We start from the raw sequence: 72,089 nt of genomic DNA, 5'->3' as shown, positions 1-72,089 counted from the left end.
CCCGAACCTTTCAGCCTTGGATTCGCTTCTGCACATCATACACCTTCAGAATCATAGCATAAATCGCTTGGCATATCTCGATGTACCATAGAACCATATCTGAGAAGCACTTGACATCATCTTTCTTGTTGCCTTTGAACTAGCTCACTTGGTCCAAAATGTACTCAAGGAAGGTTGTGGTATAGAGATGCTTATCAAAAAGATAGAAGCATTTTTTGCGAAAGTCTGCTCCAGTTCGTTCCCTAGCAGAGTAAACCACAAACCAATCTCCACTGTAAAGTTTCCCTGGCTTCAACTATTCAAAATCCTTAGGAGTTTCTTTTAAGTACAGCAGAGGGCTTCTTTCTCAGGATCGCAGCAACCTCAACATCCATTTCTCCAATCTCCTAAATATATGACTTAATCATGTGCTTGAGATGAGACATGACAGGTTCATATTTTTCTTTTTCCTTCAGCAAAATGTTTTAAAGAGTGAACTAGTCATATGGGTTACGGCATGGAAGATCTGCGAGAGTAAACTCATAGCATTGGCTGGCTGAACCTCGTGCCACTTTGAACTTGGCGTTTGGAAAGCTATCAGTTTCAATCGGCCCTGTAACCTTCACACCGGTAATTTTGCTCAATGACCAGGTTTCGTATTATGGCTTCATATGTTTCAAATAAAACGAAAACAACATATGATCAGCTACGCTGTCTGCAAATGGAGCGTTGCATCTCAGAAGTAAGCTCCCTAGGACCCGAAACAGGGTGCTTCTTATATTCAGTGATAATCTTTCTAGCCCCAAAAACACACTTGTACTTAGTCTCCAGAGTAGACCCCAGACCCCACAAATAAAAAATTCGAATTATCAGCGAGAATAATCTTCGTAGTGTGGAACGTAGCAATCGACGACATTAATGAGTCCACCATCACCGTAACATTGAACTTTTCCATTGCCCGCTGCACCACAATCATCCAGAAACGTACGCAAGAGATCTCGCTGTGTCGAAATGAAGAATTCATACTCTGCACCAATTGAGCCCAAAGAACGGACCCATAATCAAGGTTAATCCCATAGTATAGGCCATAAAGGATTGTCATGAATGATTTGCTAGCACAGTCGGATCCAGTTACTCTCTCAGAGAAAGCCTTGATGAGAAGAGTAAATAGACCATTCCATTGGGGTGGAAGACATGACTTCTGGAATTTGGTGATAGTGGTGACAAGATCAGTATACCCCCATTTGGTAGAACATGTCGAAGATCTGGGCAGTAGAAATAGACTTCGGATTCACCAATGAATCGACATTGTTTAGCCCTAGAAGAGAGCAAAACCTAGACTTTGAGACTGATTGTTTCTTATCAAGAACTTCAAATATGATCTTTTCCTCCTCCTTGACATACTTAGCAGATGAAAAGGCCTTCGACAACAGTGACATTGGAACACATTCAACCTTGGTTAAGGCAGTAACCAAAGGGGAGTACTTCAATCACTCGACAATGGGAAGCATGAACGCGTCATATTTGAATGGAGCCAAGTCGAGGATCAGATCTGGTTGGGCTTGATGGTGAGGAAAGAGGACTGAGCAGTATCTTCTTGAACAGATGATGAATCGGCCATTGTTGCAGGTTTGTGAAGAAGAAGATGAACCGTAAGAGAAATCGCCTTTAGGTTTCTTGAGAGTATTGAGAGTGGTAAAGAAAAATAAGGAATTTGTGGAAGCCCTTTATACGATTTACAAGGAGAGAGAAAGATCTTTGATGACGATTGCGTGATTGTCTCTGAAAAGACGCCTGAAAAAGCGCGATGTGACAATTGTTACCCTGAAAAAGGTGTCAGGCGGCGTGATGATAGGAACCGTTTCAAATTCACGCGCCTTGTGGTTTGGAATCTTATCCATTCCTCCGCCTCTTCATATTTTTCCCTAACGCTTCATATTCCAATAATCTAAGCACCTTTTTCCTTTTGAAATACAAGACCACCATGGCATCGAGAAGCGAAACTGTGAATCTGAAAAACACCATAAGTACCACGAACTAGATTTTTGGAAAATCATAAAGATCTTTGTGCAAGACCGTGCCAAAGAAAAAGAAATAAAGCAAAGTATATCTGTGGGATTTAGTGATCTCATATATGATACGAAACTGAGGATCCCGAGCACGAATCTCTTCCTTCAAAGTCAAGAGAGACTAGAAGTGTCTGTGTGGTATCCCGTTGAAGTACGATCACATGTTTGTTAAGAATCATTGAAAGGCATCTTTTTAAATTCAGGCTTGTGAGGTGACTTTCGCTTCAACCAAACTACGAAGTTGATATAAGACCGAAAGTTGGATGAAGTACTTGTGTGGCCAGTGTAGCCTATAACATCACGTAGGTTTGATAATTTTTCAATGACTTGGTAAAATGTTAGAAATATCAAAAACAAAAACGAAACTGGATCTTTTGGGAAGAAATGTCTTAGTTTTAGACAATCTCATAAAGATCTCGCAAAAATAAAAGATATTCCGTGAAACAACAAACAAAAGTGGTCATTGTTGGTGTGTTGGTGAAAAACTAGAACATTCAATTGTTCACCGTCAATTCATTAAAGGTGTTGGATTGTGGGTTTCACTCAGCATGTGGTAAAATGAAACTAAGATCATCAACACAAATTTTGTGTAACCGTAAACCTCAGTGGTAAATGTTGAGAGTCTCAAGGGTCACGTTGATGAAACGAAATTGATGGAGAAAAGTGTTGAGGTGGTATAAGAAACGAAAGTACCTCTGCTATGCGAAGTGACTAAGCAGATAACTCTTAACTCAATGTGAGAAGAGTAAGGTAGCTCATGACTTAAGTGAATTTAGCAGCCTGATTGGGAAGAAACGATTTGTATATACCGAATCGATAAGGCTTCACTTTAGAGTTGTTGAGGCTTTAGACAACATGCAACAACATGCTTCTATGGACACTTAGCTAATACATAGATAGAGAATGTTATACACGCCCTTTCACACGAAACATTACCTCCATGATCATCTGAAAATATTTTTGAGTTTTTGTAATATGTGAAAATAAAAGAAATAGATAACACAGAAAATATTTTTGTATTTTGAGATTTTCTAAATAAAACAAAAGGAAAATATTTTTGTATTTTTGAGTTTCGAAATAAAACAAAATGAAAATATTTTTGTATTTTATTTTTCTGAATAAAACAAAAGGAAAATATTTTTATATTTTTGAGTTTCGAAATAAAACAAAATGAAAACATTTTTGTATTTTATTTTTCTGAAAAATAATAAAAACAGAAATAAAAATCTTTTTGGATTTTCCAAAAATAAATAAAAACGTAAAATATGTGAAACAAACTTTTAGAATGCATAATATACAAAGGATACAGGAGTTCCAAACCACGAGTAAGAAGTGAAGTCACTAACCAACCATTCGCTTATAAAGAAAGAATGAAGCGAATAGGAGCGAGGGTTCGTTCCATTTCATGTTCCGAAAAAAACGGAACGAAATAGAGCGAACGTTCGCCTCATTTCGCTTGATAAAAACTTATGGAGCGAAAGCGAAAGTGATACTTATGGAAGCGAAGGTGGTTTCAGAACCGATTCAGCTTCCATCATTCCTAAGCCTTGCAGTATTCTATTAAAGGCTGCTTCAGGCAAGGCTTTCGTGAATATGCCAGCTAATTGATCAGCAGATCGAACAAAATGAATCTCGACATTACCATCTTCCACATGATCCTTGATAAAGTGATACCTCAGTGTGATGTGTTTCGTTTTTGAGTGTTGCACTGGGTTGTGACATATGCGAATTGCGCTTTCAGAGTCACAGTAAAGTGGGATTCGCTTCATGCTTAAGCCATAGTCACGAAGCTGACTTTGAATCCAGACGACTTGAGATGTACATGAAGCAGCAACGATGTACTCAGCTTCGGCTGTGGATAAGGATACGCATGTTTGTTTCTTAGACTGCCAGCTGACGAGTTTGCCATCGAGAAATTGACATCTGCCAGTAGTACTTTTTCTATCCAACCCACATCCTCCAAGATCAGCGTCTGAGAATGCTTGAACGAAGAACCCTGATTTTGCTGGATACCATATACCAAGAGATGAGGTTCGCTTCAGGTATCTAAAGATGTTCTTGACAGCCAACATGTGAGATTCGCGTGGATTTTCTTATAACCTGGCACAATAACAAACAGAAAACATAATATATGGTCTACTAGCTATTAGATACATCAATGAGCCTATCATTTGACGATAGAGAGTCATATCAGCAGCCGATTTTTCCAGAGATGGAGTTAGTTTCGTTCCGAATGGCATTGGAACCTTCACTCTTGAGTCTCCCATCATTCCAAACTTGGTCAGTAAGGCCTTTGTGTAAGCTTCTTGATTTATGAAAATGCGTTCTGGTCCCTGTCTTATATTTAGTCCAAGGAAAAAGTTAATTGGACCCATGGAACTCATCTCAAATTTAGTCTCCATCAACTTTCTGAATTCAGCTGTTAAGCTAGGATTCATAGAGCCGAAGATGATGTGATCGACATAAATTTAGACGATCATTAAGTGGTCACCCTCTTTCTTGCGAAAGAAGGTTGGGTCAACCGAACCTTGTTTAAATTTGGACATTCTAAGAAAGCGAGTTAGAGTTTCATACCAGGCCCTTGGCGCTTGCTTTAAACCATAAACTACCTTGTCCAAGATATAGCAGTGATTGGGATACTTCTCGTTCACAAAACCCGGTGGTTGCTCAACATATACGATTTCTTCTAGTTCTCCGTTTAGAAATGCGCACTTGACGTCCATCTGAAATACCTCAAAGTTTTTGTGTGCTGCGTATGCTAGGAAGATTTGAACGGATTCTAACCTTGCTACTGGAGCGAAAGTCTCTTCATAGTCGATACCTTCTTCCTGACAGTATCCTTTCACTACAAGTCTCGCCTTGTTCCTTATTACATTGCCTTCTTTATCCATCTTATTGCAAAATACCCATTTCAAACCAACTACAGATACATCTGGTGGTGTGGGAATCAATCTCCAAACCTTGTTTCGTTCGAACTCATTGAGTTCGTCTTGCATAGCATGTACCCAATCAGAATGATCGAGTGTAGTTTTAACGGTTTTTGGTTCTATCTTGGAGACGAACGAATTAAACATAGAGTATTCCACTTGAGAGAATACATCAGTTTGCTTCGCTTTTAGTTGAGAGTGTGTAAGAACTCCCGCAGATGATTCACCAATAACTTGTGCTTTCGGATGATCTCTGGTCCATTTTGTCAGTGGAGGGTAGTTTGGATCATAGGAAGCATCCAGTTCATCATTTACTTCTTCAAATTCTGATTGAACGTCCGAATCATCATTCGTATTGTGATTCTCCCCCTCAAATGATGAACCGATTTCAGTATCAGGCTCAGAACTATTCCCCTCTAGTGGACTTTCGTGGGTCATGGTTGGAGATGGGTTCTCCCCTGGAAAGGCGAATCAGGTTTAGTGAATGAATACGAACCCTCCCCCTGCAATGGTGTGCGATCTTGTGGAGGTTCGTGTGGACTCTGAGGTTCGCTTTCCATTTATTTAGAAGCATCATCAATTTTCTTTTTCAGTTCGTCTACTTTGTTATCAGCTGCTCTTGCTTCAGAGGTGATGGATTTCTCTGGCACATCAAAAAGTAGCATGTACTCTTCATAGAGATTGGAGAGTGGAACAGTAACTTGACCTGTCTTAGGAAAAATTTGCTCCAATTGACCTTCGCTTGATTGAATTTTCTTCATGTAATTGTTGTCAAACGTGACATAATAGGTTTCTTCTATTTTCTTTGAGTGTTTATTTAGAACCCTATATGCCTTGGAGGTTAGCGAATATCCCAAAAAGATACCTTCATCAGCTTTCACATCAAATTTGTTTCGGTTTTCTTTGGAATTAAAGATGAAACACCTGGAACCAAAGACATGGAAAAACTTGACATTAGGTTTACGATTATTAATGATTTCATATGGAGTAAGAGAGAATCGCTTATTTAGGATGGATCTATTCTGGGTATAACAAGCAATCGCAATGGCATCGGCCTAGAAATATAGAGGCAAACAAGCGAAACTGAGCATGGTTCGTACAGATTCACATAAGGAACAGTTTCTCCTTTCAACTAAACCATTTAGTTGTGGAGTATAGGGAGTAGAGAAGTTGTGTGTTACTCACTTTTCAGCTAGAAATTCTTCACACTCTTTGTTTTTGAATTCTAGCCCGTTGTCGCTTCTAACATTACGAACCAGCTTTCGTAGTTGAGTCTCCACTTGCTTTATAAAGTTCTTGAGCTTGGGAGTTGCATTAGATTTCTGTCTAAGAAAATACACCCAAGTGAAACGAGAAAAATCATCAACAATTACAAGAATGTACTTACTAACACCGACACTTTCGATTGCAGAAGGTCCACAAAGATCGATGTGCAGAAGTTCAAGAGGTTCGATGATTTTGGTGTTTACAAGAGTTGGTTGACTTTTTCGACTTTGCTTTCCCATTTCGCATGCGGCGCATAGATGATCCTTATCAAACTTTAAGAGAGGAAGTCCTCGCACATGATCACCAAGAACAAGCTTGTTGATGTCTTTGAAGTTGAGGTGCGAAAGACTTTTGTGCCACAGCCAGCTATCATCTAAGTTAGCTTTTGTTAGAAGGCATATAGCAGGCTTTCCTCGTATTGGATTTAGGTTCAACGGATACATTTCACCTTTTCGCTGCGACTTAAACAGAACTGCTTTCGTTTCCTTTTCTATTTATTGTGAAAACATTGATTTTCGTCTTATCAGAGTTAGTTTGTTTTTGCTTATTTTGATTTTTGACGAGATCTTTGTTATCTTTCCTAGGGTTAGTTGTCGACTTCTTAGTTTGAACTTCAGAACTTGGGATCAACTTTCCCTTTCCTTTGACATCCTTGACAGAAGCTTTCATTGGTTGAGAATGGTGAGAATTGGGTTTCTCAATGAACTTCTTAGAAGATGATGATTTGTGAGCGAAACTTCCCTTTTGTTTTTGTACACCACAAGAATGACAGTGTGAACACTGTTTGGGATTCGCTTGCGAACTTGTTTTCGCTTTTTGATTGGATGCTTTTTCTTTGCGAATGTAGTTAGAGTTATGGGATTGCCAAAACTACTTCCTTTCATTTATATTCTTCTGATATCTCTGATTCCTCTGACGTTTTTGCTCTACAAGTTGCTTAGAAGATTTTTGAATATTCACTTTTGGTTTCGCCTTACTTGCTTGAGTTTTGTTCTTTACTGATGGAGATTCGCTTGTCTCCGTTGTGGGTTCGCTTTGAACTTCCTTTGTACCACTTGTACTAGCCTTCTCAAAACTTGATGGCTTATTGATTGGTTCAACCACATATCTGCCTTTAACTCTCCAGGAGGTTCTTTCAGACAGACCCTTCGTTTCGTCTGCATTATCAATTGGTGCTGACCAAAAGAATTCATCACAGCCATCTTTCTTGTCTTCATTAACAATGGATGTTAGTTCGATGGTTTGATTTTTGTCTAGTCCACCAGTGGCAAACACTTGATTTGGTACAGTTTCGACCTTTGGAAAAACAATTGTTTTCGCTTTTAGAGTTTTTGGTTGTTTTTGAGAAATCCGAGCGAATTCAATTGAATTTTCAGAGATAAGGACTTTTGTAGGTTCAAGTTCGTTCTTAACAAATTCGGAACAGTCAACCTCATCCTCTACAGATATTTCACTCATGTGACTGTTCTCATCAAATTCAGATGTACTTTCAATATTGATTTTGTTTTCTGAACTCAACTTAGAAATCAATGAGTCAAATTTCTATACGGTTTCGGTCTTTATTTTCAACCTGTCATTTTCATCAATTAAGTTTTTCAGCATGTCCTTGTGGTCTTTGGACTTAATGAAGGATTCAATTTAATCTAGACTAATTCTATAAGCATCAGAGGTAACATCTGAAGAGACGATACATTCACACTTGTAACAATTTGCATCAATCTCATCTTCCTTTAATTCAAGGAAAGGCAAGATCATTTTGTGAATCTTTTTCCCAATTTCACAATCTAAATGCAACTGAGTAATATTAGTAAAAAGTCGTTTAGCAATTAAACAAAAAGTATTCCTTTATTTCAAAAGCATTAAATTATCACGCTGCAAATAAATATGTTCGTCCCTAAGTCTAGACATCTCTGACTCTTTCTTTTCTATCCACATTCTTCGCTCCTCACTCTTGGATGATATCCTGTTGATTTCATCAGTTAGGTTAGAATTCGTCAGACGAGTTTGTTTTAAGCTACCACTAATACTAGAAAAGGTAAATTTTAGATCATTTAATTCTGTTTCATAGTTAGATATGGGTATTTTAATAGATTCGAGAATGAAATTTACCTTCTTGATCAGTTGATCACATTCATTGATCTGCTCACAGACTGGTTTTGCTGCAAAACACTTATCTTCTCTGCTCTCTTTCGTTTCCTCATATCCACCATCAGTTGTGTAGCCTTTCATCTGTGACACGCCGTTGGTCACCATCAGACACCTTCCAGCGAACTTCGATCCATCTTCTTTCACAACAAATGCCCTGCCATGTGTGGGCTTGCGAGCTTCCTCATCCTCTGAATCAGTAGACCAGATCTCTACTCCTCCAAACTCATTCTCAGTTGTATTTTCCTGCACAATTAAAGTAGGCATTGAGTTATCATTAGACTTCTTCTTCTTGATCTCTTCCAGCTTATGCAAGTGGTAAGCCTCATCATCCTCTCCTTCTTTCTTCTCATTCAGCCTCCTCAGCATGCATTCCTTAGCCAAATGATTTTTGCCATGACAATGGTTACAGTCATAGCCTGAGTCACCAACTAGCTTGTTTTCCTTCTTCTCTTCGTCCTTTTGAGGAGTGCTTTTGCTCTCCTCTTTCGCTTTCTTGGAGCTGTAACTTCCCTGCCTGTTTCAGTTCTTTGTGGAAGGGAATTTCTTTCTTGCAAACCTCTTGGGGTTTGAAACCATGAAAGCATATTCTTCGCTCGTCAAATCACTATCAGAGAGATCAGTCTCTGGTTCTTCCTCTCCAACACCCTTGCCCTTCGAAATGAGAGCTAAGGACCCCGTACCAGACACAACTTTCGTTTCTTTCGTCACTACACTTTCATGTGACTTTAGAATTCCAACAAGTTTGGCCAATGAATAACTCTTGAATTGTTCGTGTGCTTTAACAGTTGAGACTACTGCCATCCATTCAGGTCTAAGTCCATTCATGAATGCGACCTTCTGCTCGATCACCTCTCCTCCTATTCCATCCTTAATCATCTTACTGAGAAGATGATTGTATCGGTTGAACGTCTGTCTAAGATTCTCTTCAGGATTTTGTTTGAAGTCACCAAACTCTGAAAGCGGGAGTGTTTGTGTGGAATGTTCGAGATCCTCATCTTTGGAATAAAGCTATTTAAGCCTGTTCCAAATCTCTTTCGCAGTGTCACAAGAACTCACCAAGCGGAATGTATCGGACTGTAGAGCAAACCTGATAACCCTCATTGCTTTAATATTGCTAGTGAGTTTGTATCTATCATCCTGAGGAACCTCCTTCATATCAATGAGTAGCTGGTTGTATTCCTTCTGAGTTTTAATGGTTCTTTTGGTTTTAGAATGAACAAAAGGACCTACAGTAATAGCATCCCAAATCAAATGCCCATTATCTTCTGAACCAAGAACATAGTCTTCAAAATGACGAGCCCATACTTCATACTCGTGAGGATATTAAATAGGAATCCTTGTAGTTGATCCTATGATGTTTGAGATGTTGATTGGATTGGTTTGAGAATCGTCGTGCGACATGTTGACTTGATTTTTGTACTTGTTAAGAATCAGACTTGTAACATCGTATTATGTTAATATCAAGATCCCGGAGTGGCGTCAACAAAGTAATGACGGCTCCAACCGTTTCGATAATAGCGAAAACCCTAATGATTTCTTCAAACAGAAGATATGTGTATGATTTACACAGTCTCCCGCTTTATTACCAATTGATAAGGCTAAAATCCTTATAGATCGAATAGATTCTGAACAAGAATAATATGAACACGAAATAAAGTAAGAACACAGAATGATTCAATCAATGTGTCGAATGATTAAACGTCACGCCTCAGAAGAAGTCTATGAAGAATTGCTATTGTAGAGCCGTGCTAGGGTTTACAAGAATATCTCTATCAAAACGTTAATGATATACGGTGCACACATGCACTATTAATACTTAAACCCTAATAAATGATACAGCTTGGACAAGCCCAATACCGAATACAAAATAAATAAGCCCAATGACGCAATCTATTCTACCCAACATCCATCATAAACGGTGTTAGATCATCAACAAGAAGTGACTCAACTTCCATATCATAGAGCTGAGTTGCAGTCTAGAACTTTGAAGTTCATTTAAAATGGTATAGGACAAAATAATAAATAATATAAGAATAAAAAAAAGAGTTAGTAAAACAAGGAAATATTCTAAAAGTGATATTTGTGCAGCTTATTCAGAAACAAAATAAAGACCCGATTCATCAAATCTTTTGAATTGAAAGGCTATAACTGAACTTCCTCTCTCTGAGATATATGTCCTTTAATTCTGGTTATAAAAGAAGACACAAGCAAGAACAAACACATTAATATACAATAAAACTCACTACAAACCAAGAATGATGAAGCCATTAATCATTGAGATGTTGCTGATAGATTCCATGCTTCATGTTCTCCAGGAGCAAGATAAGAAATGGAACCAGTCTTTGTAACCTATGAGTTAACTGGCTCAAATTCGTGTAACCATCAAGTTGACAAGATCAACATGAGGGCACTCAAGGTTTTTTCGGATTATAAATCAGTATATGAAAGTAAGACCCATTGTAATGATGATTGCTTCTTGCATCCATAACCATCCTCTTCGGAAAGAACTAGCAAGCCCAGAAAGTAAAACTACACTATGTTTCTTCTTTTGTACGGCACCTACTACATCAACAACAAGCTGTCAGTGGGTGTTGAGCCAGTTCAGCACATGTTCATCTGGGAACCAGAACATGGTATTTTCTATGTTGACAGCCAGAACCAAATGTGCTTTCAATGCACTTAAGACCTTCCTAATGCTCCCACCAAGAATTTATTCAATCTTCTTCTGGAATGGAAGTGACATAAAGAGCTGGATGACCTTGATGACTTTGATGACTTCATTGAAGCTTAGTTTTGACACCATCAGATAAGGGAGATTGTAAGGTCACACCTTATAATCTGATTAGTCAAACACTTTATATATTGAGCACCAGCGCCAACGCTAGCGCCTCAAGACCTTATCAACATCAGCGTGAAGATAATGATCTTATGTAACTTTTGTATAATAGGTAGTTCTACGGATATGTATAGAATAGGTAGCAGATCCGATATCTTGGTGATAAGGATCAGTTCTTATTATAGATTAGATACAATCCCTTGATTGAAGGGATTTAGTAGAATAGTTTTGTATGTATTCAACATTAAGGTGAAACCCTAATGTATATCTTGGTGGGCCTCTTGGTGAACTTCGTTCTCTTAGTGAGAACACCCTTTTCTTGGTGAAAGACATATTTGTGATTAGTCGTGTTCTTTATTTTTCTGTTCGATCTTTGTTTAGTTAGATTGTTCTTTATTAATTATATACTTGAAGTGTATCCGGTCGATACAAACTTTTAACATATATATATATATATATATATATATATATATATATACACACACACACACACACACACACACACACACACACACACACACACACACACACACACACACACACACACACACACACACGACTAGCTTATAATATGGATGTTATATATTTTAAGAAAATGGTTTTACTATATTATTGAATTAAAGAAAATAGAATATTACCATTTAGTTAAAGGAAGGGTAATATTATACATTTGTATTATCTTCAAATTAGGAAATACAAGTTTAAAAAAATTCAGATTTTAAGGGATATTTGATTCCCTTAATTTTGAATTCTAATTTTTTAAATTATTTCAATTTTAATTCTAATTAATTTTTAATCATATCTAATTTTATTTTTATTTTTTTCAGAATGACGATATTTTGTGAGAATCAACCATAAACTATTATCAACATATTAATAGATAGATTTGTTGTCTTAAACAACACATTCTTGAAACGTCAGTTGAAAAATAACATTCTTATACATTTATAGAAATACTGACTTAAATACAAATTCTTATAGAATAACACCTTATATATGTTAATACATTTGTATAAATTATGATGCAAATGCATTTTTGAAGAAATAACAATACTCTTACACCATCAATTAAAGAATAACAAAATTCTTAATGCAAACCGGTAGAGATTCAAATGTAATTTTTGAAGAATAACAATATTCTTGAAATATCATGTAAAAAATTTTAGAATTTAATATTTTGAAAGAATATGTTGATACATTCTCATAGAATATGTTGATAATGCAAATTAAATCTTCATGGTTGTCTCCATCTCAATAGATCACTACTTTACCTTCTTTAGTTATAGCACCATAACAAGAATCATCCATCATTGCTTTGATATTTTTCGATTGATTACAATAATTATCTTAGAATTAACCAAAAATAGAATACACAATGAATTTGTTATAGATTTGTGATCGGATGCCAACTAACAAGTTTTCTGAACACACGTGATTTGCTAAGAATTCAACAAAGAAAAAAAATAAGAAGATAAAAATTAAGAAATAAAGAATATTTAATTTACCTGTTTTTAAAATTTTAAGCTCTCCCTTCTCTTATCTTTGACCAACAAAAAGAAGCTTAAGATCAATCGACCAATTTCTTCCAAAAAGTAATTTCGTAGCTCTCATAGACTTTTTTAATTCGGTGCATTGCATGTATTTTCAAAGTCCAACTAATCTTTTTTTAATCATTTTGTGTAAAAAATGGCATACGCCACCCATGTTAACTCCATATCAAAATTTGATGCACCTACACACATAAAATATCTTCTCAATGTTAAGATTGTTTTATTTGCAATGTTATTTAAGACTCAACGAAATTAAGCATCCCTCGGATCCTCCACCTCCCAAGAAAAAACCTAATAGTGCTTCGTCAATTAAACAATATAATAACTAAAGAAAAGAACAACCTAGAAATTGCACCGAGAAGAAGTTTAAAATTTTATATACCTTATGTAAAGAATTGTCAAAGACCAGGCATGCCTATCTAATTAGTGGTTTTTGGTTACTACTTTTTTCAAGATTTTTTTCACATTAAAAAAAAAGAAGCCAACAAAATATGAAATTTCAATAATTTTGATGCATAGCAATTACCAGGTGCATATTCAACTACATGTTCTTCGATTTTCGTCTTTTTACTTGGCCTCCCATTTTTCTCGTCCATAACGTCAGTGCCATGGGAACAATGGAAATCTCGATTATAATCCAGAACATTGATCGTTCCCATATTCATTAGAGGTGTGGTTGGTGGTCGGGAATCAAAGAGAAAGGTTTAGAGTTTTTTAGCGAAGACAAACAGCATGGAGGCCATCAATGAGGAATACCAGATTAGGGAAAGAGGGATACACTATGGTGGATGTGTAGAAATGAGATGTTGAATTTTTATTTAATGATATTAATTAATTTAACAATCTATCAAAAATAATTAATAGCTAAGATTATAAAATTACCTTTTTTTGTAGGCTTTTTAAATGATTGGTCCATATTAATTCCTAGGTTTACACAATAACTGTTCATCCACATATGAACATACATATCTCTCTCTCTCTCTCTCTAAATATATATATATATATATATATATATATATATATATATATATATATATATATATATATATATATATATATATATCACCTTTAAATAAATCTATATCATGATTAAATAATTCTTATTCATTTATTCATAAGAAAATTTACGTCGTCAACCGACGTAAATAGAGATTTTTCTAAGAAATCTTTAGAAAATAACGTGGCCGTTACATCATTCCCCTTCCATTAAATGATAAAACATTTTAGCTAGCCAACATGTTCGATGAAACTAAAGTGGAATGTCAAACTAATATATAACAACATATGTTTTGTGACATTAGCAAAATATGTTCGGTGCAAGGAAAGCCACTTGCAACATTCTACTAAACGAAAATATCATTAACAATGCGCTCAACGTACAACTACATGTTTGGTGGTTTTATGGCGGAAATGTTAATGGTCATTATGATTGTAATAATCATAACCATATGTTTGTATTGGAAATAGTAATTCAAAAGACTTACACGTTGTTTTGCGTGCAGTGGCGAATCTAGAAATCAAACTAACGGGTGTCCACTTAACACCTATATATATATATATATATATATATATATATATATATATATATATAACAAAGAATATTTTTAAAAAGATAAAAAAAAAGTTAGAAACTAATAACTATTTATTGTACCACCACGCATGGGTTACTGTTCATGATAATATGTATGTGTTGCTACACATGATGGATGCTATAGATGCTATGACCTATGGTTAATTACTAGTTTCTAGGTTTTGACTTTTTACATACAAATTAAAATTTATATTGCTTCCACAAAGGACCAAACTCATAACCAATGACTTACAGTCTAGCTGGGAAGAGGTACCGGGTTTAATACCCACGTGGGGTCAGAGGTCGGGAGTTCAATCCCTGCAAAACCCAATTTGGGTGCCTCTTAAACTTGTGCCACATGTGGTGAAATTTTCCCTGGAAACCCCTATGGGGGCTGGGTTTGCCTTGTAAAGGAGCTCGAACTCGGGGTGATCGTTGAAATATGCGAATAGGCTTCCGTTTAATCATTTGCTGTTTGCAAAAAAAAGGACCAAACTCACATGAACCGAAGAAAGAGAAAGAGAGTTACCTCCAAAAATCAAATTAGAGGAGTCGAAGTTCTGAAGATGGAGTGCGACTATGCAAATGAGTTTGAAGGGGTCTTGGAGAAGATGGATTCGATCGATAGAGATGTATTGCAGGCGACGACAGAGAGAAGGCAGTGCCCATTGACACCAAGATTTGTAATTTTTTTAGGTTTTCAAGGTCACTTTTCCTAAATGTTTTATATTTCCCCGGAAGTTATATTAAGTTTTAATGATTTATCTTTTCCGTTATATTTATAGAAAAGATTTGGTATTGTAACCGCCTCTTAAATCAGTGTTCCTAAATCTTTTATAAGTTTTAACTTTTAAGAGCTAGAAATAGATTATTATTGACAAATTTTAAATATTAAAATTTTGTATTTGTTTTTGTTTCGTGTCCAAAGGGTGTCCAATTTGTGATTCCCACAGGTGTCCCCTCATATTTAACATATGCCATGTATATAAAATTTCAAAATTAGGGGTGTCCAAGGACACCTTTAAGATACATGTAGGATCGCCTCTGTTTGCGTGTCATGTGTTATATATAAGCCATATCACCTTTTTAATGTAGTAACCTAGCATTAGTAAACATCATTGCATCATTTACCAGGTAATCAACCCAACATTCATAGTAAATGACTTTTTTCTTCTGTCGATAACGTTAGTAACACATATATGTTCATTGTTCTGAAGGCAACTTCAAGTATTTTATTGAATGAAGAAGATGTAAATATATCATTATAGCAAAATATATTATTTTTCACAACTAAATACATCATGTGTGATTAAAAATACTATATATATATATATATATATATATATATATATATATATATATATATATATATATATATATATATATATATATATATATATATATATAGGGTGTATAAAAAGAAATTTCAAACATTTTACTCAATTAAGGATACCATTACATAAAAAAATTATAGCAACTTATATTCAGACATCACACCTAGATATATTTGGTATAAGTAACGCGACTTCAAACATTTTACTCAATCAAGAATACCATTAATGATGTTTGTAAGAAATTTATTGTTAACGATGTTGAAAACAAACATATGTTCCGCACAGATAAAGAGACTTCAAACATTTTATTTTTTAATCAACGAAGAATACCATTACAAACGTTGATAACAAAGATATGTTCGGTGCATGGTTTAGATTAATAAACATTTATACAGAAATTTATAATGATACATCGTCAAATCTTATAAAATGCTAGAACCAAACTTACCCATTAATGTCATTTTCAATCCACTTAGGTGTTGTTTGTTTTTTGGAAAAAAAAACCTCTTCAGACCTCTTATTGTTGCGCGGCGCAACACACGCATAACACTTTTCATCTCGCAGCTATTTGTTTTTCAGAAGTTTTTGGATTAAAAAACATATGTGAGTGTTCTTCTTGGCGCAACACTTGTTTTGCCTCTTCCTACCTCTTCTTCTTTTTTTCATGCTAAAATATTGATTATATATTGCTGAAATCTTATTTCACATTTTTTTTCGTTTTTTTTTGTTTATTCTTGTTGAAAGTTTTTTTTCTTTTTTTTATATTGAATAATAATAATTTGTTGATGAAATATCATTATTTTATGCTAAAATATCTTTATTTCTTTGTTAAAATATCATTATTTTTTACTGAAATATCATAAATTATTGCCGAAATATCATACATTATTAAATTTTCGGTATTAAAAAAACTATTTTCGGATTATAAAATCAGTTAATTTTATTTTTTTAATATCTGCACCAGCATGCAGATCTTAAAAAAACAAACACACTTCTTATTACAGTCTGCAGCCGTTTGGTCCACCTCTTCTACTATAGAGGGTTGCAAAGGTGGTCCACAGACCTTATGGATTTTTGCTTCAGAAAAACAAACAACACCTTACATCCTCTCCTTCTTCGGAGTCGCCAACTTATTTGGTAAACTTGACAATCCATTTCCTCTTACTGAATCACCATCATTCCGCCGTTTGCCTCGACTAGCCTATAGAGACACACCATGTAATTTCCGTTAATAACTTACAACAATATATCAAATCAACTAAACATTCAACCATAAATACACACCTTATGTAGAGACGTGAATGATGTCTTACCTTCATCCCCACTATCAATATCCTCAACATTAACAACACCCATTGTACACCAATTCAAACATCATTCAATTAAGGTAACAAAATATGCCATTTAAAAATATAACATGTTTTTTTACTTACAACCTCATCTTCTTCCACGTTCGCTAGAAATGTGGCCAACAACCAAGCATCATTGCTGATTTTTTACATCGTATAGATATGATAGTGGTTACGCTAGTTAAATTCACTGACTTCAACACATACTTCACACTGCAGATCCACAATCTATAACACCCATGTTCCGATTGTGTTTTCCATTCTATGATATGTGGTTTTCAAGTCCAAAGAAGAAGAAGAAATGAGAAAGGAGAAAGGAGAAAAACGATAACAATAAGGAATTAATCGCAGATAAAAGTATGAGGGGCGGGGTTCCTTATTATGGGCGCGACACATTCCCGCAGATGGGCTTAGGCCTTAGGCCTCGTGATTTGGGCATATTTAAGAGCGTTACCCCTAGGGTTTCATCATTTTCAGTCTCCATCACCCCAAAATTTCTCTAATGAAAACCTGTGACATCCCCATTTTTCACGGCCAGAAAAGACTGATTTAATTATGCTTATTTTATATCGGAGTATCATTTTTATTGAAGTATAACACAGAATTTGTTCTCAGTAATGTGATAATATCATTACCACACATTTCCGAAGAAATGTGTTTCATTAATAACTTCAGGATGTCATCGCCAATACAGAAACATAAGCATAATGAAAATATTACAGGCCTTACAATAGTTTATTACAGTATGGTCTACAATTATCCATAAATCACTCAACAACCTTGGGCCTTCATGCCGGTACATGTGATACAAAGAAACTGAGTTGGTCAGGCTTGGAGGCCTGGTGAGCACATAACCTACAATAATTAAGTTTTTTAATTATATATTTCACATCAAATAATTCACATGATTACCCAATCTCGTTATTCTCACATACTTATCCTAATATATTTATCTAAAGGTACCTATCCTAAGGATCATCATCATCAACGGGTAGACAATACTGCTTGGGGGATTCCTTTAGCAATGAGAAAGGAAACCAAGGGGGGGGGGGGGGGGGTAGAGTACATCAATAAACTTACAGTCCAGTACACCTACATGTTGCAAGCCTACGAGTGATCCACTGGATTATCTATAATAGTCTGTGGTCGCCATCTATACTATGCTAGACAACTGGTTCATCAATAGTCAAGTCCTCTCATCATCATCTCATCATTTTCATAACCCATTACTACTCAGCATATTTTATATAAATATATAACAAAATACATATATGCTTAACCAAGTAAAATCATATAATTTATGTAACACATATACCAAGTAGTTCAGATAATAGGCACACATAGCATTTAATCATCTAGATACTTTATATCTATGTCTAAGCTGAAATTAACTATGCACTCGATTGTTAAAGTGGATGGCTGGAAAGTTGGGCAGTGCTTTTCGTTAGCACTTAGTGTCACACCCCCAAACCGGAACGGCGGAAACGTTCGGGAGCGGAGGACGTCATGTTTAGTATCACAAGACATGCATCATAGTAATCAAAGTAACAAACAACCATTTCATTAAAATGAACGTGTTTACAAAGTATGTGGTTCACATAAGATAGACTACAAAAGTAAATAACAAAACAAGACATGAAACTACTATGCTCCATCTTCTGAATCCCAGTGCGCGTACCTATCTACTAGTTTCCTGAGAATACAAGTTATTTTGAAAGCGTAGATCAGCATTTAAGTTGGTGAGTTCATAAGTATTTTAGTGATGTAAAGTAAGTTGAAACTTCTTTTTAGAAAAGTTCGCTTGTTCCTCCAAAAGATCCTATATCTTCTGATATGATGAAAGATAAATAAAAATGACTTTACAATCCTTTCTATGAATACTAAATGGATATAAGTTTTATAGAATCTAGATCAAACAAACAATCGATTGTGTGAATCTGCACTAAGCCCACAACCAAACAAGGAACAGAGAATGAGGCGGAAGTCACACATCCCATTGTTTGTTAGATCTTTACTGTATATAACCCTGGTGTATTCATTTGGTACTCACGGAGTTAACTGTAATAGTTCCTTTATATTTAAAGAAAACATTCTTTAAGAATAAACCTTATTTCCTTTAGTAAAAATGGTAACCACAATAGTTCTTCTATAATCACTTAGTTTATACAAGCTATATATAATCTAATATCGAATGGATAGTTAATTGTGTGAATCTGCCCTAAGCCCACAACCAAACAAGGAACAGGAAGTAAAGCAAAAATCACACATCCAACTACCTATCGGATATTAATTATATATAACCCTGATGTATAAACTAAGGTTTTATAGAATTAACCACTTAAGGTCCTGTAAGTTGTACTAGTTTGATAAAATGGATTAAACCTTTCACTGATAAGTTTATAGTTTAGTTTACTCAATGTTCCAACTGAAAGTATGTTTTTGTACTAGAAAATGGTGTATTGAATTTGTATACTATGACCTGACCCATACCTGGTACTCCTTATGATTACTTGGTGTATACGGAAAATATATATAGTTAAGATCGAATAGATAGTAGACTGGCTGCATCTGCTCTAAGCCCACAACTAAACAAGGAACAAGAAATGAAGCGGAAGGCACACATCCTACTATCTGATGGACTCGATTAATATATATCTCTGATGTATCTATCGAGGAATCATAAAGTTAGCATTATAGGCCCTCTTCTAACTGGATGTTCACGTTACGAGTAAGTTATGTGGCGTTATTCTAATATTTGAACAACTATTAGAAGTAATGAAATATTGTACTCTTAACGCCTCAGTCGATACTGTTGTGAGTTTTGTATATATTTATGTGTTTTATTTATTATTGTCCGGTACTTTGTAGATGTACCCTTTATAAATAACTCTGGTATGATATATTGTTACCTCGTGTTTTCTAACCCTGGTACGTTGTATTTGTACATCTTTTAGTGCAAACCCGGTATGATATATTGTTACCTCGTGTTTGCTAACCTTGGTACGTTGTATTCGTACCTTTTTTAGTGCAAACCCGGTATGATCTGTTATTACCTCGTGTTTACTAACCTTGGTACGTGATATTCGTACCTTTTTTAGTGCAAACCCGGTATGATGTGTTATTACCTCGTGTTTGCTAACCCTGGTAGGTTGTATTTTTACCTTTGTTAGTGCAAACCCGGTATGATGTGTTATTACCTCGTGTTTGCTAACCCTGGTATGTTGTATTTGTACCTTTGTTAGTGCAAACCTGGTATGATGTGTTATTACCTCGTGTCTGCTAACCCTGGTACGGTGTATTTGTACCTTTGTTAGTGCAAACCCGGTATGATGTGTTATTACCTTAATTTGTTATAAACAATGAGTTAAAGATACGATCTCTTCTTAGGATACTAGGGATATATAGTATGCTTCTCTATGTACTAGTTATAGTATGCTCCTCCCTGTACTAGTTATAGTATGCTTCTCCCTATACTAGTTATAGTATGCTCCTCCCTGTACTAGTTATAGTATGCTCCTCCCTGTACTAAATATAGTATGAACTAAATCCCTAAACTATACCTATTATATTTTACTAGTATGTTTGTTTGAACTGTTATTACCTTGAGATAAAGACTCATTTATCTACTAAGTTATGATTGTACTTTAAAAACGGAGTTTTATAAACCATAAAGTAACATAACTTTAGAAGAGTTTTTGAATTGATTTGATCACTTATAAACACATAAGGAATCCTTAAAAATGATGTTTATCACAAAACATTTACACAATTATCATTGTGTTCAACTTGTATTCCCCCCCTTAAAAGCATTTAAAACATTTAAAAGATTGATTATAGGGGTATGAACTCACCTTATGTGGGTGATTCAATTGAAGGTCCGCGTAAGGATGAGAAGTTCCACGAATGAATTCCCGAGACACAAACGAGTCCTAAATGACATATAATGGCATATATAGGCATGTAATTAGTGTTTAAAACAACTACCATGCAAGGAGACAACCTTATGGACTAGGAAACACTTGGAATGAAGTGATACAATCACATGTGATTGATCAAAGGGAGTTTACGGCCAAAGTGATGAGTTCACGGCCAATGTGTTTACGGCCGTGATGTTCACGACCATGGGAGTTTACGGCCTAAGATGATCTTGAGAAGGGTTTACGGGCAAGGGAGATTGCATGGCTGTAAACTCTCCAAGATGATGCAAATTGGATCTTGGTTCAAGCTTAAAAGGTGTTTATTTCATGAGGCTTTGAGTGTTTCTAGTGGTTAACAAGATTATGAAGAAATACTCACCTTTGGGAGGCTTCATGGAGTTCACGGCCACCAAGAACAAGTGTGTGTTCTTGGTGAAAGGATGACGATCTTGAAGATGTAGACAAAAGTGGTGAATTCATGGATGAAATCATAGGGGTGTACTAGATTGAGGAGGATATCAAGGAAAAAAAGAAGAATCACTTACGATTTGGACGAGAAATGGAGTAATTCTTGATGATACTTGAGAGAGAATGGAAGTTCTAGACTTGGAATTGTGAGAAATGATGAAAAATGAAGGAATATCATCCTTATGGAAGGAATTTACGGCCAGGAGGGTGTTTACTATCGTGAATAGAGTTTACGGCCGTAAACCCCATGTGGTTGGTTTTCTGGTTCGGGGGCAGCCTTTTGATCTCGAGCTAATACTTCCTAACACTCAATCCTTAAGTGTACTTGGCTTAGAACCTCTTAGAATGACCCTTAACAAGGCTAGAAGGTAATGGAATTTAGTCTGACTTTTAATTGATTGGTTGGACCTACAAGATAAAAATTTTTGGGTTGTCACATCATCCCCCCGTTAGATGGAATTCCGTCCCGAAATTAGCTTTCTTAGCAGTACTACTGGCGTTGTGCTCCTCTGATTGGCAAAATATCCACTCGTAGACCTGGGCAACTTTTCCCTAATGTCCATAATAGGATTCATACCTGGTCCATCTATCACTACCCCGTGTATACAAGTCGTATATAATTAAGATTAATAAGACGGTCGGATGTGCGACTCTACCCCAGGTCCACAAACAGACAAGGAGCAGGAGATAGGGCGGAAACACACATACTAAATCTTCATAATCATAATTATATACCATTATCTTATATACACTTAATAGTGATAGGTGGGCTGTATTCGTCCTTAGCCTCTGTGCTTGGACTTGATCTGCTGAACGAGTGGTATTTCAGTAAGTTCTGCTGAGTATACGGTGTTAAGGTTTCGGAGGGTAAGGTATTCCTCGCATGAGTACTTCGGGGTTTAGAATACGAGGTAGATGATTCTAGGTCTGGGACGGGCTGTTGTTACGAAATGATGAGGGTTTAGTTGTTTTGACGGACAAGGCGATGGAAACATATGAACTTAGTATGGTGAGGACCACGCCAATTCTTGACGAAAGATGACAACAGACTCTTTACAGAAACAAATATTAGACCGATTTGAAAGAAATGTTTGTTATTCGATGGTGTATCCCGAGTGTGTTCGAAAATGTACTCTGTGTAAACGTTCTAGTGCTTTCTGTTTTCTTCTTGATATTACCACTGCCACAAATCGTACCGCGATAAGCGAGTACTAATAGTGCAAGTGTTTTGATAACTAGTGTCGATACTTTATTTTTCGATCCTCGTCGGTACCACTATGATCGCCTGGAATATACAAGTTATGCACAACCCTGATGTACATACTAAGACATCACAGTTTCCCTGAACGGATCTTTAGTTCTCTTGTGAATGTTGTGACTTGTTCAGACGAGTGAGTTATTATAATTACTTTTAAATGTTTTCCCCAAGTTTTAATCTTATATAAACATAAATTAAATTTTTTTAAAGTAATTCTATTTAGGAGACGTACCAAAAATTTCAAAACCGGGGTTCCTCGTTGTTCCCTTATGTCTTGTCGTTAGATTCCTCCTTCTCCTTCGTCACCTCTCTCTGTTGGGCAGTCTCTCTTGCCATGTCCCATTTCACCACATGCATGGCATACCTGAACTATACTAGCATCGGTGGTTGAAGTAATGTGCTGAGTTGGAGTTCTGCGAAAGCGAACTCCTTCGTCATTTCCCTCCGTTGGACATTCCTACCTGAAGTGTCCAGATTCGCCGCACTTCAAACAAACATGTTTTACTTAGGAGATTGGATGTGCCGGTGCCCTGCAGAAACCGGTTGTGTGCCCCTTTCTGTTACACTTTCTATAGTGTAACTCTCGGCAGGCTCCGTTGTGGTGGTAGGTGCATTTGTCGCACTTTAGGAGATTTACAGCATATCGTTTGACGGAGGTTGTAGTGGCAGATGAAGTGCCAGATGTTGTGACTACTTTTGTGACCGCAGGGGTAGCCACGGGCTGTCGTCTCTTGTTAGAACCTTGAGCCGACTTTTTCCTCTTTTTATCCCAGAACTTTTGTTTCTTGTTCTTAGGTTTGTGGTCTGGGGTGTCCTTGTCAACCGACACTCGCTGGTTCCCTTGATTCTTACTGCGATTAGTATAACCGACACCGCTTCCGCTTCCGCTGGTGTTATTAGCATTTAAATGTGCCATGACGGCTGTCACAGCAGCTGTGACCGCAGCCTGAAAAGTAGCGAAGTCTATCTATAGAATTGGTGCCTCGCCTGTTGGTTGGTTTCCTCTTTGTGAAGACATGATTCTGGTGCATGGCAAAGTATGATCTCGTGAGTAATGATGGTCATCACTAGATGTATCCCATCAACTTAAATGTATCAAACAATTTCACGCTTTACTGGACTACTCTCAATGTTTCTGTCAACATTTCTGAGATATGTCCATGATAGTAAGTAGAAATGGGTATTGTACGAGTGATATTTAAACTAAGTTATCCTTGTTTCCTAGTGTATCTGGTTCTGACTTTCATGGGGTTCTGAAAAACAATTCATAATGGAAGTCTATATATAAAATAAACTTTATGAATCAGAAGTGGCTGTCCTCGAATGAATATTTGTGAATTGAATAATTGTTACCAGTTGTACGAAAAAGAAATAATCGTAACACATAATGTGAACAGTGTATCCACTAGCTCACTAAGGCATTCAAGTTTATTGTTTATTAGTGTGACGCATAGGACGTTTTAGTTTCTCTGGCTGATCACTCTTTGAAAACTTCTCATGAACCTGCTCCTGTTCCTCCTTGACTCTTCTGTTGGCCGCTATGAGGAAGTGGTTACATCTATCTGGGTTTGTCGTGCGATAATGGAAGTGTCTAAAGAATTCATGAGTTTAAGTGTAACATTTTGGCGTGATCCTTTCCGGGTCCTCCTATAATTGTGCAATGTATACAAGGTGTATATAATTTAAGATTAAATAGACCTTCGAATAAGTGATCCTACTCCAAAACCACAACCAAACAAGGAACAGAAAGTGGAGCATAGATCACAAATTCTAAGTCTATCAAGTCTCAATTATATAAAAACCTTGGAAGAATTCATTCCGAAATCATAGACTTACCAGAAGGGTCTTTTAAATTCTCACATAAGTTGTTTATAGTGCCTAAAATACTCCTATAGTATTTTAATGTATTGAACTTGATATGTTTTAAACTTGTTGTTGCCTTATAGTATCATAAAATACTCCCATAGTATTTTAAATTTATGTACTGATCTAGAAATCCCTTGAATAGAGTTAGGTAAGTTTTAAGACAGTTGCAACACCTCATCACACCCAAACACATGTCGGTCACATCTCAAATGAATATAGTTGATCAAGCTATATTGACTCCAGATATGATTACATAACTGTCCAGGTTTGACCGCAGTGTTCAACCCTTAAATACTTCTGTTCTGTTCTTCTTATGATACTTGTTCTAGTATGTATATATGTATAAGCAAGTATGTACACTTTTGTAAGGTATTGTTATATTTTTAAAATATATTATTATCCAGAGCACTTCGGCCCCATTGCATTTATAGTTATATCTTTTATAGGTTGATATACTTAGTTCACTATAAACAATGCTCTGATACCAATCTGTCACACCCCCAAACCGGAACGGCGGAAACGTTCGGGGGCAGAGGACGTCATATTTAGTATCACAAGACATGCATCATAGTAATCAAAGTAACAAACAACCATTTCATTAGAATGAAACTGTTTACAAAGTATGTGCTTCACATAAGATAGACTGCAAAAGTAAGTAACAAAACAAGACATGAAACTACTATGCTCCATCTTTTGAATCCCAGTGTGCGTACCTATCTACTGGTTTCCTGAGAATACAAGTTATTTTGAAAGCGTAGATCAACATTTAAGCTGGTGAGTTCATAAGTATTTTAGTGATGTAAAGTAAGTTGAAAGTTCTTTTAAGAAAAGTTCGCCTGTTCCTCCAAAGATCCTATATCTTCTGATATAATGAAAGATAAGTAAAAATGAATTTACAATCCTTTCTATGAATGCAAAATGGATATAAATTATATAGAATCCAGATCAAACAAACAATCGATTGTGTAAATCTTCCCTAAGCCCACAACCAAACAAGGAACAGGGAATGAGGCAGAAGTCACACATCCCATTGTTTGTTAGATCTTTACTGTATATAACCCTGGTGTATTCATTTGGTGCTCACGGAGTTAACTGTAATAGTTCCTTTATATTTAAAGAAAACATTCTTTAAGAATAACCCTTATTTTCTTTAGTAAAAATGGTAACGACAATAGTTCATTCTATAATCACTTAGTTTATACAAGCTATATATAATCTAATTTCGATTGGATAGTTAATTGTGTGAATCTGCCCTAAGCCCACAACCAAACAAGGAACAATAAGTAAAGCGGAAATCACACATCCAACGACCTATCGGATTTTAATTATATATAACCCTGATGCATAAACTAAGGTTTTATAGAATTAACCACTTAAGGTCCTGTAAATTGTACTGGTTTAATAAAATGGATTAAACCTTTCACTGATAAGTTTCTAGTTTAATTTACTCAATGTTCCATCTGAATGTAAGTTTTTGTACTAGAAAACGGTGTATTGAATTTTTATACTATGACCTGACCCATACCTGGTACTCCTTATGATAACTTGGTGCATACGGAATATATATATATATATATATATATATATATATATATATATATATATATAGTTAAGGTCGAATAGATAGTAGACTGGGTGCATCTGCTCTAAGCCCACAACCAAACAAGGAACAGGAAATGAAGAGGAAGGTACACATCCAACTATCTGCTGGACTCGATTAATATATATCCCTGATGTATCTACCGAGGAATCATAAAGTTAGCATTATAGGCCCTCTTCTAACTGAATGTTCATGTTAGGAGTAAGTTACGTATCGTTATTCTAATATTTGAACAACTATTAGAAGTAATGAAATCATGTACTCTTAACGCCTCAGTCGATACTGTTGTGAGTTTTGTATATATTTATGTGTTTTATTAATTATTGTCCGGTACTTTGTAGATGTACCCTTTATAAATAACTCTGGTATGATATATTGTTACCTCGTGTTTGCTAACCCTGGTACGTTGTATTTGTACCTTTGTTAGTGCAAACTCGGTATGATATATTGTTACCTCGTGTTTGCTAACCCTGGTACGTTGTATTCGTACCTTTGTTAGTGCAAACCCGGTATGATGTGTTATTACCTCGTGTTTGCTAACCTTGGTACGTGGTATTCGTACCTTTGCTAGTGCAAACCCGGTATGATGTGTTATTACCTCGTGTTTGCTAACCATGGTACATTGAATTTGTACCTTTGTTAGTGCAAACCCGGTATAATGTGTTATTACCTCGTGTTTGCTAACCCTGGTACGTTGTATTTGTACCGTTATTAGTGCAACCCCGGTATGTTGTGTTATTACCTCGTGTTTGCTAACCCTGGTACGTTGTATCTGTACCTTTGTTAGTGCAAACCCGGTATGATGTGTTATTACCTTAATTTGTTATAAACAATGAGTTAAAGATACGATCTCTTCCTAGGATACTAGGAATATATAGTATAAGTGTGTAATTCATGATTTGTTCTTCTGTTATAGTTATAATATGTTCCTCCCTGTACTAGTTATAGTATGCTTCTCCCTGTACTATTTATAGGATGCTCCTCCCTGTACTAGTTATAGTCTGCTTCTCCCTGTACTAGTTATAGTCTGCTCCTCCCTGTACTAGTTATAGTATGCTCCTCCCTGTACTAACTATAGTATGAACTAAATCCCTAAACTATACCTATTATAGTTTACTAGTATGTTTGTTTGAACTGTTATTACCTTGAAATAAAGACTCATTTATCTACTAAGTTATGATTGTACTTTAAAAACAGAGTTTTATAAACCATAAAGTAACATAACTTTAAAAGAGTATTTGCAATGATTTGATCACTTATAAACACATAAGCAATCCTTAAAAATGATGTTTATCACAAAACATTTACACAATTATCATTGTGTTCAACTTGTATTCCCCCCCTTAAAAGCATTTAAAACATTTAAAAGATTGATTATAGGAGTATGAACTCTCCTTATGTGGGTGATTCAATTGAAGGTTCACGTAAGGATGAGAAGTTCCACGAATGAATTCCCGAGACACAAACGAGTCCTAAATGACATATAATGGCATATATAGGCATGTAATTAGTGTTTAAAACAACTAACATGCAAAGAAACAACCTTAGGGACTATGAAACACTCGAAATGAAGTGATACAATCACATGTGATTGATCAAAGGGAGTTTACGGCTAAAGGGATGAGTTCACGGCCATGGTGTTCACGACCATGGGAGTTTACGACCTAAGATGATCTTGAGAAGGGTTTACGGCCAAGGGAGATTGCATGGCCGTAAACTCTCCAAAATGATGCAAATTGAAATCTTGGTTCAAGCTTAAAGGGTGTTTGTTTCATGAGGCTTTGAGTGTTTCTAGTGGTTAACAAGATTATGAAGAAATACTCACCTTTGGAAGGCTTTATGGAGTTCACGGCCACCAAGAACAAGTGTGTGTTCTTCGTGAAAGGATGACGATCTTGAAGATCTAGACAAAAGTGGTGAATTCATGGATGAAATCATAGGGGTGTACTAGATTGAGGAGGATATCAAGGAATAAAAGGAAGAATCACTTACGATTTGGATGAGAAATGGAGTAATTCTTGATGATACTTGAGAGAGAATGGAAGTTCTTGACTTGGAATTGTGAGAAATGATGAAAAATGAAGGAATATCATCCTTATGGAAGGAGTTTACGACCAGGAGGGTGTTTACGGCCGTGAATAGAGTTTACGGCCGTAAACCCCATGTGGTTGGCTTTCTGGTTCGGGGGCAGACTTTTGATCTCGAGCTAATACTTCCTAACACTCAATCCTTAAGTGTACTTGGCTTAGAACCCCTTAAAATGACCCTTAACAAGGCTAGAAGGTAATGGAATTTAGTCTAACTTTTGGTTGATTAGTTGGACCTACAAGATAAAAATTTTTGGGTTGTCACATCATCCCCCCGTTAGATGGAATTTTGTCCCGAAATTAGCTTTCTTAGCAGTACTACTGGTGTTGTGCTCCTCTGATTGGCAAAATATCCACTCGTAGACCTGGGTAACTTTGCCCTAATCTCCATAATAGGATTCATACCTGGTCCATCTATCATTACCTCGTGTATACAAGTCGTATATAATTAAGATTAGTAAGAAGGTCGGATGTGCGACTCTGCCCCAGGTCCACAACCAGACAAGGAGCAGGAGATAGGGCGGAAACACACATACTAAATCTGCATAATCATAATTATATACCACTCTCGCATATACACTTAATAGTGATAGGTGGGCTGTATTCGTCCTTAGCCTCTGTGCTTGGACTTCATCTGCTGAACGAGTGGTATTTCGGTAAGGTCTGCTGAGTATACGGTGTTAAGGTTTCGGAGGGTAAGGTATTCCTCGCATGAGTACTTCGGGGTTTAGAATACGAGGTAGACGATTCTAAGGTCTGGGTCGGGCAATTGTTACGAAATGACGAGGGTTTAGTTGTTTTGATGGTCAAGGCGATGGAAACATATGAACTTAGTATGGTGAGGACCACGCCAACTCATGACGAAAGATGACAACGTACTCTTTACAGAAACAAATATTAGACCGATTTGAAAGAAATATTTGTTATTCGATGGTGTATCCCGAGTGTGTTCGACAATATACTCTATGTAAACGTTCTATTGCTTGCTGTTTTCTCCTTGATATTACCACTGCCACAAATCGTACCGCGATAAGAGAGTACTAATAGTGCAAGTGTTATGATAACTAGTGTCGATACTTTATGTTTCGATCCTCCTCGGTACCACTATGATCGCCTGGCATATACAAATTATGTATAATTAAGATGAATAAGACAGTCGACTGAGTAACTCTGCCCTAAATCCACAGCCAGACAAGGAACAGTAATTAAGGCGGAATCACTCACTCTAAGTCTGCGAAATCTTAGTTATGCACAACCCTGATGTACATACTAAGCCAGCACAGTTTCCCTGAACGAATCTTTAGTTCTCTTATGAATGTTGTCACTTGTTCTGAAGAGTGAGTTATTATAATTACTTTTAAATGTTTTCCCCAAATTTTAATCTTATATAAATATAAATTAAATTTTTTTAAAGTAATTCTATTTAGGAGACGTACCAAAAATTTCAAAAGTGGGGTTCCTCATTGTTCCCTTATGTCTTATCGCTAGATTCCTCCTTCTCATTCGTCACCTCTCTCTGTTGGGCAGTCTCTCTTGGCATGTCCCATTTCACCACATGCATGGCATACCTGAACTATACCAGCATCGGTGGTTAAAGGGATGTGCTGAGTCGGAGTTCTGCAGAAGCTAACTCCTTCGTCATTTCTCTCCGTTGGACATTCCTTCCTGAAGTGTCCAGATTCGCTGCACTTGAAACAAACCTGTTTTACTTGGGAGATTGGCTGTGTCGGCACCCTGCAGAAATGGGCAGTGTGCCCATTTCTGTTACAATTCCTACAGTGTAACTCTCGGCAGGCTCCGTTGTGGTGGTAGGTGCATTTTTCGCACTTTGGGAGATTTCCAGCATATCGTTTGACGGAGGTTGTAGTGGCAGATGAAGTGCCAGATATTGTGACTGTTGTTGTGATCGCAGGGGTAGCCACGGGCTGTCGTCTCTTGTTAGAACCTTGAGCTGACTTTTTCACCTTTTTATCCCAGAACTTTCGTTTCTTGTTCTTAGGTTTGTGGTCTGGGGTGTCCTTGTCAACCGACACTCGCTGGTTCCCTTGATTGTTACTGCGATTAGTATAACTGACACCGCTTCCGCTGGTGTTATTAGCATTTAAATGTGCCATGACGGCTGTCACGGCAGCTGTGACCGCAGCCTGAAAAGTAGCGGAGTCTATCTGTACAATTGGTGCCTCGCCTGTTGGTTGGTTTCCTCTTGGTGAAGACATGATTCTGTTGCATGGCAAAGTATGATCTCGTGAGTAATGATGGTCATCACTAGATGTATCCCATCAACTTAAATGTATTAAACAATTTCACGCTTTACTGGACTACACTCAATGTTTCTGTCAACATTTCTGAGATATGTCCAAGATAGTAAGTAGAAATGGGTATTGTACGAGTGATATTTGAACTAAGTTATCCTCGTTTCTAAGTGTATCTGGTTCTGACTTTCATGGGGTTCTGAAAAACAATTCATAATGGAAGTTTATATAAAAAATAAACTTTATGAATCAGAAGTGGCTGTCCTCGAATGAATATTTGTGAATTGAATAACTGTTACCAGTTGTACGAAAAAGAAATAATCGTAACACATAATGCGAGTAGTGTATCCACTAGCTCACTAAGGCATTCAAGGTTATTGTTTTAAGCACGTATACTACACATAGAACACATAATACTCAATAATTCTCTTTATTTACTTAATATAAAGGTTGCAATTGTTTACCATTACAAAACCTAGGGATAAAATGCGGGTGTTACAAAACCTAGCCTATTTTGAAGTGTTTCGAGCTTATCTTCTCTCTTAAACCCAATTTGGTGTGTTTTTGTGTAGTTAAGTGAATGAATCAAGAAAGATTGGTCACTGGATCATAACACTTGTAGTAAAAACTTTCTCTACTCTTCTATACATTTGTAAGTTCAAAATATTCAATCTTTATTTTATTTGATTTATAGATCCAGAAGTTTGTTGGGTTTTTGGTTCATTTTAGCAAATTTTGTCCCTTTGAGGTTGTTTCATGGAGTTTCAAGAACTTCAAAGCTCGTGGATGATGATTGAATTCAATTCTGATCATTTGATGGAGTTAAGAGTGCATGCAAGAGCTCTCTTTGCTCCATGCATGAAGATAAGTGCATTTTGGGCACTTTTTTGACTTAGGGTTCTAGATCTTGCTTGTTTGGACCATCCAAATGGATAAAGTTGGTAACTTTATCCATTAAGACATCAACGAGTTTCAGATCAAATAATTTGGTTTTCTAACATAATAAATTAAGATATTTATTAAGATATTTTTTACTTAGGTGCAGTGCGCTCATTGAGGGTGTGGGGCGCCTATGGGTTTTCAAAATTCTCTACTATTTTGTATTTTTGTCGGCGACGGGTGCCTGGGAGGGGCGCAGAACGCCCTTGGCCTAGTCCCTTAACTTTTTGACTTTTGAAAAGGTTTCACTTTGGCCAAACTTGTTGGATTTTAGCTATAGACTGAGTATAGGCCTCTATTTGGTATTTTGGTGGGCAGAGAGACTATTTTCTGCAAGTATTTATGTGTGCAACAATGACTCTTTAGTCTCCTGCTCAGGTGAGTCTCATCATTGTACTATGTGGGCAATTGGTATCCTTGTATGCTAGGATATAGGTACTGTTAGAATAGAGTTGTATGTATAGACCAATATAGTCTATACTATGTTCCTATACCTGGTTGTATGATTTGTTTATATGTCTGTATGAAGAGTTGATGGAAAACAGCGAGAGGTCGTGAACCTATAGACTTGTGTTGATGATGAAACAACGAGAGGTTGTAAGTCCATATATACAAGTTATTTTGCAAAACAACGAGAGGTTGTGATCCATTGATTGTATGCATTGTATAGATATTGTGGTTCATGGTATTTTGTGGAACTCACTAACCTTTGTTCTTACAGTTGTGGATTAAATGTTTTTGAGGTTGTGCTTCTGGCAGTGGAAGGGCTCCTACTTGATCTTGACGCATGCACATCTTCGATGTTTATGTTTTAAAGACTTCCGCTACTTTTAAGACTTCTGATACAATGATTTCACACGTTAAGTTATGTTGTTTGAAATTATTTGGTACTTCATTCTTATGAAAATGAATATTACTTATACTTTTAAAAAAGAAAATTTTGGTTTGAAATTTGGGACGTTACACAATCACATTCAACTCATCAAAAAATGCATATTCATCCCTATTATCTGGCAACCCATTAACCATGTCATTTTCAATTTTCCCTACCATACGTCTGCATCTCGCTCAAAGAAAGCCAAAAATACGGAGCCATAATTGTATTTAAACTATACCTGAATCCTATATCTACAACAATTAACGTCAACTTTATGTTAGTTTATTCAGGACAAGATCAAACATATTGTAGAAATTAAAAGATAAGTGTAACGTGTACTCATAACCAAATCCAGACGTGTTGCACTTTGGACACGCCTAAGACTTCTCTCATCAACACTAACACTATCAACGACATCCGAGTCCACACTACGATGACATTTTCCACATGCAACATGGAACCAATATTATTCTTTCTGAATAGTCATGATGTTCCCAACCAACATCAGCTTGGTTTCCTAAGAACATAAAAAAATATTATACTGGCAATCATATGTACGTAATACCATACACTACAAATTTAACAACTCCCCTTACGTCCTTAAGAGCAATGACCAATATCCTTTGGCAACTAGGGGAAAATTTGTCTAGTGTGAGATAAGCATTTACACCTTCCATATCTACAAACTTATTTGATTCAACAATCATTGCTTTAATCTATGGTGCACTACAAATACCATTGTGAAACTAATGACATAGCTTTATAAAGTGTACCATACCCTATAACTAAACATATGTACCATTTTCTTATGCCCAAAACATCATCAACTATTGAATTAACAATCACCATTTTCCCAAAAAGTAGTTACTAACTACATGGAGACCTGTAACGACCATGAACACATATACCATGGCCAAGTTATAAAAACAAAAAAGAACTTCAGACTTTATTATATAAACCAAACCAGTGGGTGTTTCATGTAGAGGTTGTCTACTTATTACCTCCCTAACGTCATTACTATGGGATTGGGGAATCATTATTGTTATTTTTGTTGTTGTCCATGTTGTTGGTTATTAGTGATATGTAAACAAAATTTTTAAAGTCTTTTTTTGAACCATTAACTCTCACACCCCATAATACTACTCTAAAAGTTATATCGTTGTCACATACATGACGTAAACCCTCAACTTATTTTGACCCTCTTGATATCATTGAGACACATACGTGTTGGTAAAAGTTTTAATTCTTCATGAGACAATTTTTACTATTTTTTATGGATACAGAGTATGTGTGAACCGAATGTGATATACGCTTATAGTAAAACGAAATAGAGAATCATTTTTGTTGTATAACTTCATTCAACAAACACTGAAAAATATCAGAAGAATTTTAAGATCATGCTTTTGTTGTCATGGATACAGTGACATTGATGAGCTTGGTCTCTTCTTTGGACATGGATTTAATAATTATCTGCCTATACCTAATAAATACCTCATTTGTTATGGACAATCCAAAGTGACTAGCTAGCAAAGGTTCGGCTATAGCTCTCATACATTTTGCCATGCTATATCCTCCAATGTCACACTCTTTACATTCTTCTGGTCGTATGAGGTCGTTATCTGTAGATGAATCCCATGTTACTTCAGAAACATCAAGACAATCAATTAAGAATGATCCTTCTTTCTCAACTTCATTCTTGACCTCTTTGGGACTAGGTGTATACTGAGGAATGTTGAATGAGTCCATTTGCCTTTCTTCTATCGGTCCCTATCCGACCATTGTTATAAGTTAGAGATATTCACAAAAAAACCACATTTTCTAAAAAGCTATTAGAAAAATGACAAGCTTTTTTTTTTCTTCCAAAAAAGAGCCTAAATGACCACTTAATTATAAAATGTGAATTTCTTTATTATTTTCGAAATACATTTGAACTATATATATATATATATATATATATATATATATATATATATATATATATATATATATATATATATAGGATTGGGTTCAACAAGGAACCATTTTAAACCGTAGAACCAAGGAACCAATTTTTTCATTAAAAAAAACTAAAAATATAGAAATTCATAACTTTTTATCCTCCATCCATTGATATCAAATTTGATAAAAAAAATTTTTGATTTGTTCAGATTCACACTACGAATTTGTTCAGATTCACCTTGTGAAATCTGTGCAGATTCACACTGTGAATTTGTGCAGATTCATACAGTCAATTTATACAAAATTAATGATTTATAATGAAGATTCAACAGAAAAAACAAGTAATTTTTTTATCAAATTTGATATCAATGGAAAAAAGATTAAAAGTTTTGAATTTCTATATTTTTAGAATTTTTTCGATAAATAATAAGATCTAAAACTTGGAAAAGTAATGGTTCCTTGGTTCTATGATTTAAAATGGTTTTTTGTTGAACTTTTGCCTATATATATATATATATATATATATATATATATATAAATATATATATATATATATATATATATATATATATATATATATATATATATGGCTAGGTTATAATGTGGATATACAACTATTGTGCGGACGTGTGGACAATGTTATTCTATGATAATAATTAACATAATAGGTTGTTTAGCAATGTGAATACGTTCAATTTCACACAATTATCGTCATTTTCAATGCATTCTCACTAATTGTTATTCATTTTTATTTTTTCACACATCGTTTTTCACTAATCTTCATTTTAAAGAATACGACTCTATAAACATTTATACAATATTCTGACAGAATGAGAATAATAATAAAAAGTGTATAATAATCTTATAGACGATTTAATTAGTGAGAATGTATGATAATGACAATAGTTATGTAAGATTGAACGTATTTATATTATTAGATAACATATTTTCTTTATCAATGTCACAGAATAACACTGTTCACACGTCCGCACAATAGATGTCAATCCATATTTTCTTGTAATATTTTTTTTTCTTTTTTCATCTTTATTATATTATTTCAATAGATATATAACAAGAAAACAAGTTCGAAACCCATGTATAAGTTCGAATATCAAACCTAGCACACGGAAAACAAGTTCAAAATTCTTGTAAAATAGTTAATTATTCTGAAATATATACGACGAACCTAATTAAAAAACTTAGTGCGGAATTTGCAACGACTTTACAGAAAAAAAAAATTTGAATTTGTTTTTTGTCAAAAAAATAATAATTTCAAAATTATCAAATTTCGAGCTTGATGATAATTTTTGTACTTGTACGATTGGCGGGTCATTTTCTAATACGTTTTAAGACAACGTGGTCATTGGTGAGTATCTCTTTAATTATTTATTACTAACGACTTCAACTCACATGGGTGGCATGGCCAGAATACTGAGAATGAAACAGGTTCTAAAATCATCGATAAAGACGTAAGAATGGAAGATATACCTCATAAACCATATCATTGAGAGCCATGGCTAAGAGCTCCCAAATGTAACAACATTCTTTGCTACAAGGATCATCACTTCTTCTCCCTAATATGGTCAAAACCATACGCCCTCCACTCACCGTCTCATCTGCACGACACTTGAGAAACACCGAAAAATCTGACTGGAATTGTTGATAGTATGCTCTTATTACACTTGATGGACTTGTACTTGACATGTATATGTTCCCTTTGTTCGTCTCTTCAAGTTGAGGAACCTGCTCATTACTCAATGAATTTTGAACACATTTACATATTTGTTCACCATAAATTTTCTACACATTTGCAACGAGGCTGTAGCGATGAAATTTGTCGTCTACATGCATAGTTCCTTTTCTTGTAGAGTGTGTGTGAGTGTGTGTGTGTGTGTGTGTGTGAGAGAGAGAGAGAGAGAGAGAGAGAGAGAGAGAGAGAGATGTGAACCTGAGAGAGCCACATAAGACTGTACGAGGAATGGACGAAATGAATGCTTTTGCTAGGAAAAAGCCTCGTATAAAACGAACCGGCTACCCCACTGAAGTAGCAAGAAGGTGAAGAGGGATTGGAGTGGTACACATCGTTTCTCAAACTCTCAAGGAATTTGGGCAACGAAAGAAAGACGATGTTAAAATCATTCCCTGGAAGATCATTCAAATGAATTTGGATTTGGGGTGGTTCATTGCCCATTTTGAGACTAATCTCGTTAATCATTTTGATAAACGTAGCCGCCACAAGCAGGGTGTTTGGTCCAGATGAACATCCAAGATCGGCCATGACTATCGTTTTTGGGCAATTCATGGCACAGTAAAGATCTACTGTAGCTTGTTTTAGGATGGGCTTTGTCATCGATATCACCTTTCGCTATCATCATAGCAAACATCAAAAACCTTATTACACAAACTTTTTGATTCCCACATGTAAAAAGTTCTTTTGTATGGGCAATTTTATCAAAAGAAAGATGTATTAATTAATTATAGTGTTTACCTGAAGAAGAGAATTATTTGAATAGCTTGCATCACCATTTCCCCCTTTCATATGAAGTAATTGGACAACTTCCATCCTGTGTGTGTGGGTGGGGTATATGCGGTTGTGTGTTCGACGTCTAGATGTATGTTTCTATTTATAGATGTTTCAAATAATTATATCGAATTCTTGGCACCTAAATTACATATTTGAGATCTTTATTCACTAACTTAAATTTATATTTATAAATATTATTTTTTATTCACGAGTATTAAATAAAGAAAAACTAATAATAATAGCTATCTTTTAATTTTTTTACCACAAAGTCAAGAAAATGAAAATTGACCAAAATAGTTATCATTTTCGTAGATGACCGTCTACAAATTTCTTTGTTCAAAATGACGATGTTTTGGACAACTTACTAAGAAAATATCTGCGTGCCGTAAAAATCTATGGATGGGATGTGGACAGATCTGCACATTTGCAGTCCCGGACCGGTCTTGGGTCGGTCTCGAAACAGTTCGGTCTTTTTGTGGCAGGTTTCGGAACGGTCCGGTCTTTTTTCGGACCGGTCTTGGGGCGGTCTTTTTTCGGTCAGGTCTTTTTTCAGACCGGTCTCTTTCGGTCCGATGTTTTTTAGGACCGGTCTTTTTTGGTCCGATATCGCCGTCTTTCTGTGCGTTGTTTGCGGTTGGTTTTTGGGTTTTTTGCTTCGCTTTTGGTATTTGTTGGTTTTTTTAGTTTTCGTTTCGAGCTTTTCTCTTAACAAATGTGTGATTAACAACAAAATGATAGATTCAACTTTATTAAAAATGATACACTAAAGTTTAATAAAAGAAAAAAAGAAATAAAGTTAGATAGTGTGGGATTAAAAACTATGTAATTAACACAAAAATGATATATTTGTAAACTTTGGTTAGCGGTCTTTTTTGAGTTAGGTCTCAGACCGGTATTGTGTTGGTCTCGGAACGGGCGGATGTTTTTTTGGGACCGGTCCGGTCCGGTTGGAAGTTATAAAAACCAAAAAAATGAAATTATTTTCCTCATTTCTACACTACATTTTCACAAATCACTATCACTTTTCTTCGAAGAAAATAGCTAGAAATGACAAGGATCTTCCCCATTCAGTTGTTTTTTTTTCTATCTCTGTTTTTAGCCCGCAAATTAGCAAATTAGAACAGGTAGTATTTGGTAGGATATTTCAGAAGGTAATTGTACAGTTTAGTAGATGAACATTTGCTAAAACATAGATTTTCGTAGATGTTCATATATGAAAATCTATGTTTTAACAGATGTTCAAATGCTAAAATGTATATTTACCTGTGAAAATTTCAATATTTAAAAAAAAATCTAGTTAAATTTCCTTAGAAAGTTTTGATGTTTTGATTTTGTTGCTCTATGTGTAACCATTATTTGTTAATATAACATGATTAACAGTCTTATCATGCGTCAATGAATGCTAAGGCCAATGCCAATAAGGTAAAAGCTACCATAGACCGTTTAACCGATAGAAGACCGAAGTTATTCCGCAGGACTATGTTTGGACAGTAGATGGACGTACCTCCTATCAAGGGACCTGCTGCTTCATTATTGGCCGATGTTGCAGAAGGTTAGACCGGATATTTTGATTGGCAACATATTGATTTATTTCGGTCGATCCTGTCTGATCATCGTTTTTAATTTTGGTGGTCGCACAACAAAAAACATAGCCTTCAGCGGCGACAAAAGTCATCGCAATTGATTCCAGTTGTCGTCGCTAATACCTTTAGCGACAACATGTCGTCTCTAAAGCGTCGTCGCAATTACCTCGTACCTAATACTCGTTTGTCGTCGCAAATACCGTCGTCTCTAATACGTCTGTGGTGTCGCTATTGTCGTCGTCTCTATTGATATTCCGACCACCGGCCAGAGTTTTTCCGGCAAAGCTTGCCGGATTTATGTGTAGTCGCAATTAGTCCACGTCGTCCCTAAAGGTGTCGCTGCTAATGTTTTTTTTTTTTTTTTTTTTTTGAGAAAAAAGCATATATTTTATGATAGTATAGTTTATATCATAAAATGCAGATTTGATAAAAATACATACCACATTACATAAAACATCAAACATACCATATTACATATCTAATAAATCCTCCATAAACATCTAATATATAATCCATAAAGTATCTAATAAATCAAAAATAACATCATCCATAACATAAAACAAGAATACTATGTTTCTTCGTCTTCGTCTTCCTCTTCCCCATCATTGTTTTCCTCGTTGTTGATTTGGTCTTTAAAGGAGCGGATAATGTCTCCAATGGCCGTCACAAATACCGCGTTTTCAAGAAAGGCATTCACATTAACATCCTACAATTAAGTCACAAGCACATTAAGTTGTTAACAATTCAACAAACTATCAAACCATCAAAGCACCAAATGAATTAAGTCGTTAACAATTTAAGACACAAGTACCTGTGTTGGTTGCGGTGCTTGTGACTGTGACTGCCATTGGGATGGAACACTTCTACCCGCAACTAAAGAAGGTTTAGCCCCAATGCCTCTCACATGCCCCCTTCGTGTACCCAACACCTTCTCAAACATTGCAATCCAATCAATAGTGTCTGGATCACCACCAGAGTCGGCTATGTGATGAGTCTGTAGAGCAACCTCAGCAACTAAGGCATTCTGTATTTCACAAAGATTGTTAATATACATTAAAACCATCACAAAAAAACCAACAATCTACTACGAGAAATTTAAGTAATAGTAACTTACATATTGCTCTTCAACCAAAGGATCAACAAATTCCCCTTTTTTATTCATATGCGCACGATGAAATACTTCAAATCTATTCAAATTCTGTTTAACAATACAAAATATGTTATATTTGAATAAACACTAAAAAATATGTTATAACTGAATAAGCATTATTGTAACTTACTTTCTTGAAACAAGCACTACCATAGTTGCACGTCCCTCCACGATTTTTCACTACTTGCTTCTTCCGGAATTCTTTGTTTCCAGCGGATCATTTTTGATGTTTTTCTGTTAAGAAATGGTCAATAGTATCATTCCAACGCTGCCGATCCATACCCGTAGGGGCTTGAGCCCTTGCTGCCTCCACATCCCCTGCAAAATCAATCAAACAATTTTTTGCAATATTTTTGCGGCCTCTATACCGCGCACATATCCGATTGTTCAGTGACACCCAATAAGTTGGAGCCATGGGATGATTTGTAATCGCTCTAAAATCAAACCATGTCTACAAAATAGAAATAGAGAAGTTAAAAATAAATCAAATTAAACAATATTAAATATATAACTTTATAAATAATTTACCGAAAGATATTGGAAAATGCCAACCCTTTGGGCTTCAGAAACATCAGTTCATGTGTCCTTATCAAAACGAAAGTCCCGCCACATATAGCTCCCAACCTCCCGAATGAAACATTCATACACCTCCCCAATCGGCATGTTAGTATTTATGTCGAATACTATCTTCAGAGTCTGTTCACCGTTAGCTTTAAATAGTTTGTGCATTTTTTTATTTACCGCCATGCCTCTTCGTCTCGGAGGCACCATTGCATAAAAAAATATTAGTCAAAATAATTTTTTATATACATACAATATGAAATACCATGAATTAGAATAAATCTTAATTACCATCGTTCTGGTGATCACCAAAACCTCCACCGAACGGATTTGGTGGCTCGTCACCACCGTCGCCTCCATGGCCCATCACAGCAGCCGTGAGATGGAGCAATGCAATCCAAAAAAATTACATCCTAAAAAATTATAACACAATATGAATTATATATATATATATACATATAATATGATATGATTACAACAAATACAAACCTTATTTTACTAGTCAAATGTAAAGATTTTTTAATCATTCTCGCCCTCAGACACTTCAGTGTTTGCTAACACATCACTATCATAATTTGAATCTTCCTCATCATAATCAGTCTCGCAATCAAACACATTATTGATGATACTTGTTGGTGGGTCAACTTCAATATCATCTTCAACCGATTGAGAATTTTGAAAGCACTGCCTAAATTCGATTGAGAGAGTGAAATTAGAAGAAGCATTACTAAGAACGACATCAGTTGAATCATTGTCGACATTTTCAATGGGATCATGGTCGACATCGTTCATCGGTAGATCCCAAATTCTTCTATGATTAACATTTTCAACAACCCACCGTTGGTTGTCATTTTCGTCACTTCGAGAAGGTTCTTGGATGTAAAATACTTGCTTGGCCTGCGTAGAAAATATGAGTTGATCTTCGCTGCTCAATTCGCGTTGTGGGTCGATACTGGTGAAATTATTATTAGATTTAGCTCCTGCAGTATCGAACCACATGCAACGAAAAAGTACGGTGGAATATTTATCAGGATAATGCAACTCGATAATCTCTTCTAGCTTACCATAATATTTCTGCTTATTCTCTCCCTCAATTAGAACCCCCGAGTTTTGTGTTGATCGTTGGGCGTCACGCATAAGTACCATAAACCTAACACCATTCACTATGCAAGCAATGTAAGTAAAGACATTCACATGCGCACCGATTGAAAGAGCCGATAACTCATTGTTAAACTCTGGAGATTTTTGTTTTTGCATATCATAGACCTTATGAAGGAACCATTTAGGGAATTCGGTTTTTTCATCACTTTCAGGATGTAATGATTTGAATTCACTACATTGATGAAATATATATATATATATATATATATATATATATATATATATATATATATATATATATATACATATATATATATATATATATATATATATATATAGTAAAAAAGGAGAAATTAAAAATAGATAATGAATTAAAAGATAAGAACACTTACGCAATATACTTTTTGATTTCCTCACAACTATCAAACACAAACCAATGTAGATGTTTTCTCTCCTCTAGACTGAGATTTTTCATTTTCTTTGCACTAGCCGGTCGACACTTAGACTGAAACACCCATAACTTTGTTTTTTCTATGACAACGTCTTCGTTTCTTTCGAGGCGATTGGATCAAGTCTCAACATCTCGCCATTATAATCCAAACTTTTTCTCCATGGATGGTCAGCATCTAAGAACCGGTGATGACCAACATATACGACTTTATTTGATACTCGGTATGACGGAGTGTCTTCGTTGCAAGCCGGACAAGCTTTGTACCCTTGTCCGCTCCAACCGGATAAACTACTACGAGTGGGAAAGTTGTTTATTGTCCATAACAACATCGCTTTCATATTGAAGAATGTATCTGTCTCTTCGTATTTAGTATGTACTCCAAAACTCCATAACTGCTTCAACTCATCAACCAACGGCCTAAGGAAAACATCCAAGTCCTTCCTGGGTGCTTTGGGGCCGGGAATCAACAAGGTCAACATGAAAGATGTCTCTTTCATGCATAGCCATGGTGGAAGATTGTAAGTGGTGAATATGACGGGCCCCGTGCTATGAGGATTACACATGTTACGAAACGGATTAAAACCATCAGCAGCAAGCCCTAAGCGTACGTTTCGGGGTTCCCTCGAGAAGTCAGGATACTTCATATCAAATTTTTTCCATGAAGTACCATCAACGGGATGAAGCATCGTACCATATTTGGATCGTCCGGTACTGTGCCAAATCATATCTTTAGCTGTGTGTCTAGAACAGTACAGACGTTGTAGTCTGGGGGTCACGGGAAAGTATCGTAAAACTTTATGAGCCACCTTCTAACCCTTTGTATTTTCATCAACCCACCGACTCTCATTACAAACTGGACACTTGTGCAACAACTTGTGTTCTTTCCAGAAACGAAAGCGGTCGTTTTTACATACGTGTATCGACTCATAACCCACGCCGATCTTTTTAAGTGACTTTTTTGCTTCGTAATGTGACGGGGGGGGGGGGGGGCTGTTTCCTTGAGGAAATGTAGTTTGCAACAACTCAAGAAGCTGATCGAATGAACTATCAGTCCATTTGTTGATCACCTTGATATGCATCAGCTTTGCTAAAAATTCAAGGGACGAAAACGAATATCGAGGATATAATTTTAATTGGACTTCCTCTAACAGCTTTTGAAATCCATCATCGACATCGCTACCGTCTGTATCTGGGTTCCCTTTGTCGCGATTGGTATCATTTTCAATCACACCCCCATAACATCATCAATAACATCGACCATCTCGTTACTACGCGGTATGTCTTCGACAACCGGGTGAGTTGTATTTTCGCCGTGATACTTCCATATAATATAATGTGGACTAAAACCATGTTGAAGTATATGAAATTTCATTATGGCTAGTAGTATAAATTTATTGACATTACATTTGTTACACGGACATCTGATTTGACCTTTGTTATCGACGTGTGGTTTGGACCTCTCGAGAAAAGATTTGAGTCCTTGTTGGAACAAGGTAGAGTTACGGTTTTCAATAGTAGTCCACGTTTTATCAATACACATGTTGCAACTGAAACATAAGTTAGGTTTTAGTGTTTACTCTACAAGAACTAGAATTAGGATTGAATATTTATAAGGATAGAGTAACCGCTCAATCAGATGGAATAGAAAACCGGACAACAGGAGAGTATTCACAAGGGTAGGCTTCTAAATCCATTGTACTTTTAGCGTCGTAATTTTGATTTTTACTTTTTATTATGGCATTATACTTTCAACGATATTATATATTTGTTATTTATATCATCTTTTTTCTCCCAAATTTTGATTTTTAAACCCAACTTATTTTTGGTTTTATTTTTCTATTTTGAGTAATTATAACTTAGTAGATTTAGCGTCTTAATTTTTTATTTTTATTTTTTCTTATAACATTGTACTTTAAACAATATTATATATTTGTTATATATATCATATTTTTTTTCCTATTTAACATCGTCACTTTAATAGAATTTTTTTGAAAAAAAAAATAGAGACAAGGTATTTTTAAGAACCAACGTCGTCAAATCAATCCATTGCATATTTTTAAGATATAACATTTTTCATTTTTAGTGTCTCTTAGTTATTACATACGTCTTTTATTTTATTTTTATTTTGTTTTATTTAAAATAGTAAGCTATTACTGTTTTCCTTATGGATACTATAACGTTATATGTTATTAAATTTTTAAAAATATAATTTATTTGATGGTTTTAAATAAATTTTTCATTAAAAAACAAGTTTATATTTGTTTATTGAAGATAACATCTTCAAAATTGTTACCCATAATTAATATTTATATACAAGCTAATAATAATAAATATTTCATAAGTCTAAAGTTCATACCAAATTAACAAAAACAATTTCACATATGTATACATTCATAAATTCATATATATACACTTAAACACACATTTTCATATACATTTTTTTCATACATACACATACATATACATTTTTTTCATACATATTTATACATACATATTTGCATATTTTTGATATAGCATCAACGAAAACAACATTTTTCACATACCAATTTCACAGCATCACAACAATCATACCAATTTCACATCACAAAGTCAAAAGTTCATACCAAACAAAAACAATTTCACATATATATACATTCATAAATTCACACCATCAAATGAAGTTAATACCAATTTGACATACCAAACCAAAACAAATGAAGTTCATACCAATTTCACAGGATCAAAAGCTTCACAAAATTACAACAGTCAAAAGTTTCACATTCAATTTCACTGGGAAAAAAATGAACACAGTACCAATTTCATATATATATATATATATATATATATATATATATATATATATATATATATATATATATAAATTCAAACCATACATGTTCTTGCCGGAAAAACAAAACTACAATCGGTAGTGATGTGTGGCCTTCGAATGGCAGCTTAAAAACATAAAAAAAATCATTCGTTGTTAGTAGTGTTGTTCAATCGGCAATGGAGAAAGAGAAATAGGTAAGACAAAAGCAACATCGCCGGAGATACAAGGTCGGAATCCGATGTGACAGTCGACAATGGAGAGGTGGCAGTCGACGACAGTCGGTGGAGTTCACTTTCGAGGTTAATTTGCTGTGGGAGTCGGCATTGGAACTCAATCGGCGGTGGAAGTCGGCTTTGGAGGTCAATCGGCGGCGGAGAGCGGCGTCCTCGTGATTGATGTCGGAAATCGTCGCTGGAGCATGTCAAAATCGTTACAGAGAAAAATGTGTTTGCGGTCGTGGAAGATGAACTAAAGGGGCAAACCTTTAGCGGCGGCGTTAATAGCAGCGACCCGATCCCCATTAGCGGCGACCATCTGGAGGGAACTCAATGCGCCATTTCTATAGATCATGGACCGTTGGATTGGGCGAGAATCGTAGAGCCAATATTTAGTCTAATGTAGACCTGGCAATTTGATATACGACACGATTAACACGACACGAACACGATACGAGTTTTTCGTGTATGTGTTTTCGAAATTCGTGTTTCGTGTTTATTCGTGTCTGACATGTATTTTAAATTCGTGTTTCGTGTCTTACACGTGTCAAACACGAATTTACCTGTTTAGACATGTATAAGACACGATACAAATCCGTGTTGACATGTGACACGTACAAACACGTATAAACACGTATATACACATATATACTTTAGGGTTAAATTTATATGTATAATATATTAGAGACCAATTTTGTAAAAGTCAATAATTAGTTTATAGGCTAGCTTAAAAAAAGCCATTAAAAACGTGTCTATTCGTGTTTTCGTGTAACACGGCTAAAAAACGTGTCTATTCGTGTCGTGTCACGTGTCACACGAATTTTTTACGTGTCGTGTTCGTGTTTGATACCCCAAACACGTTTTATAATTCGTGTCATGTTCGTGTTTAACAAATTCGTGTCGTGTAAATTCGTGTCTGACACGAATACACGACACGTAGACACGGATTGCCAGGTCTAGTCTAACGTTGGTCAACGGATCGATACCAATAGCGGCGACATGTCGTCGCTAAAGATGCCGTCTCAATTGCTTTCCACAAAAACAAACCCTATCCGTTCGATCTTTTCCGAACCAAGGGTCAGGATTGAAAGTTGCGTGTCTCGGACGGATCTAAGGTCCAGACCTTTAGCGACGTCCCTATTAGTGGTGACACCGAAGTTTTAGCGGCGACACCAAGCGTGTCTTGTCTGGTGTCGTCGCTAAAGGACATGTCGTCCCAAAAAGCGACGTCCCTAATACTCTTTATTCTTGTTGCGTCGGCATCCTGATGTACCAAAAAATGATTTCAAAATTGTTACGTCATCAACCGAAAATGTTGTTTCCCGTACGAGACTGACAGGTCTATGTCGACGTCGGCTGGTTGTAGTCCCTTATTTTTTACGACCGGTTTTGCTATATTACCAATGATGACGTTGTAATAGCTTGCTTGTTATACATTCCTTGTAACAAGTTTATAGGAAAAGAGATAAATGATAAAATAACTATTGGTTGGCTCACTAGCCGAGGACCGGTGTAATTGGAATAAGTATAAACTTTAAAAATAATTTGTAAAGGTTTTAAAAAAAAATATGTTTTATTCATTATGTTATTTAAAAACCTGTTTATTTCCATGTATGACAAATACGCCTGGGGGGTCGTGCAGTTACTTTGAGTTGCGGAAGATTCTTAAAAAGCTACATAAAAATCATTTTAATGGATATATAACATGAAAACAAAGTGTGAAACTCGTAAATAATTTCAAAACTCAAACCACATGTAGAACAAATTCAAAACTCTAAAAATGTAGTTCAGATTTCAAACTATAAATGACTTTTCGATTTAGATATATCTTTTCGAAACTACCTGAAAAATTTGGTGTGAAATTTCAAACTACATTTCAGAAAAAATCTATTTTTGAATGCATTTTGTGAAAAAAATGTGAGTTTGAAACTTTAAAAATTTCAAACCCTTTAAGTTTCTGGCTTCCAGCGACTGTTTAATTTTGTATATATACTTGTTATTTTCTAATATTTTTAAGAAGATATGGTCCATATAAATTATTTATTATTGAAGTACAATTAACTCATCACGTGGCCGACCACCTATGCTGAAAATGGACAGACTCTAAAATCATCGATTAAGACCTAAGAATGGAAGATGTACCTCATAAACCATATCATTGAGAGCCATGGCTAAGAGTTCAAGGATCATCACTTCTTCTCCCTAATATGGTCAAAACCATACTCCCTCCGGTCACCATCTCATCTGAACGACACTTGAGAAACACCGAGAAATCATAATGGAATTGTTGATAGTATGTTTTTATTACACTTGATGGACTTGTATTGGAGATGTATATGTTCCCTTTGTTCAATCGAAAACATTTTTTATTTTGAAAACATTTGAGAACAAAACCACTAATTTCAAATCTTTGAAATTTATAAGTTTTTTTTTTTAAATTTATTATTTTCATTAATTAGATATAAAAAAACCCCAACCCCGTCTACCCAACCCCACCCCACCAAACTGATCGGATGTCCCTTTTTCCTTTCACAATTGAAGTTGGACCACCAATGACCACCGGACCACCGATCGTCGGACCGCGCCTAATCGACCGAAACACTGCCGGAATGACCAAACCATCGCCGTGATGCTATCTCCCGACTCTTTACAAATCGAATTTCACATCCCGATCTGGTTTCACAAGTCATCGTCGATGAGAAATAATTTTTCTGACCTGCTTTCACCAGACATCGTAGAGGAAAGATAAATTAAGTAGCTCAGTAATGACGTGGTATTGAGTCCAAGGATCGGTACACCAGAGAAATGAAATCAACGCCGAAATGACATCAAGCTCTTCAATTAATCTTCGATGTTCGATTATCTGATCGGATCTTCGCTAGAAGCCTCTGCTTCGCTGCAACCGACCTCTTCACGGCAATGGAACTCGAACTCACACTATCAACACATATATTAATAGGCGGCTATAAATCCTCAGGCGAATTGTTTTCGATTATCGCTGCTGAGAAAAATTAGAAATGCGATGGAAATGATGATGCAATTGGTACATAGAGGAAATATGTGATGATGTGGAAGCCGTCGCCGGAGAAGAAGTCGACGTCGGAGTAGAAGTCCATGCCCGAGAAGAAGTCGCTGGAGAAGAATCGGCCACCAGGTATGAGAAACGGCGCTTCATGTTTGAAATTGGTATGTTTTTTACTATTTTGACCTTCTAATTAGGGTTAATATGCAACTGGGCCTTAAATATGGTGATGGTTTTAAATATGGACTTATTTGTAGGCTTAAATTTATTAATATGTAATGGTCTATAATATCACAGAGTTAGGGTTAATATGTACAGAGTTGTCCTTCTATACGTCTTTAGATCAAATGATAAAAATAGTACATATGTTTAAAATCGAATGTCATCCACTTTTTCAAGTTTTTAAATCATAAATATATTAAATATGACCCTTAAAAAAATATATTATTTTTGTTATTTATTTATTCATCTTTAGAGCAAATGATAATAATAGTATATATATTTAAAATCGAATGTCATTCACTTTTTCAAGTTTTTAAATCATAAATATATTAAATATCATCCTTCCAAAAAAAAAAAAGTATATTATTTTTGTTATTTATTTATTCGTCATTAGATCAAATGATAAAAATAGTATGTATATTTAAAAACGAATGTCATCCACTTTTTCAAGTTTTTAAATCATAAATATATTAAATATGATTATAATTCTTCTAATATTAAAATAATATTTAAACAAAAAAAATGATATATGAAAGTTTTAAAGGTTTGAATCCATTTTGCATCATAGTAGACATGTATGACTATCCCATACTTATATGAAATTAGTGTACATTAAATCCGAATTTTATTGGTCGTCAATCTCTTAAAGTTGGATGATTAACTTTCTTCAAAATGAGTTTTTATTTTAAAGTAATTTAGGTTTCAATTTTCCATTTTGGAATACAGAATTAAACATCTTTATGGAGATTATAAAAAATGTGTTTTATTGGTTTTGACCGCAATCGTCAATCACATAAATCATATATGATTATATGTATTTAATCATATAAATCATATGTGATTAAATACATATATTCACATGTGATTTATACGTATCTACACACATATAATTTATGTGGACAAGGTTCATATTCGCATTTTCGGCTCAGTAGTTGTTATTATATTTAATCACATGTGATTATACGTATCTAATCACATATGATTTTAATGGACAGTATTTGTTTTACGTTTTCGATTCAGTATTATCATGTATTTAATCCAATGTGATTATATATATATAACCACATATGATTTATGTGCATAAGATTTATTTGTGTCTTCTTGATTCAAAAGTTGTTAGTTGACCACATAAATAATATGTGACTAAATACAAATAATCATGCGATTATATGTATTTAATCTGTAACATTCGGATTCCCAGGTATCTTATTTTAGTTATTTATTTTGGGTTTTATGGAGGGACTCGGCGAGTAGACGCTCAGACTCGCCGAGTAGGATCGCGAGTTCTTGACTGGATTAATGACCGGACTCGACGAGTAGATACGTGGACTCGGCGAGTCCGCGCTGTAAAGTGAAACCCTAAATCCCCGGGCCTGTGCCCTATTTAAAGGCCTTTATGGCCTCCATTTGCGGCCAATGCACCCCAGAGAAACCCTAGAGAGAGCAGTGAGAGAGTTGAGAGCAAGAAGAGGCTAATACATCACTTTTGGTGTAGTTTTGCTAGAAGGAAGAAGGAAACACCCATCTAGAGCGTGAAGGGAGCTTGGATCTGGGCTAATCATCTTGAGAGTTCATCTCTGGAGGTATAATCCCTTCTATTTCGTGTTGATATGATATATTTCATGATTTTAGGGTTTTTACCTCCATTTTATGTAAGATCTAGTGAGTATGAGGCCCCCTTTGTGTTAATAGCATCAGATCTGGACCATGAGAGGTCCATAGAGTCACTATCCCTCAGCTTTATGCAAGCAAATGAAAGATTGGGGACTAGGTTGCCATTTTTAGAGTTATTTCTCCATTTATGACTTGTTGTGGGTTGCATGCACGTAAAGGTTGCACCTTTACGTGACATTTGAACATTTGAAAGGTAGATCTGATAGTTAGGGAAGCAGATCTGACCTTAGGAGGTCATTTGAGGATGAACATGGAGGCAACTCGCCGAGTCCATAAGTGGACTCCATGAGTCGAGTCGGGGTTGCCCCGCGATTCGTGACAGGTGTAACCCGTCGAGTGGAAGGATGACTCGACGAGCCAAGAGAGGCTGAAAGGATTTAGAGGACCCGCATGGACTCGCCGAGTCGCCCTTGTGCACTCGACGAGTCGGGTCAAAGTTGACCGTTGACTTTCGTTGAATTTAGGGTTCTGGTCAAGACTGATTCAGGAGAGTTCAGGGAAGGGTAGAATGGCCTTCTACCCAATCTGTAGAGATGAGATCATGAGTGAATATTGATCGGGGATGTTATCTGAATAATAGGAGGAGGCTAAGTCGGGACGTTGAGCACGAGAGTTTATCCGACTTCATTGAGGTGAGTCTTCTCACTATACATTACCTAGAGTGGTATTTATGTGTAGACCAGAGGGTCTTGTATGCTTACAGTGTATGCTTACAGTGTATATATATAAGCTATGTGTATATATATAAGTTATGTGCATTGTGTTGTATGTATGCTATGTGTTGAACAGACCGGGCCGGAGGGCCCAACGATATAGACCGGACCGAAGGGTCCAACGACACAGACTGGACCGAAGGGTCCGACGAGCTATGACCGGACCAGAGGGTCCAACGAGCTACGGGACTGGAGGGTCCCGCTGAGACACATCGACCGGAGGGTCGTATTGTAGCCTCGAGTGGCGTATGTGTTACATGTGGTATTTTGGGGAACTCACTAAGCATTTATGCTTACAGTTGTTGTGTTATGTGTTTCAGGTACTAGCGAGGATCGCGGGAAGGCGCCGGCATGATCCGTACACACTGAGAGGATTTATGTATTTGAGGATCTTGGGATTTGTTTATTGAGATAACATGTGTTACATTGGATTACTATGATATTTTATGAATGAGAGTATGTTTTTAAAATGAAAAATTGTTTTGGAAGTTTACGTCGTTACAAGTTGGTATCAGAGCCTTGGTTTGAGAGACTCGGATACACCTCCGGGCGTATCTGAACTCAAACTGAGGATTTGAGAGAATTTTTCATAAAAGAAACAATTTTTCCAAAAGAGTAAAGGACTTTTGAGAAAAGCAGAACGAAGCAGTGTGTACGATCAGCCAGTGCCCGAACGGTGATTTCCCAAAATACCCTTACATTATGTGTTATGAGATATTATGTGATATGTTATGCATGCTAGAGTAGGCTAGGTATTCATGGTTAGGACTAGAGTGCGCCTGATTTGTGATGCCTTAGCCTAGGAGTTACTGCTACTATGAGATACTTCGAGAGTAAGTAGGTAGCAGCGAGGAACTTATTAGTGGTCTACCAGAGAGTAGCCTGAGTTTAGTGAGATATAAAGTACTTGTGATCTGGGATCCTAGGAGGAGGACTTGGGGTGAATACCGATGCGTTGTGGAAGGTAGTATAAGGGCCCGTACTACTGGAAACACCAGATCGGTGAGCAGTCCAAGTAAGAATCCTCAGGGTACTAAAGAACAAGTAGGGTTGAGTATCGAGTGCGAGTATACTCGAACGAGTCTCTGATTCTTTTGTGTTGTATTTCAGAGACATCATGGTTGGGCGCGCCACCACCCAGGAGGCAGTGGTACCAGTGGTACCAGCGATGAGGAGATTCGTAGGTTGATTCACGAGGAGGTGGCTGCGGCCATTTGAGCTGAGATACCAGAGATGTTTGGGTCTATCAAGACCACGCTGATCGAGACTTTTGATGAGCGGTACGCTGCTCTTACTGAGGCTGCTGTTGCTGCGGCCACTGCAGCTGTCGCTCTTGCCAGGCCCCAGGGAGGTGACTCGTTGCTGTACCGAGAGTTCAGCAACACGAAGCCACCAGAGTTTGATGGGACGCAGGACCCGATTTCTACGATGAGGTGGATTTCTGACATCGAGGGATGCTTCTACACCTGCTCGTGTCCGGAGCATCTGAGGATTAGGTTTGCGCTTAACCAGCTTCGCTTGGGAGCGAAGGATTGGTGGAAGTTTGTGACGGCAGACTTCACTACGGCAGAGCTTACTACGGTGACCTGGGAGAGGTTCACCACGATGTTTCGAGATGAGTATGTTCCCCCTGTGGAGAGGGAACGTCTAGCCCAGGAGTTCTTATCCCTCAAGCAGGGAACTGAGCCTGTGACGGTGATTACGAGGATGTTTCACGAGAGGGCGTTGTTTTGCCCTGAGCACGTGTCGACTGAGCAGGCATGTATGAGCCGATACTTGAGCATACTGAGGAGGGATATCCGTGAGTTCGTGGCGAACTCGTCATACCGGACATTTGCCGAGCTTCAGGCAAATGCCCAGAAGAGAGAGATTGAGCTGGAGACTCAGGTTAGGGAGGAGGCCGAGTCTCAGAGGAGGGACAGGCGATCGGCACAGGCGCAACCGACAGCCAAGCGGGCAAAGCCCGCTGATTCGAGATCTGGGGGTCCGAAGGGCCGCACTTGTGGGAAGTGCGGCAAGAGTCACGAGGGGGTGTGCAGAGCTGGGGTGTGTTACAAGTGTGGGAAGGAGGGGCATTTCGCGAGGGATTGCCCGAAGGGATTCTCGGTTTGCTTTCATTGCAACCAGACCGGCCATCGGAAGGCCGAGTGCCCTCAGCTACTACAGGGATCAGCACATGGGTCTACACCTGCTGCTAGAGCTATCGAGGTCCGGCCAGCGAAGGCCGAGGCACCGAAGGCTCGCGGGAGAGCCTTCCAGTTGACAACGGAGGAGGTCCGCGCAGCACCCGATGTCGTGGCCGGTATGTATTCCTTTACTTACCTATTTTGAGTTTGAGATTTTGTGCTTATATTGTGTTATGCTTAGGTAATTTTCTTGTGAGTTCTGTACCTGCGTTGGTGTTATTCGACTCGGGTGCGAGTCGATCTTTCGTGTCATTAGCATTTAGTCAGCACATCAGTGTTCAGCGAGAGGCGTTGAGTTGACCTCTACGAGTTTCTATAGCCGACGAGCGAGCGTTGTATGTTACTGATGTGATCCGAGGATGTGTACTCGAGATCTTCGGCGTTGAGTTTCCTATTGATTTGGTCCCGATTGCGATGGGAGATGTCTGTGTCATCGTGTGCATGGACTGGTTGAGCACGTTTGGAGCGGTTATCGACTGCGAGCGACAGTTGGTGACCATACGAGATCCTAGTGGGAGAGTTCTTACGGTGTACGGCGAGGGTACCCGTTCAGGGTCAGCATTCTGTTCGGCTGCTAGAGCGAGGCAGAGTCTACAGCAGGGCTGTAGTGGGTTTGTGGCCTACGTGATGGACACACGAGTAGCAGCGGAGAGGCCTAGTTCTGTTGATGATGTGCCGATAGTGCGTGAGTTCCGGGACGTTTTCCCGGAGGAGTTGTCTGGTGTGCCTCCCAAGAGGCAGGTGGAGTTTCGCATCGATTTGGTTCCGGGAGCGGCGCCTATCGCCAAGGCGCCCTATCGCCTTGCGCCACCAGAGATGCATGAGTTATCCTCACAGCTTCAGGAGTTATTGGGGAAGGGATTTATCAGAGCGAGTAGCTCGCCGTGGGGAGCGCCGATCCTTTTTGTCAAGAAAAAGGATGGTTCACACCGGATGTGCATTGATTACCGGGAGTTGAACAAGTTAACGGTCAAGAACCGTTACCCACTGCCGATGATTGATGATCTGTTTGATCAGTTGCAAGGAGCGTCTTGGTTCTCCAAGATTGATCTGAGGTCTGGATATCATCAGACGAGAGTGCGTGATGAGGATGTCCAGAAGACGGCGTTCAGGACTCGTTACGGGCATTACGAGTTCGTGGTGATGCCTTTCGGGCTCACCAATGCACCGACAACGTTCATGGATCTCATGAACAGGGTGTGTAGGCCGATGTTGGATCGATCGGTGATCGTGTTCATCGATGAATATTGGTGTATTCGAGATCTAGAGAGCAGCATGAGGAGCATTTGAGGGAGATCCTCGGAGTTCTGAGATCGGAGAGGCTTTATGCCAAATTCTCCAAGTGTGATTTTTGGTTACGAGAGGTCCAGTTCCTGGGACATCTCGTTAATCAGAATGGGATATTGGTCGATCCGGCCAAGATTGAGGCGGTGATGAGTTGGGAGGTGCCGAGGTCCCCCACCGAGATAAGGAGTTTTCTGGGGTTAGCCGGCTATTATAGGAGATTTATTAAAGATTTCTCCAAGATCGCCGTGCCTCTCACCAGGTTGACCCGGAAGGGCGTTACTTTTTCGTGGGGTCCTGAGCAGCAGGCCTCGTTTGAGACTCTTTGCCAGAGGTTGTGCGAAGCCCCGGTGTTATCCCTTCCAGAGGGAATGGAGGATTTTGTGGTGTACTGCGACGCATCGATATCAGGGTTGGGTGCGGTGCTTATGCAGAGAGGGCATGTGATAGCGTATGCATCGAGGCAGCTGAAGCCTCATGAGACGAGGTATCCCACCCACGATCTGGAGTTGGGGGCAGTGGTGTTCGCCCTCAAGATCTGGCGCCATTACCTGTATGGGGGTCGGTGTACCATATACACAGACCACAAGAGTTTGAAGTATCTGATGGATCAGCCCAACCTGAATATGCGCCAGAGGAGATGGTTGGATGTGGTAAAGGATTACGATTGTGAGATCCTGTACCACCCGGGCAAAGCTAATGTTGTAGCTGATGCGCTGAGTCGTAGGGCGGAGAGTGCCCCGATTTGAGACACTTGTATGCGATTGACAGTGATGACTCCGGTGTTGGACACCATTCGGGAGGCCCAGGCAGAGGCCGTGAGACCGGAGAACCGCAAGAGAGAGCGGGTGATTGGGCAGGTACCTGAGTTTGTTACCGATAGTCGTGGGCTGATGACCTTTCAGGGTCGGATTTGGGTGCCGTATGCAGGCGGGACGCGCACCACTTTGATGGAGGAGGCGCACCGATCGAGGTTCTCGATCCATCCCGGGGCCACTAAGATGTATTTGGACCTGAAGAGGGACTATTGGTGGCCCTGTATGAAGAGGGATGTAGCATGGTTTGTTGAGAGGTGCTTGACCTGTCGCAGGGTTAAGGCCGAGCACCAGCGTCCGCATGGCAAGTTGCAGCTACTTGAGGTTCCCCAATGGAAGTGGGAACAAATTTCTATGGATTTCATCACCAAATTGCCGAGGACCGCACGGGGTGTCGATGCAATTTGGGTGATCGTCGACCGGCTGACGAAGAGCGCACATTTTCTTGCTATTAGTGAGAGCTCTTCTGCTGAGAGGCTGGCAGAGTTGTATGTGAGGGAAGTGGTATCGCGGCATGGGGTGCCGATCTCGATTGTGTCAGATCGAGATGTACGTTTCACTTCCAGGTTCTGGAAGAAGTTCCACGAGGAGTTGGGTACGAGGTTGCATTTCAGTACCGCCTACCACCCCCAGACGGACGGACAGAGTGAGCGGACGATTCAGACACTCGAGGACATGCTTCGAGCATATGTGTTGGACTTCGGGGGAAGTTGGGACACGTACTTGCCGTTGGCTGAGTTTTCCTACAACAACAGCCACCATTCGAGTATTGGTATGCCTCCCTTCGAGTTGTTGTATGGGAGGAGGTGTCGGACTCCCATTTGCTGGGGAGAGGTAGGGCAGCGTGTGATGGGTAGCACCGAGATAGTGCTTCAGACGACAGAGCAGATACAGCAGGTTAGACAGAGGTTATTGATGGCTCAGAGTCGTTAGAAGAGTTATGCGGATAGGCGATGATCCGAGCTTGAGTTCCAGGTGGGAGACTTCGTACTCCTGAAGGTGTCTCCTTGGAAAAGAATGATTTGGTTCAGGAAGAGGGGCAAGCTGGGGCCCCGGTACATCGGTCCGTTTAGAGTGACCGCGAGAGTGGGCAGGGTAGCGTATCGTGTGGAGCTACCTGCGGAGTTGAGCCAGATTCATTATACCTTCCATGTGTCTCAGTTGAGGAAGTGTATAGCCGATGAGTCAGCGGTAGTGCCGCTGGAGGACATTCAGGTAGATGCGAGGTTGAATTATGTTGAGAAACCGATCGCGATTTTGGATCGGAAGATCAAGGTTCTAAGGAACAAGGAGGTGCCCCTGGTTCAGGTCCAGTGGCAACATCAGAGAGGGTCCGAGCTGACTTGGGAGCCGGAGTTGGAGATGCGGGAGCAGCATCCAGAGTTGTTTGCGGGGCAAGACTTCGAGGGCGAAGTCTGATTCTAGTGGGGGAGAATTGTAACATCCGGATTCCCAGGTATCTTATTTTAGTTATTTATTTTGGGTTTTATGGAGGGACTCGGCGAGTAGACGCTCAGACTCGCCGAGTAGGATGGCGAGTTCTTGACTGGATTAATGACCGGACTCGACGAGTAGATACGTGGACTCGGCGAGTCCGCGCTGTAAAGTGAAACCCTAAATCCCCGGGCCTGTGCCCTATTTAAAGGCCTTTATGGCCTCCATTTGCGGCCAATGCACCCCAGAGAAACCCTAGAGAGAGCAGTGAGAGAGTTGAGAGCAAGAAGAGGCTAATACATCACTTTTGGTGTAGTTTTGCTAGAAGGAAGAAGGAAACACCCATCTAGAGCGTGAAGGGAGCTTGGATCTGGGCTAATCATCTTGAGAGTTCATCTCTGGAGGTATAATCTCTTCTATTTCGTGTTGATATGATAGATTTCATGATTTTAGGGTTTTTACCTCCATTTTATGTAAGATCTAGTGAGTATGAGGCCCCCTTTGTGTTAATAGCATCAGATCTGGACCATGTGAGGTCCATAGAGTCACTATCCCTCAGCTTTATGCAAGCAAATGAAATATTGGGGACTAGGTTGCCATTTTTAGAGTTATTTCTCCATTTATGACTTGTTTTGGGTTGCATGCACGTAAAGGTTGCACCTTTACGTGACATTTGAACATTTGAAGGGTAGATCTGATAGTTAGGAAAGCAGATCTGACCTTAGGAGGTCATTTGAGGATGAACATGGAGGCAACTCGCCGAGTCCATAAGTGGACTCCACGAGTCGAGTCGGGGTTGCCCCGCGATTCGTGACAGGTGTAACCCGTCGAGTGGAAGGATGACTCGACGAGCCAAGAGAGGCTGAAAGGATTCAGAGGACCCGCATGGACTCGCCGAGTCGCCCTTGTGCACTCGACGAGTCGGGTCAAAGTTGACCGTTGACTTTCGTTGAATTTAGGGTTCTGGTCAAGACTGATTCAGGAGAGTTCAGGGAAGGGTAGAATGGCCTTCTACCCAATCTGTAGAGATGAGATCATGAGTGAATATTGATCGGGGATGTTATCTGAAAAATAGGAGGAGGCTAAGTCGGGACGTTGAGTACGAGAGTTTATCCGACTTCATTGAGGTGAGTCTTCTCACTATACATTACCTAGAGTGGTATTTATGTGTAGACCAGAGGGTCTTGTATGATATGTGTATATATATGAGTTATGTGCATTGTGTTGTATGTATGCTATGTGTTGAACAGACCGGGCCGGAGGGCCCAACGATATAGACCGGACCGAAGGGTCCAACGACACAGACTGGACCGAAGGGTCCGATGAGCTATGACCGAACCAGAGGGTCCAACGAGCTACGAGACTGGAGGGTCCCGCTGAGACACATCGACCGGAGGTTCGTATTGTAGCCTCGAGTGGCGTATGTGTTACATGTGGTATTTTGGGGAACTCACTAAGCATTTATGCTTACAGTTGTTGTGTTATGCGTTTCAGGTACTAGCGAGGATCGCGGGAAGGCGCCGGCATGATCCGTACACACTGAGAGGATTTATGTATTTGAGGATCTTGGGATTTGTTTATTGAGATAACATGTGTTACATTGGATTACTATGATATTTTATGAATGAGAGTATGTTTTTAAAATGAAAAATTGTTTTGGAAATTTACGTCGTTACATAATCACATATGATTTATGTGATTAAATACATGAGAAAAATAATTGAATCTAAAACTTGAAAATGAGTTTTACAAATCATATGTGATTAGATACATTTAATCACATGTGATTATATACACAAGAGCAACTATCGAAATCAAGAACGCAGAAAAAAATTAAACATAAATCATATGTGATTAAATACATATAATCACATGTGATTAAATACATATAATCACATGTGATTAAAAACATGAGACCAACTATTGAGTCGAAAACGTGAAAATGAATATTGTCCATATAAATCATATGTGATTAAATACATATAATCTCATATGAGTATATGTATCTAATCACATCTGATTTATATGGACAAAAAAATAATGTCAGTATAAATCATATGTGATTAGATACATATAATCACATATGATTATATACATGAGAACAACTATTGAATCAAGAACACAAAGATAAATATTGTCCACATATATCATATGTGATTAAATACATATAATCACATGTGATTGTATGTATCTAATCACATAGAATTTATATGGAAAATATTCATTTTCGCGTTCTCGATTCAGTTGTTGTTCTTATGTATTTAATTATATGAGATTATATGTATCTAACCATATATGATTCATATGGACAATATTTGTTTTCAAAATATCGTTAAATAGTTGTTCTTTTACATTTACTCACATATGATTTATGTACACAAGATTCATTTTCGTGTTTTCGATTAATAGTTTTTCTTTTTCCACATTAATCATACGTGATTAAATAAATCTAATCATGTGTGATTATACGAATCTAATCACATATGATTTATGTGGAAAATATTCATTTTCGCGTTCTCGATTCATTTGTTGTTCTTGTGTATTTAATTACATGAGATTATATGTATCTAATTAGATATGATTTATATGGACAATATTCATTTTCACATTCTTGTTCAATAGTTGTTCTTGTACATTTAGTCACATATGATTTCTATACACAAGATTCATTTTCGCATTTTTGATTAAATAGTTTTTCTTTTTCCACATTAATCATATGTGATTAATACATAAAATCACATATGATTAAATACATAAGAAAAAATATTGAATCATGAATATTATCAATATAAATCATATGCGATTTGATACATATAATCACATGTGATTAAGTACATGAGTACAACTACTGAATTGAGAAAGAAATAATGAATCTTGTCCACATAAATCATATGTGATTAAATACATATAATCACATATGATTAAATATATTAGAACAATTATTGAATCGACGTAAGAATAAATATTTTCCATACGAATCATATGTGATTAAATAAATATAATCATATGTGATTAAATACACAAGAACAACTATTGAATCAACACGTGAAAAAAATATTGTCCATGTAAATCATATGTGATTAAATATATATAATCACATGTGATTATATGTATCTAATCACATAGAATTTATGTGGAAAATATTTATTTTCGCGTTCTCGATTCAGTTGTTGTTCTTGTATGCTTAATTACATGAGATTATATGTATCTAATTATGGACAATATTCATTTTCACATTCTTGTTCAATAGTTGTTCTTGTACATTTAGTCACATATGATTTCTGTACACAAGATTCATTTTCGCGTTTTTGATTAAATAGTTTTTCTTTTTCCACATTAATCATATGTGATTAATACATACAACTACATATGATTAAATAAATAAGAAAAAATATTGACTCATGAATATTATCAATATAAATCATATGCGATTTGATACATATAATCACATGTGCTTAAGTACATGAGTACAACTATTGAATTGAGAAACAAATAATGAATCTTGTCCACATAAATCATATGTGATTAAATACGTATAATCACATGTGATTAAATATATTAGAACAATTATTGAATCGACGCAAGAATAAATATTTTCCATACAAATCATATGTGATTAAATATATATAATCACGTGTGATTAAATACACAAGAACAACTATTGAATCAACACATGAAAACAAATATTGTCCATACAAATCATATGTGATTAAATACATATAATCACATGTGATTTAATACACGATGCCAATTATTAAATCGAAAACACGAAAATAAATACGGCCAACGTAAATAATATTTTATTAAATACATATAATCACATGTAATTATATGTATCTAATCACATATGATTTACGTGGACAATATTCATTTTTGCATTCTCGATTCACTAGTTTTTCATGTGTATTTAATCACATGTGATTATATGTATTTAATAACATATAAATCATATATGATTCGATACATATAACCACATGTGACTCGATACATATAATCACATGTGATTATATACAAGAGAAAACCTAATGAATCAAAAACACAATAACAAATCTTTGTAGGTGGGGGTGGGGGTGGCGGCGGCGGGTAGTGGAGGCGGGGTGGTGGTGACTGGTGGTGATGGTGTATGGTGATGGGTGGTGGTTAGTGGGTGGGTGGTTGCAAGTGGTGGTGATAGTGACGAGTGATGGTTTTGGTGGGTGGTGGTGGCGACTGGTGCTGGTTGGGTGGTGATGGTAGTGGCGGGTGGCGACTGGTGCTGGTTGGGTGGTGATGGTGGTGGCGGGTGGCGGTTGGTGGTGGTGGTGGTGGGTGGGTGGTGGTTGTGGTGGGGGTGACGGGTGGTGGTAGGTAGTGACGGGTGGTGGTGGTTGGGTGGTAATGGTGATGGTGATGGCGAGTGGTGGTGGTTAGTGATGGGTGGTGGTTGGTGGTGGTGGGTAGTGATGGGTGGTGGGTAGTGGTTGGTGCTGGTAGGTAGTGATGGGTGGTGGTGGCGGATAGTGGTGAAGGTGGGTGGTGGTGGTTGTGGTGGGTAGGTAGTGGTGGGTGGTGGGGTGGTGGTTGGTGGTGGGTGGCGGTGACAGGTGGTGGTAATGGGTAGTAGGTAGTGTTTGTTGGTGGTGGTGGCGGGAGGTGGGTGGTGGTGGTTGTGGTGGGTGGGTGATGGTGGGTGGTGGGTAGTGGTGGGTGGTGGGTAGTGGTTGGTGGTGGGTAGTAGTGGTGGTGGTTGCCGATGGTGGTGATGGGTGGTAGGAATTGGTTGTTGTTGTTGGTGGTGGGTGGTAGTTGGTGGTGGTGGGTAGTGATGGGTGGTGGTGGCGAGTGGTGGTGATGCGTGGTAGGTAGGGGTTGTGGGTGGTGGTGGCAGGCGGTAGAGGTGAGTGGTGGTGGCAGGTTTGTGGTTGTTGGGTGGTGATGGTGGTGGCGGGTGGTGGTTGGTGGTGGTGGTGGTGGGTGGTGGTGGTGGGTAGTGATGGGTGGTGGGTGGTGGTTGGTGGTGGTGGTTAGTGATAGGTGGTGGTGGCGGGTGCTGGTGTTTGGTGGTGGTAGGTAGTGATGGGTGGTGGGTGGTGGTTGGTGGGTACTGATGGGTGGCGGCGACGACGGGTGGTGGTGGGTAGTGGGTAGTGATGAGTGGTGGGTGGTGATGGGTGGTGGTGGGTAGTGGTGGCGGGTGGTGGTTGGTGGTGGTGGAGATGGGTGGTGGTGGTTGTGGTGGGTGGATGGTGGTGGGTAGTGGTTGGTGGTTGTGGGTAGTGGTGGTGGTGGGTGGTGGTGATGGGTGGTAGGTAGTGGTTGTTGGTGGTGGTGGCTGGCGGTGGTGATGGGTGGTGGTGGAGGGTGGTGGTGGTGATGGTGGTGGCGGGTGGTGGTTGGTGGTGGTAGTGGTGGTGGGTGGGTAGTTATGGGTGGTGAGTGGTGGTGGTTAGTGATGGGTGGTGGTGGTGGGTGGTGGTTGGTGGTGGTGGGTAGTGATGAGTGGTGGTGGCGGGTGGTGGTGATGGGTGGTAGGTAGGGGTTGTGGGTGGTGGTGGCAGGCGGTGGAGGTGGGTGGTGGTGGTGGTTGTGTGGTGATGGTGGTTGTAACAACCCGATATTTCAAGTCAATGTATTGACTAAAAGTCAAATGTGGTAATCCCTTTTTGAATTAATTGAAATAACATCAAAAATGAAATGTTTGAAAGTCTCACTTTGAGTGTACTAAGTGGTAGATATCGTAACAAGGTTTCCAAAAACATAAAGAACATTAAAATCCGAGTTATAACGAAGGAGTTATGACCAATTGAAGATCCGAAACAAAACCGACAAAACGTTGTTAAGCGTAAAATTCGAAATTCCGATAAAATACTTTTTAGCCTTAGGTATCTAAATGAAAGTCGTAGATATCATTAAACCGTAAACATACATAAAAAGAACGCCGAAATCTGACTTCGTATGAGGAAGTTATGATTTTTCAAAGTTTCGGACATAGCAGTAGACAGCTAAAAACTCGAATTAGAGATCGAACGACTTTTTGCCAACATGACCTAAACGAGAATCGAAGATCTCATCAATGGTATTGCCACGGTATAAAGTCTGACGAAAACGGACATCGAATAAAGAAGTTATGGATTTTTAACGGACTTTTCCTGTCCCGGCCTGTTAAAAATATAATATTAAAAATAAATTCAAAATTAGCCAACAAAGTCTAAACGAGAGTTGTAGAGCATAATCTCGCCTACGCGTGCATATAAAGAACGTCAAAATCGGAGCTCTTATGCGAGAGATATGAATTTATGAAGTTCGAGACACGAAAATCGAAGTTGTCAGACAGCTCACGACGTGAGCCAGAAGATTCACGACGTGAGTCTGTGATTGAGGGGTTCCAGAGCTGTCAGCAGGCGTCTCGTCAGTGGAAGAGGATAAGGGTCGACCTCACGACGTGAGCAACCCAATTCTCACGACGTGAGACTCCAAAAGTTGGCCTATAAATAGATCTGAAGGGTTTTCCGAGTTTAGTTGCTCACTTCTTCCCTTTGTCGTGCTTATGCTCTGCGTTTAACCCCTCGAAGCCATCCCGAAGCCCCGGTTATCATATTCAAAGTCCTAAAGGACGTTTTACGTTCCTGAGATTCCCGAGGATCCCGAGAATTCAGCTTTCTCCAGTCGAAGTTCTGCTCGACTTCTGTCTCACTTTCTTCAAACTACCAGGTGAGTTCATACCCCCATTTCTACGCTTTTAATTGATTTGAAATGCTTTTGAACACTTTACGGGGGAGAATACAAGTAAACACACGGTTAATCTTGTGTGAAAACATCTATCTTTCGTTATACATTTCAGATTGTTTTTAATAACTATCATATGGATCATGTCTAACATACAAAACATCTTACTTTACTTTACCCTCACGGAATGAAACATGAGTATAAATATCATAAGCTCTATTTATACGTTTACATCATATTTAGGGTAACCACTTTCGTTATGACATCTTTATACATACAAGAACATACAAATCATTTTATGCCTTTATTATCATTATGAAAAAGGATAATCGTTACAGAAACAAACATATACATTTTGATACGGGACTTAATTGAGAATTCGTGAGGCATTCATCTTCAATATACCTTTTAAGGTACCACTAGAAGTCCTGTTTATAACCAGAATCTCCCGTCCGGAGAACGTGACAAGTGTGTATAGATCTATACGGGACTAATGATCCCGCACCCTGACTGCTAGCTACAGTCCCCGGGGTGACAAGTTTCATCTCATTTCGACGCCTGAAGAACGTCGCTACAGGAAAACTATGATAGTACGGTTATAAAAACTCACTGGATAGACAATTGTTATGGTATTACGTTTTAATGGGGAAAAGTAACAAATACAGTTCTTTTCACATTCAAATACAAATCTTCTTGTAGTTTTGTTTTATAATAAGACTATACATCATCTTTTGAGCATGTCATATTTGCTTACAGGTTACGGTCTTGGACATTTAAGACTGTATCTCATTTAGGAAAATATAGGATTTTCCTGGTTCAAATACATACAGTTTATACAACGATCTTTCATACTCATTTCATACATTTGTTAGAAAATATCGGATTTTCTGGAAAACATACACGAACTTTCGAATGACATACATTTTATCAAAACACTACTTATGAACTCACCAACTTTATTATTGACACTTTTTCTTTGAAATAACTTGTATTCTCAGGAAACGCTAAATCAGGTAGCAAATACTTTTGAAGACTAACGCGCTGGCGTTAGTAACATATTTTGGATCACCATATTGTATTTGATATTTAAACATGTAACACATACAATCATGTAAACTTTTCAAATATATTTATATTATGGTGGTGTGTACTTTCTTTACTATTCAATTGTTATGATACTGTACATGACGTCCTCCGCCCCCGAACGTTTCTGCCGTTCTGGTTTGGGGGTGTGACAGATTGGTATCAGAGCGTTGTTTATAGTGAACTAAGTATATCTAAACCATTTATTTTTGATATACAACTATAAACACAACTGGGCGAAAACACTCTGACTGAGAGTTATACTTTTAAAATGAAATTTTTATAAAGTATACATGCATACATTGCATAATAGGGCCAGTATCATATTGAAAACAATACAGAAGTATTATAGATGAGTTGTGCAGTGCAGGTATGCCTTGGAACATGTAATCGGAACTGGGATGAATATAGCCTGATCAACTATATTTGTCCGAGAGCCGACTAACGTATGCCAGGGAGTAGCTGCAGTGGACAACAAGTCTAAAAACTTACCAAAAACATAACCTTTTTGAATCAAACATAACATTTAGAATACTATAGGAGTATTTGGTAACTGCAATAAGCTTAAACTTTGATGCTTCAGTATGTGCTTTAGTTTATAGTAAATTCTTAACCCTATTCTCGTATAGACACTATGGCTGGATTCCACCCACCAGGAGACCCCTAGTACCCCAATCAAGGCAACGGGGGATAGGAGGAAGACGACCCAGAAGAGGATGAGGAACCCATGGAGGAGGAGGAAGAGGAAGGCTCTGATGGGACAGACTCAGAACCAGAAATAATCAATCCACCAGCCGTCCGACCTCATGCGGTTCGAAGAGGTTTTCAGGGACCAACTCCCGTCTGGGGAAGTCACATTCACCATTGGTGTCAACAGCAAGGATTGCGCCCTCCCTAGGACATGCGTCGGGACTTCTACGACGTCAGTGGTGGAAGTTCAGCTGACCGGGCTCTCCCAGTCATGGTGGGCAAAATAGCCAACCAGTCCTACCAATCAGGAGTTCAAGCGAACCGGATTCGCGAAACCGACGTAGAGGTACAAGGTAACACAACCGATATCCGTCGCCTGGACAGGGTGCAGGAGGATGCCCAACTCCACACCGACACACTCCAAGACCAACTAAACACAACCCTCTCTGAGTTAAGAGAAATGAGGGAGCAGCAAGCCACCTTTGACAGGCGTCTCATGCGGGCCAAGCAATCAGACACGGAGTCAAGCTCCAAGCGCAAACCACATCGCAAGTAGTACTTGCCCGACTCCCAAAATTTTGTTATAGAATAGGATCTCGAATAAAAGTCTTACTTTTTTCTAACTTTTGCAATCGGAGACCTTTAGAAAGGTCGAAAATTTTCCTGACTCCAAAATGTAACCCAATATATGTTTAATATATAAGGAAGTACTCTTTTTGTATGTTAATTCTTTTCCTACCACTCGAATTCATAAGTTTATCTATAAACTCTAATTATGAATCAAAATCGAGAACCTTGTTTATGTCGAACCCAATTAATGAAATGTTGAAAATGGTTAACTCATTAACTCACGACTTTCAAACATGTGAGACTTATTGTCTTCCATTAACTTTGTTTCAGCACGATGCCTCCTCGTAGGTCAGCACGCCGAAATACGACACTAACACCGCCACCACCACCTCCAACTTACGATCCCGCTATGGTACAGGCTGCCATCACTGCAGCAGTAGCAGCTGCGCTATCCCAAATAAACTCTAATGGAGCCGGAGGGAGCGGGAGTAGTACCAATCATCAGAACCATGGCACTGGTCATGGTCATGTTAGGGAATGCACCTACAAAGAATTCTCGAACGCCAAACCAAAAATGTTCAACGGCACTGGAGGAGTCATTGCACTTATGCAATGGTTTGAAAAGACCGAGACGGTCTTTGAAATCTGTTCATGCCAAGAAATAAGCAAGGTCAAGTTTGCTGCTTGTACCTTCACGGACCGAGCCCTCACATGGTGGAAGGGCCATGTGAAATCCGTATCTCTTCCAGTCGCCAACGCCATGAACTGGGAGGACTTGAAGGTCCTACTGTTAGAAGAATACTGCCCGAGGGGCGAAATTCAAAAGGAACAAGAATTATGGAACTTGAAAATGGTTGGTTCTGACCTAGCCGCCTATACGGCCAGGTTCAGTGATTTGTCAGCCCTATACCCGGGAATGGTCAACCCGGAGCCGAAGAAAGTGGAAAGATACATCTGGGGGTTGTCACCCCAGATTCAAGGGCATGTTTTGGCTTCCAACCCAGTCACATTCAACAGCGCAAAGCGCCTGGCTCAACGACTAATCGATCACGGGGTTAAACAGGGTACTATCACAGTTACTGCTGACCCTCCGAAGGAGGTAGAGGACCGAAGGAAACCCTGGAACAAGAGAAAGGGGCAAGCCCCGCAAGAGAACCCCAAGAGGCAACAGTTAGTGATAGCTCACGCTGTTACTGTCCCTACCACCCCCGCACCAATAAAGCCGTACATCGGCAATCTGCCGAAGTGCAATAGGTGCAACTTTCATCACCACGGACCCTGACGTGAGATGCATTTCACCAAGTGCAACCGGAAGGGACACACTATCCGCTTCTGCAAGGAACCAACCCAACCAACCGCTCCAACCGTAAATGTGGGAGTAGGTCGTACTTGTTACGAGTGTGGAGCAACGGGACACTTTCGAAGGGACTGCCCGAAAGCAAACAATGGGAATACTGGGGGAAGTGGCCGAGTATTCGCAATGGGCCAGGAGGAAGCCGTTGCAGACCCCACTGTTGTTACGGGTACGTTTCTCCTCAATAACTCATATGCATATATGTTATTTGATAGTGGAGAAGTGAGGAGTTTTGTGAGTCATAGTTTTAAAAACCTACTCAAACAAATCCCTCAATCATTAAGTGAAACTTTTATAGTAGAAATGGCTAACGGGAAAACAGAAAGCGCTAAGGAAATATACTTAAACTGTACCCTCTCATTAAACAATAATTCCTTTCCAATCAACCTCATGCCAGTCTCAAGAAAAAGTTTCGATGTCATCATAGGCATGCATTGGCTAAGTTCTCATCGTGCGGACATTTTATGTTACGATAAGGCCGTTCGCCTTAATCTGCCAAATGGCGAAGCCCTCGTTATTTATGGCGACAAACCTAGCACCCCTCTTCGTATCATCTCTTGCATCAAGGCTCAAAAATATTTACGCAAGGAGTGCCACGCGTTCTTGGCACATGTTGTGGATGTGAATCGAGGAATAGAAGACTTCAAGGGCGTGCCTGACGTCTGTGACTTTCCTGATGTCTTTCCTGAGGATCTTCCAGGAGTACCGCCTACGAGACAAGTCGAATTCAGAATCGACTTAATTCCTGGAGCCACCCCTGTGGCCAAAGCGCCGTATCGCTTAGCCCCAACAGAGATGCAAGAACTATCCAGTCAACTGAATGAATTACTCAGCAAAGGATTCATCCGACCAAGCTTCTCACCTTGGGGAGCACCAGTGCTTTTCGTGAAAAAGAAAGACGGATCATTCAGAATGTGCATCGACTACCGGGAACTCAACAAACTTACCATTAAGAACCGGTACCCCCTACCACGAATAGACGATTTGTTCGATCAAATCCAAGGAGCAAACTACTTTTCTAAGATCGATCTGAGATTGGGATATCACCAGCTGAGAGTCCTAGAGAGCGATGTTCCTAAGACGGCCTTCCGAACCAGATACGGTCACTACGAATTCGTAGTGATGCCGTTCGGACTAACCAATGCACCCGTCGTGTTCATGGACTTAATGAATCGGGCATGTCGTTCGTTCCTGGACAAATTTGTGATAGTATTCATAGATGACATACTTATTTATTCAAAAAGTAAAGAGGAACATGGTCAGCACCTGAGACAAGTCTTAGAGACGTTGAGAACTGAGAAGCTTTACGCAAAATTCTCAAAATGCGAATTTTGGATTAGGAATGTGGACTTCCTAGGTCACGTGGTCAGCGAAGAAGGAATCCACGTGGATCCTTCCAAGATCAAGGCTATCCAGAATTGGTCTGCGCCAACAACGCCAACCGAAATCCGCCAATTTCTAGGCCTTGCTGGCTATTATCGCAGGTTTATACAGAACTTCTCCAGAATTGCAAAACCTCTTACCTCCCTGACTCAGAAGGGTGTAACCTACAACTGGGGGGAAAAGCAAGATACTGCATTCCAAACCTTGAAGCAACCCCCTGCAGTGCACCCATCTTGTCCCTTCCAGAGGGGACAGAAGACTTCGTAGTATATTGCGATGCTTCCATTCAAGGGCTGGGTTGTGTGCTAATGCAACGAGGAAATGTTATTGCGTATGCCTCACGACAACTGAAAACACATGAGGTCAACTACACCACTCACGACTTAGAACTTGGAGTAGTGGTGTTTGCTTTGAAGATTTGGAGGCACTACCTATACGGTACGAAGTGCACCATCTTCACAGACCACAAAAGCCTTCAACACATATTCGATCAGAAGGAACTTAACATGAGGCAAAGACGTTGGATTGAGCTACTTAACGACTACGAATGCGAAATTCGTTATCATCCGGGAAAAGCCAATGTGGTGGCAGATGCCCTTAGTCGTAAGGAGTACTCTGGTCGAAGAGTAAAGTCATTAACCATGACGATCCATTCACACCTGTCAACACAAATCAAGGAAGCTCAATTGGAAGCTTTGAAACCCGAAAACCTGACAGGTGAAACACTTAGAGGGATGGACAAAAATTTTGAGATCAAGAGTGACGGAGTTCGTTCCCTCATGAACCGAATTTGGACACCGAAGTTCGGTGGGTTCAGAGAAATGGTTATGGACGAAGCACACAAGACCCCATACTCCGTGCACCCAGGTTCAGATAAGATGTACCTGGATCTCAAGCAACTCTACTGGTGGCCAAACATGAAAGCAGAAATTGCTACCTATGTGGGCAAGTGCTTGACTTGCGCCAAGATCAAAGTAGAACATCAGAAGCCCTCAGGTCTACTCCATCAGCCTGATATACCTGATTGGAAGTGGGAGCAGATTTCCATGGACTTCATAACCAAACTGCCCAAGACGTAGGGTGGTCACGATACCATTTGGGTGATCGTCGACAGGTTAACCAAATCTGCCCACTTCTTGCCTATCAAGGAGACCGATAAGATGGAGAAACTAACAAGAACCTACGTCCGAGAGATCGTAAGACTTCATGGAGTACCAATATCTATCATCTCGGACCGAGACAGTAGATTCACTTCAAGGTTCTGGCAGACACTGCAAAAAGCTTTGGGAACTAGGCTCGACATGAGTACAGCCTATCACCCACAAACTGACGGGCAGAGTGAGAGAACGATCCAAACCTTAGAAGACATGTTGCGAGCATGTGTAATCGACTTCGGTAAAGCATGGGACGTCCACTTGCCATTGGTGGAGTTCTCTTATAACAACAGTTATCACACTAGCATCAAGACTGCTCCATTCGAAGCCCTTTACGGCCGCAAGTGCATATCACCTCTATGTTGGGCGGAGGTGGGCGACACGCAGTTGGCGAAAGGTCTAGTCCCTGATAGTACTCTCACTGGTCCGGAAATCATAAGGGAAACGACTGAAAAGATCGTTCAAATTCGAGAGCGACTGAAAGCCTCACGAGATAGACAAAAGAGCTATGCCGACAAAAGGCGAAAACCCTTGGAATTTCAGGTTGGTGACCGCGTTCTACTGAAGGTCTCACCCTGGAAGGGCATGATACGCTTCGGGAAACGTGGAAAGCAAAACCGAAGGTACATAGGACCCTTCGAAATTACTGCAAGGATTGGTCCAGTAGCTTATAGACTTCAACTTCCAATCGAACTTAACAAAGTACATCCGGTGTTTCACGTGTCTAACTTGAAGAGGTGTCTATCCGACGAAACTCTTGTAATTCCACTCGAGGAAATCGAGCTGAATGAAAATATTAACTTTGTGGAAGAACCAGTCGAAATCATGGATAGGGAAATCAAACGAACTAAGCAGAGTCCCATACCAATAGTGAAGGTTCGCTGCAATGCTAAGCGGGGACCCGAATTCACTTCGGAGCGAGAAGATCAGATGCAACAAAAGTACCCGCATCTTTTCCCTAGTTCATAAACTTTTACTTTGTAATCAATTTCGGGACGAAATTCCCTCTAACGGGGGGGGGGGGGGATGATGTAACAACCCGATATTTCAGGTCAATGTATTGACTAAAAGTCAAATGTGGTAATCCCTTTTTGAATTAGTTGAAATAACATCAAAAATGAAATGTTCGAAAGTCTCACTTTGAGTGTACTAAGTGGTAGATATCGTAACAAGGTTTCCAAAAGACATAAAGAACATTAAAATCCGAGTTATAACGAAGGAGTTATGACCAATCGAAGATCCGCAACAAAACCGACAAAACACTGTTAAGCATAAAATACGAAATTCCGATAAAATACTTTTTAGCCTTAGGTATCTAAATGAAAGTCGTAGATATCATTAAACCGTAAACATACATAAAAAGAACGCCCAAATCTCACTTCGTATGAGGAAGTTATATTTTTCGAAGTTTCGGACATAGTAGTAGACAGCTAAAAACTCGAATTAGAGATCGAACAACTTTTTGCCAACATGACCTAAACGAGAATCGAAGATCTCATCAATGGTATTGCCACGGTAAAAAGTCTGACGAAAACGGACATCGAATAAAGAAGTTATGGATTTTTAACGGACTTTTCCTGTCCCGGCCTGTTAAAAATATAATATTAAAAATAAATTCAAAATTAGCCAATAAAGTCTAAACAAGAGTTGTAGAGCATAATCTCGCCTACGCGTGCATATAAAGAACGTCAAAATCGGAGCTCGTATGCGAGAGATATGAATTTATGAAGTTCGAGACACGAAAATCGAAGCTGTCAGACAGCTCACGACGTGAGCCAGAAGATTCACGACGTGAGTCTGTGATTGATGGGTTCCAGAGCTGTCAGCAGGCGTCTCGTCAGTGGAAGAGGATAAGGGTCGACCTCACGACGTGAGCAACCCAATTCTCACGACGTGAGACTCCAAAAGTTGGCCTATAAATAGATCTCAAGGGTTTTCCGAGTTTAGTTGCTCACTTCTTCCCTTTGTCGTGCTTATGCTCTGCGTTTAACCCCTCGAAGCCATCCCGAAGCCCCGATTATCATATTCAAAGTCCTAAAGGACGTTTTATGTTCCTGAGATTCCCGAGGCTCCCGAGAATTCAGCTTTCTCCAGTCGAAGTTCTGCTCGACTTCTGTCTCACTTTCTTCAAACTACCAGGTGAGTTTATACCCCCATTTCTACGATTTTAACTGATTTTAAATGCTTTTGAACACTTTACGGGGGATAATACAAGTAAACACACGGTTAATCTTGTGTGAAAACATCTATCTTTCGTTATACATTTCAGATTGTTTTTAATAACTATCATATGGATCATGTCTAACATACAAAACATCTTACTTTACTTTACCCTCACGGAATGAAACATGAGTATAAATATCATAAGCTCTATTTATACGTTTACATGATATTTAGGGTAACCACTTTCGTTATGACATCTTTATACATACAAGAACATACAAATCATTTTATGCCTTTATTATCATTATGAAAAAGGATAATCGTTATAGAAACAAACATATACATTTTGATACGGGACTTAATTGAGAATTCGTGAGGCATTCATCTTCAATATACCTTTTAAGGTACCACTAGAAGTCCTGTTTATAACCAGAATCTCCCGTCCGGAGAACGTGACAAGTGTGTATAGATCTATACGGGACTAATGATCGCGCGCCCTGACTGCTAGCTACAGTCCCCGGGGTGACAAGTTTTATCTCATTTCGACGCCTGAAGAACGTCGCTACAGGAAAACTATGATAGTACGGTTATAAAAACTCACTGGATAGACAATTATTATGGTATTACGTTTTAATGGGGAAAAGTAACAAATACAGTTCTTTTCACATTCAAATACAAATCTTCTTGTAGTTTTGTTTTATAATAAGACTATACATCATCTTTTGAGCATGTCATATTTGCTTACAGGTTACGGTCTTGGACATTTAAGACTGCATCTCATTTAGGAAAATATAGGATTTTCCTGGTTCAAATACATACAGTTTATACAACGATCTTTCATATTCATTTCATACATTTGTTTGAAAAATATCGAATTTTCTGGAAAACATACACGAACTTTCGAATGGCATACATTTTATCAAAACACTACTTATGAACTCACCAACTTTATTGTTGACACTTTTTCTTTGAAATAACTTGTATTCTCAGGAAAACGCTAAATCAGGTAGCAA

General features: G+C 38.3%; 2 protein-coding genes and 1 long non-coding RNA gene across 3 annotated transcripts; 2 read left to right on the top strand and 1 right to left on the bottom strand.

Annotated features, from left to right (window-relative positions):
• Nucleotides 1–33,634: 33,634 nt before the first annotated feature.
• On the bottom strand, nt 33,635–36,815 carry LOC145166789 (S-adenosyl-L-methionine:benzoic acid/salicylic acid carboxyl methyltransferase 3-like). The gene is made up of 4 exons (XM_079085829.1): nt 36,719–36,815; nt 36,179–36,595; nt 35,719–35,973; nt 33,635–34,059 (listed from the first exon to the last, which is right to left on the bottom strand). The coding sequence occupies exons 1-4, from the start codon at nt 36,791–36,793 to the stop codon at nt 33,688–33,690; spliced, it is 1,119 nt and encodes a 372-aa protein (XP_078941955.1). The 5' UTR covers nt 36,794–36,815; the 3' UTR covers nt 33,635–33,687.
• Nucleotides 36,816–47,133: 10,318 nt separating this feature from the next.
• Nucleotides 47,134–50,161, top strand: LOC145166788 (uncharacterized). The gene is made up of 3 exons (XR_013740722.1): nt 47,134–47,778; nt 49,364–49,451; nt 50,123–50,161. It is a non-coding gene; the product is annotated as an uncharacterized LOC145166788 (long non-coding RNA).
• LOC145166787 (uncharacterized) lies at nt 50,150–53,325 on the top strand. Its single transcript, XM_079085828.1, has 2 exons — nt 50,150–50,174; nt 51,366–53,325. The coding sequence occupies exon 2, from the start codon at nt 51,489–51,491 to the stop codon at nt 52,584–52,586; it is 1,098 nt and encodes a 365-aa protein (XP_078941954.1). The 5' UTR covers nt 50,150–50,174; nt 51,366–51,488; the 3' UTR covers nt 52,587–53,325.
• Nucleotides 53,326–72,089: the final 18,764 nt, after the last annotated feature.

Source organism: Lactuca virosa, chromosome 3 (genome assembly GCF_052849685.1).
Source record: "Lactuca virosa cultivar CGN04683 chromosome 3, Lactuca_virosa_CGN04683_v6, whole genome shotgun sequence".
In the NCBI taxonomy this organism is placed as follows: Eukaryota; Viridiplantae; Streptophyta; class Magnoliopsida; order Asterales; family Asteraceae; genus Lactuca; species Lactuca virosa.
The sequence above is the reverse complement of the archived record's forward strand: the minus strand, read 5'-3'. Positions and strand labels throughout refer to the sequence as shown.

Excerpts from the sequence above, each read along its gene's own strand:
- LOC145166789 (XM_079085829.1), bottom strand. The coding sequence starts at position 36,793 with ATGGAAGTTGTCCAATTACTTCATATGAAAGGGGGAAATGGTGATGCA. Across the intron at positions 36,596-36,718 it reads CAAATAATTCTCTTCTTCAG|CGAAAGGTGATATCGATGAC; the intron begins GTAAACACTATA and ends CTATGATGATAG. Across the intron at positions 34,060-35,718 it reads TCAATGATATGGTTTATGAG|GGACCGATAGAAGAAAGGCA; the intron begins GTATATCTTCCA and ends ATGGTCGGATAG.
- LOC145166787 (XM_079085828.1), top strand. The coding sequence starts at position 51,489 with ATGTTTGGGTCTATCAAGACCACGCTGATCGAGACTTTTGATGAGCGG.